Genomic DNA, 72,089 nt, shown 5'->3' on the forward strand with positions numbered 1-72,089 from the left:
ATGCCACTCCTGATAAAATCATGAGTATTTGACATTGTGCTGCACTTTTCAATGAATCCTTGAAGCGCATTTCACAATGTATACTAGGGAAAACTGGAGGATTCATATATCTCTAATCAATGTTGGGGAAATTAGGTGGAAAGCTCATTTCTAGAAAGTACCAATCCAGACCATGGTTTTGTTTCAACCAAACACACTAAAAAAGTTACTTTGAATAAATTCAATTGAATCATAGACGGTTTCACACAACTTAAAATAGTATTTTGAAAATGAAACATGAATCTCTTTAAGTTGATGCATTGACTTTGTGTACTGAGAACAGAACATAGCTGAGGTAATAATTTTCTCATGTCTGGTTAAAGCAACTAAATTATGGTCATTCAGTTTAAATTAGATATACATTCTAACATTGTTTATTCCGCTCATCATCATGAAGAACACTCTGCCAAATACTGACCTTACAGGATGTTGTCTATAATAAAAATTGAACAGCTGTGGTTGTTCATAAAATCTAAATATTAAATGAGCAAAATGATTTGATTTGTTCTTCTATTCCAAGTCGTGGTCCATTATACCTGCTCTAAGAAACATGCACTCCTATTGCCACTGGGGGAGCTCTTGCCTTCTCTCAGTCCTGATAAATAATGTTACAGTCTAGAAACCATTTCAGTTGGTTTAGACATGAGAAAATTTAGTGAGATTAACTCAACTATGTTATGTTCACAGAACACAAAGTCAATGTGTCAATGTAAAAAGAATGTTTCATTTTCAAAATACAGCGGTACCTGAGAACTCGAATTTAATCCGTTCCGAACTCCGGATCGAATCCTAAAAAGTTCGAGTTGTGATCGAATTTTCCCCATAAGAAATAATGGAAAACCAATTAATTGGTTCCCGGCCCTAAAAAATTGCACCTAAATATGTTGTTTTTTTAGCATTTAAACACAAAATGAACCGGATAAAACAAGAAGAGCATATACTGTACTAAACACATACAAGCACATTTATCAAAACAGTAATTTGTAAAGTAAGAAAATAAATGTATCCAAAGTGTGTAAAGTTAAAAAAATAAATAAAATGTGTCCTGCCCCGATCGCCCGCTCCTTCCGTGTGCCACGCCCCCTCGTTAACCCCGTGTGGAATCCCCGTGTGATCAGCTGTTTCTGGTTGTTGTCATTAGTCCTCTGTATTTCATCCACGTTTCAGTTTGTTTCCCCAGTCCGGTCATTATATTGTCCGTCTGCGTTTTGCCTGCCTTACCTGTAATTGAACCCCGTATTCCCCGATACCCTGACATCTGTGCCTTTATCTCCGTTCCGTCCCGGCTTGGCACGAAAATTTTATTATAATTAAATGTATTAATGGTTTATTATTAATATAAAAATAATTAATAAGAAATCTTTATTTAAAAATGTATTTTGTTATATAATAATTACTGTTACTGTCTATCATTGTCTAAATGTATTTTTTACTGTCTTAATATATGTATTCATTGTAAACATGCACGATGCTATCACAGCAAATGCGAGGCTGAGACTGAAGCTTTACCCTTTGTTTCCGCTGAGAAACGTGCTGCGTGACTCATTTCCCCACGCATACAAGTTGTCTTAGGTCAGTGTTCAAGGTTTGACTTCTGAGATTCAGATAGAGTACTAGGTAATTTTTTTCCGAACTGGTTGGCTCGACTTTTAAGAAATTCAAGTTCTAATGAGTTCAAGAACTGAGGTGCCACTGTACTCATTGTAGTTGGGTGGAACCACTCTCTATGATTCAATTGAGTTCTTTCAAAGTAACTTTTTTGACTGTGGTTGGTTGAAACAAAACCTTGGTCTGCATTTGTACTTTTTGGTCCTTAACATTCCACCTCTGACTGCAATGGATTACTTCTGTGAGTAACTTCCCCAACACTGTTAACCAGATGGGTCCTGTTCAGTGGTGGTTTCTTAAAGACAACAGGTGAAGCAGAGATGTCTGGGTCTACAGGAGCTGGCATTTAGGAACACTAGTGAAATGCAATGAACAAACTACTTCTTTTATATTTGTCTTGGTCTCTGATTAAACATAATAATACAATGACATTAAAGAACGAATTTCTAGATTCGTAGAGGAAGTCAAAATAACAAGATGGCACATCCTAATACACAGTCAAAACATTTAGATTTAAGTCTCAGTTAGAGTGACAACACTGACAGTTTAGTTCAAAGCCAATGGCACTGATCTCCACCTAGCTCTGCGCCTCACACTCTATGCCTAACTGAGGGAAAGCAATTAGCTAAAGCTAGAACTACAACTAGAGTGCCTATAAGCTGGACTAACCAAATGTGATTTTTGTCTAGACTTGAATGATGAGAGTGAGCCTGAATCTCGCAAATCTGCTGGAAGACTATTCCATAGCTGAGGAGCTCTATAAGAGAACGCTCTGCAGCATGCTGTAGTCCTTTCTACTCTAGGTTCTAATAGATATTCTGCTCCTTGAGATTGAAGCAAGCGAGAATGGTTGTAAGAGACCACCAGATCTCTAAGATGTTTCAGTGCAAGGCCATTCAGTACTTTATAAGTTGATATTAGTATATTGTAATTCATCCGACACTTAACTGGAAGCCAGTGCAGGGAGCATAAACAGCTAACATCATCAGTTTTTTTTAAAAAAAGATCCCTGGCTGCTGCCTTCTGTAACAGCTGAAGGATCCAGACAGACAACCAGAAAGGAGGGCATTAAAGTAGTCCAGTCTTGAAGTTATAAAGGCATGTATTATTTTTTCTGCATCATAAAAGGAGAGCATCTTCCAAAGCTTGGCTATGTTCCGTAGATGGTAGAACACATTTCTAGTAATACTTCTTATGTGAGCATCAAAACATAGATCTGAATCAACCAGGACACCAAGATCTCTGAACACAATGTTAGACTGAGTAAGAAGACCACTAAAGATTAGGTCGTAAAACTTATTTCGAGCAGCCTCAGGATCAACTAGCAGTACTTGTTTTCTCTGGGTTTAAAATTTTTGCCATCCAACACCAGATGTCTAGTAGACAGTCTTCTAACCCAAAGAGCTGGGATGCATCATCTGGTTTAACAGATATGTATAACTGTGTATCTGTGTACACTGACTGATATAACAAACCATCACACTCCTACTGATCTGAAGCTTGTGTTTTATTTTGTTTATATTGATTGGTGGCTGAACTTGTTACAATATTATGGCATTATTCTTTTTTTAAACTGTAGCCTGTTGTTGTATTTGATATTTAAGTTGGTGCACTTTTTTTTAGTACCTTAATTTTACTTCTTTTACCTTTTCTTATTTCTTTTACTTTATCTTATTTACTTCACTATTCATTATTGTTTATTATGTTTCTTTGTTCAATTGGGTTAACCGGGACCGTGTGTACACAATTTCGTTCCACCTCATGCAAATGTGGTGCGAATGACAATAAACTTCCTTGACTTGACTTGACTTGACTTGAAGTGAAGGAATTAGTGATTCTAAGATTTTTTAAAATTTGGTTAACAGCAAAATCAGTCGAATCAGGGTGTGTAAGAGTGCACTTTGGTCAGGTTATATTTTTGCATCAGCTTTCTTTTGTAATCTCATTGAGAAAAGAAAGGCAGTCATGCAGTTCCTAAATATTTAACATTACTGCAGGAGTTCATCTGCAAAGCTACGAAAACAACTATTATAACATGCTCTAGATTAAACAATGACAATGGCTCCACTCCTTATACAGCCTGACCTGCCTGATAGCATATGACAGTTATCTTACACTTTATATGGATTAACTACAACATAGTTAAATAACATGGTACTTAGGTTAACCTGGTTAACTATAATGTCAAAAAAGTTTTACCTTTACCAATGACACAATTATTATGTTGCTTAACCAAAAACATTGCACAATCATCAGATAATTCAGATAGTACTTCTAATACTGCATTGTAAATACAAAACTGTATTTAATTCAGTCTGGTTACAAAAATAGATGCTGTTCTGCCTCACGGCGCACGGAGAACAAAAGCTCAGGAATCCAGGAGCCGGGGTGAATTCGGGGTTTTAATAAGAACATTAACGAGGGGGTCAGGTAAAACACGGGGTAACATTACAATGACCGGACTGGGGAAACAAACTGAAACGTGGACTAAATACATTGCACTAATGACAGTAACCGGAAACAGCTGATAAACACGGGGAATCCACATGAGGTTAACGAGGGGGCGTGGCACATGGGAGGAGCGAACGATCGGGGCATGACAGATGCACAGACGCTATTTTAACTTTCTTTTGTCTATTTTTTATTGATAACACAGAAGAAATAAAACTAAATTTATGAATGCAAGTGGCATAATAAAGATAAGTTCCCAATAAAACTACTATGAAAATACTATGTGCCTGATGAGTTTATGATAATGGATGCATCACTTTATAAACTGGCCCTGTTTTTTTTCTGCACAGAACCACTGCATCCATTTAAAAGGGACTTTGGCATCCATCCACAGTTTTGAAGAGTACCAGTTTGTGCAGAAAGTCACAGGCAGCCATTTTCGTCGGGCCTGGATTGGTGCATTTGATTCTGTAAAGGTAAACTGATTGGCATTATATAATACAGCTTCAAGTAGAATGTAAATACTGTAATATTATACCATTTTGTTTTAGGTTACTCTAATTGGTGTGTGGTGACGTGACAACTCACACCTACAGGGTTGAATCCCATCGCTGCATTGTATGTGGAGTTTGTATGCTCTTCTCTTATGGATTTCCTATAGGTACTCAAATAGACATTGGTCAGACAACTTAAAATTAATTTAATGGTATAAGTAATCTGTCTAGGTTAATTTCTAAAAAAATATGGCCCTGTGGTTCATGTGGATAGAAAGAATATCTTAACCATTATAACCCCGGTGCTGATAATGGTCAGAATACAAATTGAAATGGGAAAGAAAAAAATGAAATTATGCTTTATTTACTATGTGCACAAGTATGAATATCGGTATACTAGAGTACTTCTTTTTGCATATCCCTGCCTTTGAGACATACACACATATGAATGAATTAATGGATCAATTAATTAATTAATTAATCAATCAAACTTTATTGTCATTATACATTTGTTTTCTGTATTTAAACGCCAGGAGTATTAGGAATAAAATTCATGATTTAGAGGCTCTTATCTCATCGGACTCTTATGATATTATAGCAATAACTGAAATGTGGTTGAGTGAAAAGGATGGACAAGAATATAATATGGATGGTTACACGTTGTTCCGTAAAGACCGTATAGGTAAGAAGGGAGGTGGTGTTACAGTATATGTAAAGGAAAACTTGCAGGCAAGGGAGCTTACTGATATAAGTAAAAGTACGGAAGCTATATGGGTAAAATTAGATGCTAAAAACTCAAATAGCCTAATTGTCGGTGTTTGTTACAGAGCACCTAATGTAGCTGCCGAGGAAAGCAGATTGTTATACAGTGATATTAGGATTATGAGCAAAAAAAATTATGTGGTAGTTATGGGTGATTTTAATCTACCGGGGATGCAGTGGGACATTGTTGCTGGCTCTCCTGAAAATGAACTTGAGATGGTGAAATTAGTACAGGATTGTTTTTTTACTCAGTTTGTTAACACCCCTACCAGGGGAGATGCCATTCTTGATCTTGTTTTCTCTAATAACCAGGACAGGATTGGTAAATTAGATGTTTTAAAACCACTTGACAGTAGCGATCATAACATGGTTAAATTTGAGGTTAAGTTTAGTGCCCGAAGAGCAAAGTCCAAATCAAAAATATATAATGTTAGGAAGGCAAACTTCAATTGTATGAGATTAAAACTAGAAACTGTGAACTGGATGGAGTTAAATAACAAAACTGTTGAAGAGGCATGGGAATTTTTTAAAAGCACATTATTGCAAGTGCAAGAGGACTTCATACCTGTTTCCAGCAAGAATAAATCTAGGAAATTGCAACCTAGGTGGTTTACTAGGGAAATAAAGTATAAAGTAAGGAGGAAAAGGGCTTTGTTCCAGAAATGGAAAATAACTGATGATGACAGAATAAAGCAAGAGTATCTAAATCTACAGGCGGAATTAAAAAATGACATTAGACGAGCTAAAAGGAATGTCGAAAGGAAGATCGCATTGGAGGCTAAGGATGACGTTAAAAGTTTCTTCCAGTATTTTAACTCTAAAAGAGCTCTAAAAGCTGAAATTAATAATCTGCAGGATAGTAAGGGTCTTATAATTGAAAACGACATTGACATAGTAAATGAGTTCAATGATAGTTTTGCACGGGTATTCACTGTTGAGGACACTAGTAACCAGTTCTTATTACTAATCCAACATCGTCTATAACTAATATATATATAACTGAAGCTGATGTTTTGCAAAGCCTAGCTAAGCTCAAAATAAATAAATCACAGGGCCCTGATGGCATCTTACCTATAGTGTTAAAAGAGATGAGGGATATTATTTGCCGACCCTTAACTTTACTGTTTAAAAAATCCTTATCTGAAGGTGTGGTACCTTCTGATTGGAAGCATGCCAACATAACGCCCATTTTCAAAAAAGGGGATAGAAGTAATTTGTCAAACTATAGGCCAATCAGTCTAACTTGTATAACTGGTAAAGTTATGGAGGCTATAATCAAAGAGAAAATGGTAGATTACCTGGACTCAAATAACATTTTGAGGGATAGCCAGCATGGATTTAGGAGAGGTAGATCCTGTTTAACAAATCTGTTGGAGTTTTTTGAGGAAGCTACTCAGGAAGTTGATGATAAGAAGGCCTATGATGTCATCTACTTAGATTTCCAAAAGGCTTTTGATGTTGTTCCCCACAAGAGGCTCTCACTTAAACTCAAAGCGACAGGTATTTTAGGAACTGTTGCGACCTGGATTGATAACTGGTTAACGGATAGGAAGCAGCGAGTAGTTATAAGAGGCTCAATGTCACAGTGGGCCTGCGTTCATAGTGGGGTACCGCAGGGTTCAATTTTAGGACCACTATTGTTCCTAATTTACATAAATGATATAGACACCAATATATACAGTAAACTGGTGAAATTTGCAGATGACACCAAGGTGGGTGGTGTAGCGGGATCTTAATTTAATTAGTGACTGGGCTGACACCTGGCAGATGAAATTTAACATAGACAAATGTAAGGTACTCCATGTAGGGAGCAGAAATATAAAGTACAGGTATTTTATGGGACCTACTGAAATAAAGGTAGCTGATTATGAGAAAGACCTTGGTGTGTATGTTGATGCTTCCATGTCTCATTCCCGCCAGTGCGGGGAGGCAATAAAAAAGGCCAATAGGATGTTGGGGTATATCTTCAGGTGTGTGGAGTTTAAGTCAAGGGAGGTAATGCTAAGATTATACAATTCCTTGGTGAGACCTCACCTTGAATATTGTGTGCAGGTTTGGTCACTATATCTTAAAAAGGACATAGCGGCCTTAGAAAAGGTGCAGCGTAGGGCCACAAAAATGATTCCTGGTCTTAGAGGAATGTCATACGAGGAAAGGTTATTTGAGCTAAATCTGTTCAGCCTCAAGCAAAGGAGACAACTCTTGTGCTATTAGTTAAGTTCTGCCCAAGTGAGCTCGATGGGCCGAATGGCCTCCTCTCGTTTGTATAGTTCTTATGTTCTTATTCAGTACAAACACTGCTTTTCTACTCTCTGGTCATTGAAAAACACACAACACACCAGATAAATTACATAAAACTGAGCAGCAAAATGAATAGTGGCATTAAGATTAGCAGCACAAGAATCCAGCAGCAGCATAAAAGTGCTTTTAGTGCAGACTATTAAAGGCCTTGTTCCAGTGTATGTGGTACTGTCCTAAACATGTGCTCACAGTTATTTTTCACTGTTCTGCAAGAGGGGTTTGATTTAGGCCACAGCCCTAGTTGGTTTGTTTGGATTTTAATAGCCCTGATGTTGCAACATTACGCTTAATGTATAGATTCTAACATGCTTATTTCATTGGATATAAAATGTTTTCAATTAAAAGTACTCGTGGAACTCTCAAACAACGATCCCTATCCCCTAATCTTCTAACTTCTACAGGAAGGAACCTGGCTCTGGATTGATGGGACTCCATTTGACTTTGCCATGTGGAACCCCGGAGAACCGAATAACCATGGAAAAGAAGACTGTGTAGAGATTAACCATGGAGGTAATATCCAATGCAAAACCAAATGAGCCTAAAATGTTTCTTGTAGGATTTCTGTATAAAAAGGTACCGTTTATATTGGATCTTCAACGGGCTTTCTGTTTATTTTGATTTTCTATAAGGGTATTAAAAACCTATAACCACACCTTTTTTATAGAATAGTAAATGGTTGAAGGTTCACTCCTTTTTGTGTAAGGTGTTTGTGTGTTCTCCTTGGACTGTACAGATTAGTTCTGGGTATGAAATAGGGCTGGGTGATGTGCAATATTAATATCGACATTGCATGTTATGTACATGCAAGGACTGCAATAGTTAGCCGACTTGAGAAAAGACATCTAATTTTTCATATCATCGACAAAGGGGGCAGGGGGGTGCTGCCCCCCAATATGTGCAGACCCCCCCCCCCAAAGCAAACAAACAAAAAAATCTATGCCATGTACAGCTTGCACCATGTCTTCCATAATGTCACATGAAAGGATATTTATTTTGGGCTGAACATATTAGAAAAATATCATATTGTGTTATTTTTGGGTTTAGTGATGGCCAAATCATTTTACCATATGTTCTCACAATGTCATAAAACCTCACGTTGTGATAAAAATTTGCAAATTCATTTAAAAAATGACAAAGGTCTTATACTATAAGGTGCAGATGCCCGTATGTGTGTGTGTGTAATACGTGTATGTGTGCCTGTGTGTGTCCATGCCCACTCTGTCATGGGCCCTGTGCTACCTAGGACAGAGGCTCCAGGTCCCTGTCAAGCCTAACCAGGATAAGCAGTTAGAGGACATATTTCACTGTTTTCGTGTTCTTTTAAATGTACTGATACATCAATGTTATGTTAACCATTAATGTACTGATACATTGATCAGTATTAACCATTAATTGCTCTTTGTTTTTTCTTTTTATATAGCTGAAAAGGGATGGAACGACCTGAAATGTACGGCATTGTTGCCTTCTATCTGTGCCAAACGACTGGTCTAGTTTCCACACTGTCTGGAAAGTGCATGCAAGATCGTTGTTTTTTTTACCTTATTGTCTTAGCAATGAGTGGCAGTTTCTCACAAAAGATTCTTTGCACATTCTTTACACTGTATGCCTGTGTAAATCTTTTGCTAAAATAAATGCTTTTGCTATAGCATCAAATTATCTGAAGTAATTGTGTTTTTGCTAAAAACCCCAGGGGGTTTAAGTTGTTTACAGCAATTAGGTCACCTAGTACCTAGAGCAGGGATTCTAGGCCTTTACAGCCACAGAGCTTGGCTATTCTGTATTATATTACCTGGATATGAATACATATGGGTTTGGGACCAGTCCGCTGTCACCACCACAGATGCTGTGCCTGTTAACCCAGTAACTCAAAAACATGCGATTGATCCTCTTCAGATTTTGCAGAGGCATTGCACAGGTGATTAACTGGAATTTTCTTTTCATTTAGAGAGAGATCATCCCAAAAGTGAAGCAATACCATTTAATGACAGCAAAGGGAAGGGTGAAAGCAGACAGCATTTAACGTGGTGAATGTGATTATTCAAAACATATTTGATGGATCTTATTACTGCAGCATGAAAAACATTATATGTATGATGGTCTATGTCTAATTTAATTTTCAGACTAATTGCTCCAAAAATGAAGCAGCAGTGCTGTGTGGCAGCAAGGAAGGAAACAGCAGCTGTAAGACACTTAGTAAATTTAAAAGAATTTTATGGATCTTTGTCTAACTTTGCAGCAACATTAATGGGATGACAAGCTGCAAGTGATAACATTTTGAGACAGATTGCACCAAAACTGAAGAATTGCATAGTTATAGCAAAAACAAGGGTAGTTTCAGACTTTTGATTCTTGTAGCACAATACCTCAAAATTTATTTGACAAATCTTTTTCAACCTTTACCAACGTGTTGTAAGGGTGAATATCTGGACCTGAGACAAATCAGACCAAAACTGAAGCAGCGCTGCACAGTGATAACAAAGAGGATGCAGACTCAGACACTTGATCTTGTCAGCATGATAACTGAAAAACGTTTCGATCTTTTCCAAGCTACAGCCACATTGTATAGATGAAGATCTGGACCTGTACGAATTTTGAGACAAATCACAACAAACTTGATGCAGCAGTACTGAGTGACAGCAAAAAAAATCATGAGATAAGAGGCTTCTCCTTGTGAAAAGGATAATTTATTTTTACTGTATTAACTATATTTGATCTGATGGAAGATGTCCTGCTTTTTGCTGAGTTCGACGTTTCCTAGGTCAACAAGGAAGGGGCTTGCATTTCACTTTTTTAACCAATCGGGCTTCATTGTATGACATCACCGCATAAACTGAAAGCAGTGTTCTCTCTTAAATCACGTGCATTGTAGAGGAATGAGGTGATGCTTCTTTTCACCTCATCTTTTGTAACCTCTTTCATTTTTGAATTTTGCCGCACAGCACCTGAAAAAAAAGGTGATCAGGAATAATCTAATTAAATTTTTGCATTCCTTTTGGCAGTAATTGATATTTTATCTGTTTATCTAAAAACAATCAAATTATTATATCAGTCAATCCCAAAGTACAACTTCAAAAAATTACCAACCTAACAATTACCAACCAAAAAATACAATAATATCTGCAATTCTATTGTACTGGGAGCAGCAGAGCATAAAAAAATTTAAAACTGAAAATAACTAATGTTAAATATATTAGCACTTCTCAATTTATTCAAAACATTGCCAGACTGCCAATTAATTAATTTATGATGTATGCAAATTTGAGCCCTCCTTCCTCTTCCTCAGCCCCCCCCCCCCCCCCCGAGTAATTTACGCCCATGCTTCTACACATCTTTATGGTGTTTCTTTGCAAACAGGTTTCGGCTTTTAAAACACCCCTCCCCCAGGCCGGTTAAGGTGAAGGATGAGAGACGCTAAAGCAAGGCTCCGGGAAAATGCTTGATACCTGCAATATATCCATCATGTGCATTTAAAAAGGACGTTCTGAAATAATTATCAAAAAGGAACTAGATTACAATGGCAAATAACATTTGTTCTCCCGCTGAATTGAGTTCTAATTGAATAATCATCATTTTACATGATGTTACGAAAAAATGGTTACAAATGGGTTAAACTGATCTGACTACAATATTGTACTTTATACTTTAACATCTATCACAGTATAGATTAGACGGGTAAGACACCCGACTTTCACGTCAGGGGACCTGGGTTCGTATCCGGGCTGGGACAAATACCAACATCCAGTGTGGGTCCTTAGGCAAGACCCTTGGCGCTACTGCCTACCTCATCAGGGACGGATTACGGACCGGGCCAGCGGGGCCGCTGCCCAGGGGCCCTTGGGGTGCATGGGGCCCGTGGGGCCCCTAGCCCAAAACAATTTGCAACGCTTATCAACAATGTATTTTTTCATTTGTCTATTTTAGAGGGCCTACATTCTTTGATCCTCTGCCTACAAGGGCCCCTGACCCTATAGGGCCTCTGATGGAAACATGGAGGGAGGGCGTTTGGCTGCCAAGGGCCCTTGAATTGTGGTGGTTGTGGTGGTGGTGGTGGTGGTGGGGGGGGGGGGGCTCGCGAACGTTTTGCCCAGGGGCCCACACAACCCATAATCCGTCCCTGTACCTCATACAATGATGTACGAGATGCCGGCTCAGACGTCGCCCGGTCAAACAAGGTCTGCGTCAGGTGCTGGGGAACCAGAGCACCCTGATAAAAACTGGGCTACTGGAACACGAACAAGACGGAAATGGACAAGATGCAAGAACCTGGATCTGTTGGAATGCTACTACTCCAGTAACCCTAGTCAGAGGGTTTACATGAAGAGAATGTGGGAAGAATGGTTACTTCAAAACCCACACTCAACATTAACCCCCTGGGACCGGCGATCCCGCCGGCGGGATCTGACAGAATTCTCGCGAGACCGTTTAAATAACTCCTCCAGTTTTTGTCATATACACATTTTAAAAATACCCTCAGAAACTTTGGACGGTCTACTTTTCAAATATATATAGGTAGAAACTAAATATATTTTTACAGCTTCGTGATACGAATAGAAAGAACAAGAGTGACTGACTTAAGCGTCTGCGTCTCGAAGCGGCTCTGATCACCCACCCACTTGCAAATCGCGCTATTCGCATGATAATAACATGATAATCCGACAGTTAGTATTGGGTGAAGAAATATGTGAATACGCCCATTGTGACCGAAATAAACAAGAGCACATGTCTGGGTAGTGTTTACACTGATCGGCTACAATATAGCACACGGATACGTCTCTGCCGCTGAAGCTTTGCGCCAGTGTTGCCACTTTCAGCAGCGAAGCTCATACCTGTGTTCATAGCTCAGTGGGCTAAGCCTGTGTGCCTGCAATCACGTGGTCGCCGATTCAAACGCAGCGTATTTAGAACGTGAATAGCGATCTTCCGCTGAGAGCGGTCCTACACGCTCCCGACGCAAGTAAAACAAAGAAAGGTGACACGATTTGCTTTTTTGCCTATTTAACCTAATTTTAAAAACTTTAATACTTCTGACAATGGAAGTTTTGAAAAGAAGACAGATAACGGATTTAGTCAGTGTTTTTTTCATGATTCTACATAATGATTTCAGCGAGATATAAACTGAAATACACGAGAAAGATACGCGGTCGATGATGCCCTCGTCCCCAGAGCGTCAATAATAGTCACTGCATCATATTTATCGCTTTCTATATTTATATAGTCACAGTTTTTCATTTTTCATTCAATCTATCAATAAACTGTGAAAGGGATTTTATTGTTGCTACTTTTCTTGCGTTTCAAACTGCCTTTCCAAAGTGATGGGTGTGGGGTGCAGTGACATTCCAGACTGATGGGCCATTGACAGTATGCAAACTACTACAGGTGTGAGGACACCTATCTCATCAATATTCATTGTGAAGACCACTGACTTTGAGAAAAAGAGTGTCACTCCAAAGTTCTAACATTTTAGTAATCAAACCATATAAAATTTCTGAATGTCACTTTCACCTATGTGTAGCCAACCCCTGTGTCTATAAGCTTCAGAGCTCAAAAGTCTTACCTAGAAATGTCTATAATGTGATTTTTTACAATTTCTCAGCATGTCTGAAAATAGGTTTTTGAAAAGTATATGTTTAAAGTTGATTTTAACAAAAAATAGAATAATAACATTCTAAGAGGTCTCAGATTATTGGTGCTGAGTTTGTGCTGAATAAAAGCAAATGTATCACTTTGGGATAAGTGTTTTTTAGATAGGTGAAATATTTTAAAATGTCAAGGCATGTCAGACTACCTCGAAAGTGGAAAAAAGGCCTCAGGCCCCAGGGGGTTAACTGCCCAACAATTAACTTTCAAAGTAGTCTGACGTGCCTTGACATTTTACAGTTTTTCTGAATTGCTGAAACACATTTCCTAAAATTTCTCCTTTTCTCAAACCACTAAGCACAAACCCTAAAATTCAAGCTAAACAATGCCTTACACTCCTCTTGCAAAATCAAACAATCTTCTGAAAACTATTTTCTTTGCACAAAAGCAAACACTGCTTTCAGATCACGCATCAAGCCAGTCGGTTAAATAAACACTAATGAACATGGTCATTACACACTACAACAAAATACTGAAAACACTATACAAGTCAAATATTTTTATACAAGTCAAAACTGTTTCTGGCATGTAAATTAGAAACCGAAAGACTATAGTAAAAAAAGTATGGTCATCTACCAAAAATATTTGTATACTGTACATTTATGACTGCAAAAACATAAGAACATAAGAAATTTACAAACGAGAGGAGGCCATTCGGCCCATCAAGCTCGTTTGGGGAGAACTTAACTAATAGCTCAGAGTTGTTCAAATCTTATCTAGCTCTGATTTAAAGGAACCCATGGTTTTAGCTTCCACTACACTAGCAGGAAGACTATTCCATACTCTAACTACACGCTGTATAAAGAAGTGCTTCCTCAAATTTGTTTTAAAATGTTCTCCCGCTAATTTCCACTTATGGCCACGAGTTCTAGTATTTAGACTAATATTGAAATAGTCATTTGGCTGAACAGCATCCAGACCCGTTAGAATCTTATAGACCTGAATCATATCCCCCCTTAGTCTCCTTTGCTCAAGGCTAAACAGATTCAGTTCCGCTAACCTCTCCTCATAAGACATTCCTCTAAGACCAGGAATCATTCTCGTAGCTCTTCGTTGCACCTTTTCTAAAGCAGCAATGTCCTTCTTGAGGTATGGTGACCAAACCTGCACACAGTATTCTAGGTGGGGTCTTACCAAGGAATTATATAAGTGTAACATCACCTCCCTTGACTTAAACTCCACACACCTAGAGATATAACCCAACATTCTATTGGCCTTTTTTATTGCTTCCCCACACTGGCGAGAGTGGGACATGGAAGCATCAACATACATACCTAGATCTTTCTCGTAATCAGCTACCTTTATTTCAGTGGAACCCATAAAATATCTGTACTTTATATTTCTGCTCCCTGCAAGGATTACCTTACATTTATCTGTGTTAAATTTCATCTGCCAAGTATCAGCCCATTCGCTAATTAAATCCAGATCCCTTTGAAGCCTCTCTGCTGCTAGATCAGTATCTGCTACAGCGCCCACCTTGGTGTCGTCTGCAAATTTAACCAATTTACTGTATGTATTTGTATCAATATCATTAATGTAAATTAGGAACAATAGTGGTCCTAAAATTGAACCCTGCGGTACCCCACTATGAACGGAGACCCACTGTGACATTGTGCCTCTAATAACTACTCGCTGCTTCCTGTCAGTTAGCCAGTTTTTGATCCAAACTGCCACAGTTCCTAAAATCCCTGCAGCTTTAAGCTTTAGCAAGAGCCGTTTGTGTGGGACAACATCAAAGGCCTTCTGGAAATCTAAGTAAATCACATCATAGGCCTTTTTGTGATCAATTTCACTTGTAGCTTCCTCAAAGAACTCAAGTAGATTCGTTAAGCAGGATCTACCTCTCCTAAATCCATGTTGGCTATCCTTTATAATGTTATTTGCATCTAGGTAATATACCATTTTCACTTGAATTATAGCTTCCATTATTTTTCCAGTAATGCTAGTTAAACTGATTGGCCTATAGTTTGCTGGATTACTTCTATCCCCTTTTTTGAATATGGGTGTTATATTAGCATGCTTCCAATCTGATGGTACCACACCCGCAGATAACGATTTCTGGAATATTAAAGTTAAAGGTTGGCTAATAATATCCCTCATCTCTTTTAAAACTATAGGTAAGATGCCATCAGGCCCCTGCGATTTATTTATTTTGAGTTTAGCTAGGCTTAGTATCACATCAACCTCAGTTATACATATATTGGTCATAGACAATGCTGTATTCGTATTAATTGGTGGTAAGTTACTTGTGTTCTCCATTGTGAACACCCTTGAAAAATAATCATTAAATTAATTTACTATATCAATTTCATTATCAATTATAAGTCCCTTACTATCCTGCAAATTAGTGATTTCAGCTTTTAGTGCTCTCTTGGAGTTAAAATATTGGAAGAAACCTTTACTGTCATGCTTAGCCTCCAATGCAATTTTTCTTTCTACATCCCTCTTGGATAGCCTAATGTCATTTTTTAACTCTGCCTGTAGACTTAGATACTCCTGCTTAATTTTGAAATCATTAGTTATTTTCCAATTGTGGAACAGAGCCCTTTTCCTCCTGACTTTATTCTTAATTTCCTTAGTAAACCACCTTGGTTGTCGTTTCCTAGATTTAGTTTTGCTGGTTAATATTAATTGCATGATTAATATATAACATTAATTGCTGTATTCAGTACTCCAAAAAAGTTACTGTAAAGGACAAAGCCAAAAAGTAAAGCACAGTACAGAACCATATGTTTTTTTTTTTTTTTTCATTTTCCACTCTGTCCACTATTCTCCACAATCTTATCAGGACTGGGTATAAATAAATCAATTCCTGGTGTGAACTTTTGAAGATCGCATTCCGTAGCTCAACATTTGGGACTTAAATTCTCGTGTAATAGTTTTGGCCCTGGGGGTTTCAAATTTCCACTCAGAAACTTAATTAAATATTAAGAATTAAACAATTCTATGTGTGTTCAGAACAATTATAACAGCAGTAATTTTTTAGACAAAATCTCTGTGTTACCCATATCGCGTTCAGCCCACATTTAACCCATATGGGTTTGCCTAGATCCTGCCCATATGGGGCCCATATCGTTCAGCCCACATTTAACCCATATGGGTTTGCCCAGATCCTGCCCATATGGGGCCCATATCATTCAGCCCCATATGGGTTTGCCCAGATTCTGCCCATTTGGGCCCCACATGGGTAAAATGTGAGCTGGGCCAGCCCAGATGGCCCATGTCTTTCCCATATGGGCCCCATATCGGAATGCTACCTGGGCTCTTTTGCACAATAATAGCTTGGTCTCTCTTGCGCACTTTCAATATCACTTGTGTGCTTTTAAGAACATAAGAACTATACAAACGAGAGGAGGCCATTCGGCCCATCGAGCTCGCTTGGGGAGAACTTAACTAATAGCTCAGAGTTGTTAAAATCTTATCTAGCTCTGATTTAAAGTAACCCAAGGATTCAGCTTGCACTACGTTATCAGGAAAACTATTCCATACTCTGACTACATGCTGTGTAAAGAAGTGCTTCCTTAAATCCAGTTTGAAATGTTCTCCCGCTAATTTCCACCTATGGCCACGAGTTCTTGTATTTCAACAAATGCTGAAGTAACTATTCGGTTGAACAGCATCCAAACCTGTTAGAATCTTATAGACCTGGATCATGTCCCCCCTCAGTCTCCTTTGCTTGAGGCTGAACAGATTTAGCTCAAGTAACCTTTCCTCATATGACATTCCTCTAAGACCAGGAATCATTCTTGTGGCCCTACGCTGCACCTTTTCTAAGGCCGCAATGTCCTTTTTAAGATATGGTGACCAAACCTGCACACAATATTATAGGTGAGCTCTCACCAAGGAATTGTATAATCTTAGCATTACCTCCCTTGACTTAAACTCCACACACCTGGAGATTAGGGGTGTGCAAAGCAGCCGGTATTTGTATCTGTATTTGTATTTGTTGAGGGGGGAAAAGTATTTGTATTTGTATTCGTATTCGAGTAAAATTCAAAATAGGCGTAAAAATCCAGTTTTTTTGCGTTGCACTTCTAATTTACGTTATAGTGTAAGTATTCTTTAATTATATCCATTATAATAATTATGGATATGCAGTAGACAGAGTAACTTAAACGTACCATATAACTCCTACAAGTGCATCCAATTCGACACAACTACACAAGCATTGTTTTAACCTTTTTAACCAAACGTTAACGTTACTCTGTCAACAGCCTATTGTCTAAATTACCGAGCTAACAGAGCTACGTAAACAGAGCGAACATGAGAGCACCTGACTGCAGACGTCATTAATGCAGCGTAATGGAATAATCTCCCGATCAAACTCTGCTTCCCGAAAGTTATAAACTGCCTCCGGAACCCAGTTAAGGTACAAAAATCTATTCAACAAAAACAGTGATACAGTTAAGTCTTTTTTCGCTCAGCCGAGCCTTCTCTGTTGCTGTGTGGAGCAGCCTGTGTCAGTCACCTCTCTTACTCTTCCCCCCCCCCCCCCCCCCCCGACTCCTGAACTCACTCACTCACTCACTCATCCGGGCATGCACTGCGGTCTCAAGAGGAAACGCAGCTTTTTGATATAAAGTTTTTCTTGTTCCCGAATACAAATATTTTTTAAAGTATTTGTTCGAAATAAGTATTCGTAAAAAACACATTATTTGTGCCTTTCCGAATACCGTATTCGGGTTCGGCTCCACCCCTACTGGAGATATACCCCAACATCCTATTGGCCTTTTTTATTGCTTCCCCGCACTGGCGAGAATGAGACATGGAAGCATCAACATACACACCAAGGTCTTTCTCATAATCAGCTACCTTTATTTCAGTAGGTCCCATAAAATACCTGTACTTTATATTTCTGCTCCCTACATGGAGTACCTTACATTTGTCTATGTTAAATTTCATCTGCCAGGTGTCGGCCCAGTCACTAATTAAATTAAGATCCCGCTGTAGCTGCTGAGCCGCTAATTCAGTATCTGCTACACCACCCACCTTGGTGTCATCTGCAAATTTCACCAGTTTACTGTATATATTGGTGTCTATATCATTTATGTAAATTAGGAACAATAGTGGTCCTAAAATTGAACCCTGCAGTACCCCACTATGAACGCAGGCCCACTGTGACATTGTGCCTCTTATAACTACTCGCTGCTTCCTATCTGTTAACCAGTTATCAATCTAGGTTGCTACAGTTCCTAAAATACCTGTCGCTTTTTTGTCGTTTGTTTGCTTGCGTACGGTAAATTGTTCGATCACGCGGATTTTCAGCAGCTCTCGCATACATACGTTCTTTCCCTCTTGCAATTTTCACTCTGCTTTTGTCTAACTTGGCGCCTCATTTATATTTTTAGCCTGGTGGCCCAAGGAGACAGTACTTGTAAGGCTGGTAAGAAAGCTAAATAAGGGCAAATAATTTTGTTAATTTGAAAAAAAGAATTGCAACTGAAAGTTCAAATTTTTATGTTGAACTTTTAAAAACACAACAATGTATTCAAATCAAAAAGTTGATATTAATATCCTTAGTGTCACGCCCACGGAGGCGGGGCCGGACAGGTGCATTGCACCAACAGGGGATTAACACCGGCCCTTTGGAGTGACGATAGTCCTCTTTTGCGGTCCGGTAGGGAGTTTCATCAGGCTTTGATGGAGATGTTTGACCATCCTGCCATTGGGAAAAGACCAGTGGTTCGGCTCTTGGACTGCCGCCAAGGCAATCGTACGGCGGCTGAATTTTCCTTTGAATTCAGGACCATCGCCGCAAACCTGAGGCGGCCAGACGACTGTCTACAAGCCATCTTTCTCCGAGCGCTGACTCCAGACTTACAGGACAAGCTCGCGCATAAGGGAGAGGCCCCTTCCTTCGACGATCTGGTTCGGCAGGCCATACGCTTGGATAACACCATGAGGGATCGCCGTCGTCGACGTCCTCCCACGGAGGTTGCCCGAGGAACAGCCCTCCCTGCCATCGAAGCTGCTGAACCTATGCAGGTGGACCGGACGCCCCTGACACCTACGGAATGAAGACGACGGCTCCAAGGGGGATTATGTCTATATTGCGGAGGAGCCGGTCACTGCATCGCCTCTTGTGCCTCTCGTCCTGCCCCCGGCACGGTTCAACTCCCGGTAGGTATATCCTCCTTTTATACGAATTCGCTTTCCCAGTTCACTGTGCCCATATGTTTAGAACGGGGAGGTCACAGATATGAGGGGAGGGCGCTCATTGACAGCGGGGCCGCCGGCAACTTTATTAATGCTAACCTAGCTGAACGGATGAATCTGACCCTGCAGAGACTGGCTCATCCGATTTCCGTTCGAGGGGTGACCGGGGAACGTATGCTGGAGGGTACTATACTCTATCGGACTCAACCCTTCCAGCTAAGTGTGGGGGTTTTGCACACTGAATCATTGGAGGTTTACGTACTGCCTAAGTCCAAAGATGAAGTCATACTCGGGCTGCCCTGGTTACGTAAACATAATCCTCGTTTGGAGTGGAGAACAGAGGAGATTGTAGCCTGGTTGGACCAGTGTCTCCGGGACTGTATGTCCCTTCCATGTCAAGCAACTGGCGTAGAAAGTCCCGAACCAGAAAACCTTGACGTCGTTCCAGCAGAGTACCTGGATTTCAAAGACGTCTTCAGTAAGGAGAAGGCATCCGGACTCCCTCCTCACCGAGAGTGCGATTGTGCCATCGACCTGTTAGAGGGGGCTAAAATGCCGCGGGGCAGACTGTATCTGGTCTCATTAACCGAGGAAGAGTCCCTGGAGATATACATCCAGGAGGGATTACAGCAGGGAATCATCCAACCCTCTACCTCACCTGTAACAGCTGGATTCTTCTTCATTAAGAAGAAAGACGGGGGTCTACGACCTGTGGTGGATTATCGTGCCCTTAATGCGATCACGGTTAAGCGACGTGATCCTCTCCCTCTAATCCCTTCCTCCCTGGAACAACTGCGAGAAGCGGTTATATTCACTAAGCTCGATCTCCGGAGCGCCTATAACCTGGTATGGATTCGAGCAGGGGACGAGTGGAAAACCTCTTTTGTCACCAGTAGGGGGCAATACGAATATTTGGTGATGCTAATACTCCGTCAATCTTCCAATCTTTTATGAACCGAGTCTTCCATGACATGTTGCACAAATTCGTCATAGTGTACATTGATGATATTCTGATTTATTCCCCTTCTGAGCAGGCTCATGTCCAACACGTACGACAAGTCTTACACCGACTTCGAGATCACAAGCTCTGTGTCAAGGGAGAGAAATGCGAGTTTCATCGGAATCAAGTAAGGTTTCTGGGGTATGTCATTCAGCCTGGAGCTGTAGCCATGGACATGCAGAAGACCTCAGCGATCCGAGACTGGCCGGTACCCCGGACTCTCAAGGATCTACAACGGTTTCTGGGATTCGGTAATTTCTATAGACGATTCATATGTGACTATAGCAAGAAAGCTGCGCCTCTCACGTCACTGACCCGCGGTAAGCCTATCCGACTGCATTGGACAGCTGAAGCTGACCAGGCTTTCCTTCGCCTAAAACAAGCCTTCAGTTCAGCTCCTGTTCTCAAGCAACCCAACCCGGAACTACCGTTTGAAGTGGAGGTGGATGCTTCGGAGGCAGGGGTAGGAGCCATTCTGATTCAGCGTGATCCAGAGACGGGACGTAGACATCCCTGCGCCTACTACTCCAGAAAACTGACAGCCATGGAACGGAATTATGAGGTGGGTGACAGAGAACTAATGGCTATGAAACTGGCGTTGGAAGAGTGGAGACATTGGTTAGAGGGAGCACGTCATCCATTCGTCGTTCTGATAGACCATCGTAATCTAGAATACCTCCAGTCTGCCAAACGCCTCTCTTCGCGCAGGGCTAGACATAAGCAGCGGCACCGCGGCCAATGGCCGTCGTGCCTTTCAAAATTGGCCGCACACCTCCTCAAAATTGAAGTACCTTACGGCCAAGATTGGCCTGCCTTTAATGTTTGTCTGGCCGTATGCCCCCTTTTTACCGAAAGTAACGTTCATTACACAAAAGACTTGCGCACTTTACCTCGTCAACAATCGATGCATCTGTACTGAACCTGAACCCAACCTTCGATACGAGAAACGAGGTCGACCTGCACATCTCGTAATTCCCAACTACTGAATGAACCGCAATGAATTCTGGACTAATACGATCATGTGTTCGTCGCATGATTGGCTGGTACGGTATGTATCGTCCAGCCTACTATGGAGCCACAGCAATGACAATGGTGCATCATCGGGGGTTACGTTTTTGATTGGAAAAGCCATCCGACGGTTTCCAAATAACAGATAGGTGTCCTCTTCGGTAATCATCGTGTAGTTGTCGTCTGCTGCTTATGCTGTCACCATGCCTCGCAAAGATCGAGAACGTAAAAGAAAGCAAGCTGAACTCGCGGCTACTGCTGCAAAATGTTGCAAATTATCTACTTTGTTCAGGTAAGTGTCAGATGAGGTTGTAAAAAAACATTTGCCGAGGCAGAGCAGATTTGACTCAGAGAAGTACCAAGCTCTGCTGGGAGGATATAGGACTGGTAGCGTGCAGTGTGCAAAAAACGAACATCAAGTTAATTGTCATGTACACTAAAAGAATACGGGTGTTCTGAGCAAACAAATACAAAAATATTGACGGCTCCTTTATTGTTGGATTTTGTTTTTTGAAATAAAGCTATATATATCTATAAATAAATATATATATAATAATATATATATAATAATATATATATATTCTGTCTCAAATCGAAGGTCGTATTGCGTAGGTTGTCTAAACTTGGTAATTACAGTAATTGGTAATTATTAACTCAGTATTGGCCCAATGCCTTTTTGGAAAGTTTCTGCTTTTTTGAAAATAAAAAAAATGCATCCTTTATGGAAATAAAATTCCTCCACAAGGCCCGAGGTGTCCTATGAAATTTAAATAAATGAAAAAAACATTTTTACTCCAGATTTTGGCCTTGTGCCCAGGCTTAATGGCCTTGTGCCCTAGAAAAAATATGAATAGCCAAGGCCAAAGTGGCTGTGCCCTCCTAAATCCTTATGTCTAGCCCTGTTCGCGTCAAGCTCGCTGGTCTCAGTGGTTCTCACGGTTCACGGTTCTCACGAGTCAGCTACCTACCAGGGAAGAAGAACGGAAAAGCAGACGCCTTATCAAGACAATTCGATCCCCCCGAGTGCGAGGATCGCACGTGTCCCATCCCAGATCCGTCTTGCTTTGCCTCTTCCATTACCTGGGATTTGGAGGAAACCATCAGGTTGGATAACGAAACACGCAATGTCCCCTCTAGGTGTCCCCCGGGGCTTCTATACGTATCTCGTCCTCACCGTCCAGAATTGATGAAGTGGGTCCACTCAGAATATGGGACTGGACATCCTGGTGTATCGGCCACCCAACTCCGTGTGGCTCGTCAGTACTGGTGGCCGGGGTGACGTCAGCAAGTACAAGCCTTCGTGGACAGCTGCCCGGACTGTGCCCGATGCAAGTCTTCCTCGTCTTGTCCTTCTGGACTCCTCCAATCTTTACCCGTTCCTTCCAGACCCTGGTCGCACGTGGTGATGGACTCCATCACGGACCTCCCTCGCTCCTCTGGTAAGACTGTGATCCTCACTATTGTTGATCGCTTCTCTAAAATGTGTCGGCTGGTCGCACTGCCGAAGCTGCCCACAGCAGTGGAACTCGCTGATGTCCTGTTACATGAGCTTTTCCGCGTGACGGGTGTTCAAGGAATTTTGTACCAAGTTACGTATCTCACTAAGTCTTACCTCAGCGTATCGTCCCCAGTCCAATGGTCTTGCAGAACGGACGAATCAAGAGGTCTCCAAGGCTCTTCGACTTCTGTGTCGCACCGATCCTGACAGCTGGTCGTCGCATCTAATGTGGGTAGAATACACTATGAATTCTCGGGTGAGTCCAACCACTAAACTCACTCCCTTCCAGTGTGTGCTAGGATTTCAGCCTCCTCTGTTCCCCTGGGATGCCCCTGCGGGACTCGTACCTCACGTGGACGCTTGGTACCAGGAATGCAAACAGGCTTGGAGGAGCATCCAAACTGCGTTGCACACTCAAGCCGCTCGCAACAAGGTTCAGGCTGATAAACATTGTCAGCCGGGGTTCCCCTATCGCACAGGACAGAGGGTTTGGTTGTCCACCAAGAACCTACGTATCCCGGGATGTCGCAAATTCACGGAACGATACATCGGACCTTTCAAGATCCTGCGAAGGCTGGGACCTGTAACGGTGAGACTCCAGCTTCCCCGTGTTTATCGGATCTGTCCGACCTTTCACGTCTCTCTTTTAAAACCTGTCAAACACAGTCATCTGCGCCCAGACACGGAGACCCCCGACACGCCGCTTCCTCCCATCGAGGAGGTGGGTTCCCCCTCCCAGGTCCACTCCATCCTGGACTCCCGCAGACGTCGCGGCACGCTCCAATACCTGGTGGACTGGTCGGGGTCTGACCCGGCTGACCGCTGTTGGGTCCCTGCTTCCTCCATGTCTGAGACGGCTCTGTGGGACGCTTTCCACATGGCGCATCCTGGGAAGCCGGCCCCCCATCCGCGGGGTTGCCCTCACAAGCGTCGTCGGCCTCCGGGTGGCGGCCGTCAGGAGGGGGGTCCTGTCACGCCCACGGAGGCGGACAGGTGCATTGCACCAATAGGGGATTAAATTAAAAGCAGAACCGACATCATCCCTCGGTGCGAAGTATTGAACCAATGTTAATGAGCCTTACTGTGCGAATTACCTGTCTCTCGTCTGCCCTGTTCTCCCTGCCTTACCTGTCATCCCGGTGTGTTGTCCTTGCCTCCGTGCCTTCCCTTTCCAGACCCGTCCCCGTCCGTGACTTACCTGCCCCATCAAGCCCGTCCTCTCCTGCCTCGTGTGCCCTGTTCCTATCTCTCGCTGTCGGACAGATCCCCTTGGTTACGAACCCGGACTACGCACCTCGACGACAATTACAGCACGCCTCCACCTCTCCTCTGCCCCGCTTTCCAGAGCGGGACTTCCAGCTCGAACCGTATATACGGTTCCCGGTCTTTTGGAAAGGAAGGTCTTTGTTCGCAATAAACCTTCCTAATCCCTGCACGTCTGGATCCCCGGTCTCCTCCTTCCGTGATACTTAGTATTTGTTTTAATTTGTTAAACTGCCTTTTCAATTTGCTTGTTTCAATAGTAGAGGTTTCTTTTCTCCCAGTAGATGTATGCTAAATAAACAATTGAATTGATTATATACCATGTACCATTAGATGAAGAGACTGGAATGCTATATGAAAATATAGCATTCCAAGGACCCTCAGGAAGTGTAACCGCTGCTGTGCCTTCTTGGTAACTGCTGTGATGTTTTCTGTCCAGGAGATGTCAGCAGAGATAAGGATGCCGAGAAACTGGAAGGTATGGACCCTCTCCACACACTCTCAGTTGATGTAGAGGGGGGCTGTGCCTCCTGAAGTCGACTATGACACCTTGGTTTTCTTTGAACACCAGGCTGCTAACTTCAGGACCTCCTCTCTGTAAGCTGCCTCGTCTCCCTTTGAGATGAGTCTGACCACTGTGGTGTCGTCAGCAAACTTGACTATGAAATTGTTGCTGTGGGCCGAACTACAGTCGTGGGTGTAGAGACAGTACAGGAGGGGGCTCAGCACACAGCCTTGTGGGGATCCGGTGTTCAGTGTGCGAGTGGGGTGGTGGGGGCCGAGTCTCACAGTCTGGAGCCAGTTGGTAAGAAAGTCCTTTATCCAGACACATGTGAGAGGGGGGAGGCCAAGAATGACTAGTTTGGTGATGAGAATGTCAGGAATGATTGTATTTTTGTGTCACAAAAGCATTATTTATTGACAAAATCAAGGAACGCCTTGCTGCATTTTGTCCACAAAAAGAAAAGCTCCACTTTTCACACATTTTGTACACAAAAGCATAAAGACTTCACTTTCTTTCATGCACAGAAGTCAAAAGGAATGTTTTATTTTGTGTACAGAATTGATATCTGCACCTTGCATTTCGCGAACTAAGGGTGAATTTATCTGTTTTCAGTAATAAGTCATTTCGTTCACAAAATGCATTTTATCAACTAATTATGTCAACAAAAGGCATTTCGTGAATGAAAGAAAGTCATTTTGGGGAGCAAATGCATTTTGTCAACTACATAATTTCATTTTGTGTGTCTGATCTGAATTATGGTCATTGGAAGGTACTACTCCCAGTACCGTGCCTACTACGTGCCTTTCATGACTCGCTAAAAGACGTCTGACTTTCATTCAATCATTCATTTGAACATACCGGTTAAGAAAACATACCACTATCGATCTAAATATTCATTAATAACACAGGTCTACAAAAAAAAATACAAAATTCAGGTGCCAAGGTTTTTTGAATGGATTTAGGGTATTTTGAGGGTGCTGAATTCAAGAATCACATTACTTTTGCTGAATTGGCTCTAGTTTTTGAGGTAATGGACATCCATGAAAATAATGCATTCCTCCAATGCGACTTGTGTGTGATAACAAATGCAATAGCTTTTGTCTGTCTTTTGACTCTTTAACAGTGTCTTAGGTAATGAAATGAATGATGAAGCGTTGAAGAAGAGTCCAGAAATAAAATTAGAGTTAAGTTCACATGTGCGTGTTTGCATGTTCATTTATTGCTGTTGTTACTGTGGTGGTGAATATTTACCCAGATCAAATCTGCCAGGTCCTTCCAAAGGAAGGTCATCATGGGAACACCTGTCTGGTATTTAGCCAGAAATGGTTGAAATGCTTGAGATAGGACCATGAAAAAATGTAGTTTGGCCAGAAGAAGGGGATGCTTCACAAATGCAGTCAAAAGAAGATGTCCCTGTGTTTTTCACCTTTTTGACTTCACCAGGTCCACATATTTCACAATTGAGGGCCAGACTTCCACTGCTCATTCGACAGCTGGCAAATTGTCGAGAGGATGGCATCATCCACTTGCACATTCCCCTGGTAAGCAAACTGTAAGGGGTCAAGCGCATGGCGAACCTGGGGTCTTAGGAGGAGGTGGAGCAGCAGCCGCTCAAGGGTCTTCATTATGTGTGAGGTGAGGGCAACGGGCCTAAAGTCGTTGAGTTCTTTGGGGTGTTGCTTCTTGGGAACCGGTACCAGGCATGATGTTTTCCATAGTGTAGGTATCCTCCCTAGATGCAGACTCAAGTTGAAGACATATTGGAGTGGCTCCCCCAGTTCCACAGCACAGGCCTTCAGCAGCCTTGCACAGATGCCACCTGGCCCAGCAGTTTCAGCCTCTTCAACTCTCTCCTTACCTGGTCTACGGTAATAGTGGGGGGTGAGGGGACACTTGCAGAGCCTGGTAGCAGTGGTGGGGGGGGGGGAGTTTGCAGTGGAATGTCACTGGTTGGCAATGGAGGTGTGGGTTTGATGGCTGTTCCATCAGCAGACCCATCAGCAGATACTGCCCAGCAGTTCACAAGAATGTCACAGGTTGGCAACGGAGGTGTGAGTTTGATGGCTGAGATGTCAGCAGACAATGCCCAGCAATCAGTGACCAGTGGAATGTCCCAGGTTGTTGATGGTTGGGTTGCTTGCTGTACACCCAGCAGACAATAGTGGGGGATGTGTTGGGGTGGTCGCTGCAGCAGTTACAATGGCAAGGCCATTCGCAGTAGTGGCAGAGTCATCAAAACAATTATAGAAGTAATTTAGCTGATTTGCTCTAGCCACATCATACTCTGCCCTGGTGCTGTTTTTCCCGCATCCTGTAATCTGTTTCATCCCCTTCCATACCTCTTTCATGTTGTTTTCTTCCAATTTCCTTTCAACCTTCCTCCTGTAAGACTCCTTTGCCTCTTTCAGACGCTATTTGAGCTCCTTCTGCACATGCCTTAGTTCAGTTAAGTTACCATCCTTAAATACCCTTTCCTTCTTCTTAAGGAGATTTTTGACATCACTGGTTACCCAAGGTTTATTATTAGGGAAGCAGCGCACAGTCTTTGTGGGAACTACAACGTCCATGCAGAAGTTCAGGTAGTCCGTTGTGCAATGTGTGACCTTCTCTAGATCCTCTCCATTCTGTAGCACACTCCAGTCAGTGGATTCAAAACAGTCTCTCAAGGCCTCTTCTGCTTCTGGTGTCCACTTCCTGAAGGTGCGTGTAGCAACTGGTCGTTGAGTCAAGCATTCAACAAACTGGTAAAAACTAGTGAGGGTGGAATCCAGTGTTACATGATTGAAGTCCCTAGAGATCACAAAAAAGGCATCTGTGTGTTGATCTTGGAGCCTTGCAATTGTAGAGTGAATGACGTCACACGCTGTGTCCAGAAGGGCTTGTGGCGGAACATATGCATGCTGCATTCCATTTGCCTCGGGATCTGATTTTCGTAATCCGAGATTACGTCACATCCGGTAAAAACTCGGGAAAACCGAATCGGATGCGTTCCATGTGCCACAGAAGTTTGGAAATCAGATTCAAGATGGAAGCTCAGAAGAAAGCAGCTCTTGCGCTAGCTCTTCCGGCATACGAACGGCTCCAAACGCAAGTCGTTCACCTGATTAACGTCGAGGAGGATTACATGAAGCGAAGAAGGTACGTTTTAGTGTATTTATGAGTCGTTCTGTCAATAAACAAACTGCATTATACAGTCAACCCTCAGGCATTTGCGCTTTATCATTCGCGAATTCACAATACTGTGCTCTATTTTCGCATCAAACATTTTTAGTGGTTTTGGCATTATGTGTTGATGGTATATTTCTCCCATATTTCTCCCTTTCTCCAGGGAGCTGGCCTTACTTCTGTTGAACTACAGGCAGCAAGTGATACTGAAGACGGGTACACATAGGGGGGTCCTGTTAGACATGGGTGACCAGACCTTTTCCCGACACTTCAGGATGGACAGGACCCAGTTTGAGTATTTACTCACAAAGCTGAAGGAGAACGGCCTAAGCAGAGACCACAGCCATGGAAAAACACAAGTGCCTGCCACCAATAAGCTGTTGCTGTTCCTGTGGTACATAGCCAATCAGAACAGCTTTAGAGAGCTGTCCGAGAAGTTCAACTTGTCAGTGTCATCAGCACATCAGACAGTTCTTCAGGTGCTGACCATTTTGTCGCGAATTGGGCCAACCTTCATTTTGTGGCCTAATGGATGTGAAAAAGGAGCATCTGCCGCTGCCTTCCAGTGCACCTGTGGCCTTGCTGGGGTCATAGGGGCAATTGATGGTTGCCACTAGGGCTGAACGATTTATCGATTTCAAATCGAAATCGCGATTTGAAACAACGTGATTAGCAAATCACAAAGGCTGCGATTTAGGACATACATTATACAGCACGTCGGACCCAGGGTTTAAGACTGTTGTAAGAATAGTTTTCCGAACTCATACCGTGCCTCCTATGTGACAGTCGTTTTCACCAATCACAAGCGCCGTGCTCCTTATGTGACAGTTATGCTCACCAATCAGAAGTGGCTGGAGGCAACGGCATACATGCCCACAAACAGCAAAAACATGAAGAAAATGTTGCATTCGCGGTGCAGAAAAAATACTGATTCCGCTACTGAGCTATAAGTGAATTGCCTTCCTATTTCATGGTCCGAGATTGTTTCAGAAAGGTCCTATCATCAATAGAACCGGCGACCTCCTTTTAAACACCAGCTGCGATATACTTCAGCGTATCACACCTTTTGTTTTTGTTAATGGGACAATCACATTAGCATATAACCCATCAAAACAACAATGAGACGTCAGTAATCCTCACAGCAGCAGAGTCTGTGACCCCCAGAAATGCCGTAAAATCCATAATACAGTCGTGTTTATGTCATATGTTTTTGTGCTCATTGATTTTCCATAGATTAATCTTGCAAAATTAATCTTAATACCACAACAGTAATAAAATGAAAGCCTCGCTTTAACACAAAGACTAAAAGAACAGATCGCTTTCATTGTTATTACAGTTGGGTATGGGCATGGTCTTATTATTTAAAAAAGATATTAAAAAAAAGTGACGCATATAATGTTTTCTCCGTTTTATATTTGTCAGAGCAACAAGGCAAAGGAATGATAAGCCGCTTCAGTCGAATCTTTGGTCAGCTGCCTGGAGTGAGGCTTTCTGTTTGAGACGAGTCTGCACATACATTTACGTGTATGTAAGAGTTTTATTGCCATGTAAATAGTCTGTAGGGTTTGCAAACTGCCCAAACATTTTTGATGCAGCTAAGTCTAAGTTCATAATGGAATAATTTAGATTTGCCATAAGATTTCTTGCGTGAGAGTCTGAAAGCGTGTTACCCAAACCCGTGAAAGTTTGGAACCCTGAACACATACATTTTTTGTTTCCCCTCAATTGATATGTATAAAAAATAACCTTATACAGTTGTTAAAAAGCTGAAACGTAGACCAACATGACCACCAATAAACTACGTCTATTTATTTGACATTTTATAAAATGCATACTACATTTGAAAATTTTCCAGCTTTACAGTTTCAGGACAGAACAGCCACTCTGTTATGAACATTGCAGCTTTTTAAGTGTTAGATTCGCTGCTGTTATTAACACTAACAACACATTAGCGCAAACAAAACGGCTGCATACACCGAAGTAGTTCTTGCTTGTTCACTGGCGTGGGAAAGGCGTTTCTAGTGTTATTAAGGGGGTAATCAGCATTACCTGCAAGATCGCTATTGTTTTTCTTTTTGCTGCATTTGTTTATAATTACATTATTTAACTCAACACACCACATCTTTAAATTCTCATCCTTGCATTAGAATATTGACCAGTTAATATTTTTCATGGTATCTAATGTGGTAATGCTGCACCATATGTTTTAAATTTACTACACACTGAATATTCAACTGAAGCTTGACATAAAAAATTATATCGCAAATCAAATCGTAATCGCAATGTCTGTCCGAAAAATCGCGATTCGATATTTTCCCCAAATCCTTCAGCCCTAGTTGCCACATCCGAATTCAGAAGCAAACCATTAGAGGGGTGGACTACATGAACAGGAATGGTTTCTGCTCTGTCCTCCTTCAGGGGATTGTCGACGAGAGGGGACGATTCATTGACATCTTCGCTGGACCACCTGGGAGAGTCCATGATGCAAGGATGTTGAGGGCCTCAGACTTCTTCCTCGAATGGCATCAAAAGATGGGGGATTACTTTCTGTTGGGGGACAGCGCCTACATTAGCCAGGCCTTCCCATTCATCTGTGCACCTAAACGTGATAATGGGAGACTCACTGAGGCTGAACATCAACTGAATGCAAGGATCAACCGGGGGAGGTTCATAGTTGAGCAGGCGTTCGGATACTTAAAGTGCAAGTGGAGGCGTCTACGTGACTTGCAGAACACTCGAATTGACATTGTGGTCATGGTGATCATGGCAGCTTGTTTCTTGCACAACATGTGCATTGACCATTCAGACATATGCCCAGAACATCCACAAGGGTGCCCAAGGGAGGATGATGATGATGTGATTAATTTTTGAGTGATTCTTGTTCTGTGTTTTATTGCAGCTTATGAGCCTTTGAGCTTATTTTATAGTCAATGGTTTGTTTTTTTATATATTGTGTGTATTGCCTACATACTGTATGTGTGTGAGAGGATGAGAGTGATGGAGCAATGGATATTGATCAGCAATAAAAAATGGTGACATTGGTGTCATGGACAGTGCTAGACCTTCATGGGTAAAAGAACATTTGGTAGACACAGAATTTACACATAAAATATAGAACAACTTCATAGCCTTTGTTTCATTGGATGGTTTAAATGCAGGGGTCACATTTCGCTGTGCTGTGTTCACAATAATCAACACAGTGCTTTTAACAAAAACAATTTATTTAAATAAGTAAGTACTTCAGGTGCAAAGAAAACTATAAAAGTGCAAAGCCAAACCATGAAAACAACTATATACACTCACCTAAAGGATTATTAGGAACACCTGTTGAATTTCTCATTAATGCAATTATCTAATCAACCAATCACATAGCAGTTGCTTCAATGCATTTAGGGGTGTGGTCCTGGTCAAGACAATCTCCTGAACTCCAAACTGAATGTCAGAATGGGAAAGAAAGGTGATTTAAGCAATTTTGAGTGTGGCATGGTTGTTGGTGCCAGACGGGCCAGTTTGAGTATTTCACAATCTGCTCAGTTACTGGGATTTTCACGCACAACCATTTCTAGGATTTACAAAGAATGGTGTACAAAGGGAAAAACATCCAGTATGCGGCAGTCCTGTGGGCGAAAATGCCTTGTTGATGCTAGAGGTCAGAGGAGAATGGGCCGACTGATTCAAGCTGATAGAAGAGCAACTTTGACTGAAATAACCACTCGTTACAACCAAGGTATGCAGCAAAGCATTTGTGAAGCCACAACACGCACAACCTTGAGGCGGATGGGCTACAACAGCAGAAGACCCCACCGGGTACCACTCATCTCCACTACAAATAGGAAAAAGAGGCTACAATTTGCACGAGCTCACCAAAATTGGACAGTTGAAGACTGGAAAAATGTTGCCTGGTCTGATGAGTCTCGATTTATGTTGAGACATTCAAATGGTAGAGTCAGAATTTGGCACAAACAGAATGAGAACATGGATCCATCATGCCTTGTTACCACTGTGCAGGCTGTTGGTGGTGGTGTAATGGTGTGGGGGATGTTTTCTTGGCACACTTTAGGCCCCTTAGTGCCAATTGGGCATCGTTTAAATGCCACGGCCTACCTGAGCATTGTTTCTGACCATGTCCATCCCTTTATGACCACCATGTACCCATCCTCTGATGGCTACTTCCAGCAGGATAATGCACCATGTCACAAAGCTCGAATCATTTCAAATTGGTTTCTTGAACATGACAATGAGTTCACTGTACTACAATGGCCCCCACAGTCACCAGATCTCAACCCAATAGAGCATCTTTGGGATGTGGTGGAACAGGAGCTTCGTGCCCCGGATGTGCATCCCACAAATCTCCATCAACTGCAAGATGCTATCCTATCAATATGGGCTAACATTTCTAAAGAATGCTTTCAGCACCTTGTTGAATCAATGCCACGTAGAATTAAGGCAGTTCTGAAGGCGAAAGGGGGTCAAACACCGTATTAGTATTAGAATTAGAATTTAGTGTTCAGTGGTCATTGTCAACACACCACAGCACACAGTGCGCAACAACGAAATGTGTCCTCTGCATTTGACCCATATGTGACTTTCGTGACATAGCAGGGGGCAGCTAATTCAGCGCCCGGGGAGCAGTGCTTGGGGACGGTACCTTGCTCAGGGTGTTCCTAATAATCCTTTAGGTGAGTGTACAATTACCATTGTATGATCCATAGAGGTTTAGGACATTACTTTAAAAGATGACTAAATAAAAATCTCAAGACATTTATTTAAAAAAGTTTATATAAACTGTAAAGTACTGAGACCTTTTTAAAAGGTATACACTATCAATAATACTACAACTTCTGTAGCAGGCGAGCCATTAAATTCTCATGGCTCCGCTGGGCAGCTCTCAGCAGGGCAATAGTGTCTTGATGACGCTGATGATGAGCTGTGTCTGCATCACGCAAGTATGCTAATGCATCAATGTCCCTGCTTCTCTTGCGTGTCCTTGAGGTAGCTGAGGTTGGTGATGGTGATTCTGGAGTTTCAGCTGAAAGTGTTGTGGGCTGGAGGCGTCATTGCCTGCTGGACAGGAGGGGATGCAGGATGGCGTTTCCTCCAGCAATCCACTGCACTGGCCAAGCATGATGGCCTCCAAGGAGTTTGTCCATTTCTCTGTAAAACATGAACCGAGTGGGTCCTCTCCCGGTGGAGTTATTATCCTTGGCCTTTTTATATGCCTCCACTAAAGTGTTCCATTTTCTGCACACCTTGTCGGGGCAGAAGGTCTGTTCAAAGTGGCAGGCCAGCTTTGCAGCCATGTCTAGCCACAGCTGTCTCATTCTTTTTGCCCATATTTAAGTGGGTACGGAGGTCCTTCAGGGACTTTGGTGGACCATCACCTACACCCGTAACATGTTCCCTCATCATTTCTGCCTAAAGCACATAAAAAAACAACATGTCAGCATGATTACAGGAATATCATTATTGAAATGTACTTTTTTGATGTTTTAGGTGTAATGTTGATAATTATCTAACCTTTGTTTCCCGCTTTCAGTAGCCTTACAACCACTGTGAGGTCCTCGTCCAAATAATACGTGGACTTGTTAGATGCATTTTGGTACAAAGCACCACAGAAGCGTATGGTCCTCTGAGGATCCTCAAAAAGATCCATGTTTCCATCTAGAAACACTGTTAAACACACAAGTAAAGGATAAAAGGTTAAAGCCAGACATACCCTAACGCATCTACACTTTTTATCGGAATTTTTTGGCTCGAGTCGCAGATCCCGTGATTCGACTGGTCATTTGTTTGCAACACGGACCCAACAATGGGACATTCTAAAACGCTTAATGTGGTTTAATGTACCAAAATAGCGACAAATAATCACCAAATTTCTCAGGCACATATTTTGGTCATAAAGACTTTCACCTGACAAAAAGCGTTTTCCTTATAATGGGCGTCAATGGAGGGGAAACGCTTAACGTAGTATAAGCTTAACGTGTGAAAAACATTAGGAATATGGACTTTATACTACATTATGCTTTCCCCCCCTCCATTGACGCTCATTATTCACATTAAGCGTTTTAGAATGTCCCCAAACAATTTCTTGGCATCGCCAGGAGATATACAATGCGGTATTTGAAATATAACATGACCGTAGCGACACATCTATCGACTACAATAACACTGTATGGTGTACACAGCTCACAAAGTTGACTCAAGCAGCACTAAAGTGCATAAAAAATGTAAAATATCACAGCACTACTTACAGTCTTTGCACTGAGCAGCCATCTTGAATTCTGAACTCGGGATCCTCTGCGTTATCCGAGATATTTCTCGGATCTCCGAGAAACAGGAGCGCGCATGTCGTGACTTCCGGTTGCAAAACTCGGAATCCGAGTTCCGAGGGTAAATGGAATGCAGCAATAAACACAGACAACAATGGAGTGCAAGAACTCCCTCGGCATGTAGTACGGCCGGAGACTAACCGCTAGTAACTCCACATCCTTACTACATACAGTCTCTTTAACTGTAACATGACCAGGATTGCACCATCTGTTATTTATGTACAGCGCCAGTCCATCTCCCTTCTTCTTGCCCAAAAGCTTGTTATCTCTGTCCAAGCGAACTACGCTGAATCCGGGTAGCTCCATGTTAGCAGTGGGGATGCAGCTAGTTAGCCACGTCTCCGTCAGGCATATCAGACTACATTCTCCGAACAACTTCTGGTTCCTTACCAAGACAGCCAGTTCGTCAGTCTTATTAGCAAGTGAGTTCACGTTCCCCATGACTATTGATGGAATTGAGTGCTTGTATCTCCACTTCCTCTCCCGTCGCCTCGCCCTCACCTTAACTCTGGCTCGGCAGTCCCGAAAGCACCACAATTCCTTGCGGATTTTAAAGTGAACGTCACCAGCATTCCTTCGTAGTGCGACCAGCTGATTCCTTGTATAAACAAGTTTCCTGCTGCCAGAGTGTTGCAATACCAGTTCTATATCCACAGGATAGAATAAAGACACTCAGATTGTGTAATACAAGAGTTGCAAAGTAAAAAAAGGACCTGCTGCGACTCTCATCGGCGACCAGGCACACATCACTGGTTACATGGTTAAATGTGTATTCCTGTTATGCTGCAGATGTTGGTGCATCATATTTTTCTTTAGTAAACAAGTGGTGGAGAATGTTGCTACATGGAATTTCCTTTGGTTAGGTTAGTTTAAGATAGATTTGTTTACATTAGGTTAAGTTAGGTTAGATCAGGTTAGTTAGGGCCCTGCCGAAAGAGTCTACCTTGATGTGGTGGCAGGCTTACAAATCTTTTGGCGAAATTGGGGGGGGGGAAGAAATTTCTGATGGTGGCCCAGAGCACATCCCAGTAGAGGTGTGGGAGAAATAAAAAAAAAATGCATTGGCCAAAGTATGAGAGACTAGAGGAAGTGCAAACAGTTAGGTGAGTGCAATATGTAAGCACAAGTAGGAGGGAGAGGCAGGTGGGAATGCAGGCATGAAATGTCAGCATTCCAATTTCTCAAGGGGGAGTGAAGCTAGAGTGACAGCACTGACAGTTCAGTTCATCCAAAGCCAATGGCACCGATCCCCAACCAGCTCTACACCTCACACTGTAGGTCTAACTGGGAGTGAGCCATTAGCTAGAGCTAGAACTAGAGTCCCTTTAAGATAGACTAAAGAAGTGTGATTTTTTTTTCCTCTAGACCTGATTTTTGAGGGTATGCCTGAGTCCCGCACATTTGCTGGGAGACCATTCCACAGCTGCGGAACTCTTTAAGAGAACTAGGTCCTAATAGATATCCTGCTCATTAACACTGAAGCAGGTGAAGAGGGTTGTAAGAGACTAATGGATCTCCAAGATATTCTAGTGCAAGGCCATAAAGTGCTTTGTAAGTTAACCCTCTGGAGTTGGCTTTGTCACCTGCAGTATAAAACAGAAATTTCGCCGTGAGTTTTTTTTTCATAAAAAAATTGGTGATGTGAGAGTTTTCAGTGAGGAAATGCGGTAAAAATACATCGCTTCAGTTCATGGATAACTGTAAAGTCGGGTAAGCAGCAATTTTATACATTTCAAAATGTCACTTGTCTTCTAATTTTGATCGCTACTTTAAAAACTGGTCTTTATAAATATATGCAAACTGTTGGTAACTAGGTTGTTCTTTTAGTGTTTTAGCCAGTATAAGACTACAAAGAAACCATTTTATTTAACACGTTTCTCAAAATACATGTTGTAAAACAGCTTAAAATAGTATTGATTTGCTGGAAATAAGATTTTACTTAACATTTTAAATGTTGCACTAAAAACATTTGCATAATACACATAAATGATGCAACAGGGGTACGTTTTCCAAAAACATAGTTGCTAATTACATTAGCGACTTATACACTTAGAACCACAAAATCTAAGTTGCTAATAGGTGCTTTTGGGAAATGTGCCCCAGTTCAGCAGTAAAATATGAATATATTTTGTGAAGTATTCCACTGCGGCATTTAGCAAACCGAAGCATTGCAGTAGTAAAAACAAAACTAAAAAAAACTAAGTGGCTTTTTTGAGAATGATCTGGCTGCAGAACATGCACTCTCAGCCATCTGCTCGCATACATACATGTCTACATACATAACAATGCATAGCAATTCATCTGAAAATATTATACCACATATACACTCACCTAAAGGATTATTAGGAACACCTGTTGAATTTCTCATTAATGCAATTATCTAATCAACCAATCACATGGCAGTTGCTTCAATGCATTTAGGGGTGTGGTCCTGGTCAAGACAATCTCCTGAACTCCTGTCGGGGAGAGTGATCAGCCCCCCCCGGCTGCCGGCCCACAGAGTATGAGACACGCGCTGTTTTACTTGCTGCAAGGGTAACCACACCACAGTGTGAGCTACAAAGGTGTGGCCCCTCGACAGAGTTTATTTATACTATAAGGTAAACATACTGATCAGGTTACATTGTGGGTGTGAACAACATTTGGAATGGGATGTGTAGATTGTGTCAAAAACTTGATGTAACACAGGACCTGATTGTACAACCACACGTCTAGTTTTTATTGTCCAATTTTCCCTTTTTACATTTTCCGTGTCCTACTGTCGTGCACCTTGCACCTGCGTACTGAACTCCCCGCCCCTTATGCCAACCTGCAAACCTTAAGGGGCTATCAACATTTGACAACTCTACATCCCTTCCCTTAAGTTAAAGCTAACCAATAGGAATTCAACACATAACATCAAAATGAACTGTAGGATGAGGAAAGCATGATATGTAACGTAATGGAACATAAATATGTGTCAAAGAAAGTGTCCTTAACCAGTTACATAATCCTGATATCGCAGGCTAGGGCGACTAACTCTCCCAGAACGAGTCACTATAGGTTGGACAGTCTGAGTGCCAGCACCAGGGGTGGGTGCTTCACTCTGATATGGCGACACTGCAGATGACAGGGGAGTTGTAGGAGGTGAAACTGTTGAAAGGGGGCTATAAAGATTCTCTGCCTCTTCCACAGGTGCAGGCTCTTGAACATGGAGAAGGTGACGTCGATTTCTTGTGTACTGCCTGCCCTGCGATGTTATCACATAGCTGTTGGGCTGTTGGGCCATGCCCTGAACGACCGCCATTTTGTCGAAACCCTGAGCTGTCTGCATCCTTACTGTCTGTCCCCGTTGTAAGGGTGGAAGGGTGTGGGCTTTGCGGTCATAGTATGCCTTGCTCTCCTGTCTCCTCCTGGTTAACACAGCCTTGACATCACGGCACACGGAGGGCCTCAGTCTGTCGGTCACCTCTGGAAGAAAAGTTCTCGTGCGTCTGGAGAAGAGGAGCTGGGCAGGAGATGGCAGGTCAGAACGTGAAAGATTACGCAAATGGAGTAAGGCCGCCTGTATGTCACCGTGCTCTCTGTAACACTTCTCCAGCAGGTGTTTGGCAGATCGCACTGCACATTCTGCAAGGCCATTTGACTGCGGGTAGCAAGGGCTACTCCGAATGTGCTTAAAATCCCATGCACGTGAAAAATCAGAAAAGTCACTACAGACAAACTGTCGTGCATTGTCTGTCATGAGCGTTTGGGGGGTACCATGAACTGCAAAGTGTCTCTTTAGCTTTGCAATGACGGTGACACTCCTCATGTCAGGTAAATGGTCAAGCTCGAACCAACCCGAAAACGAGTCCACCAGGACCAGGTGCATTTTCCCATGCCATTCAAATATGTCGGCAGCAGTGAACATCCAGGGAAGGTCGGGAACCTCGTGCGGACGCATGGGTTCTCTTGGATGATGGGACTTGAGGGCATTGCAAGGAGCACAACGAGAAAGTGCTCTCTCTATATCCCCATACATTGTAGGCCAGTACATAGTTTCTTTTGCCCTGCGTTGTGTGGCGGCCAAGCCTGGATGACCTTGATGTAGCTGAGTCACATAGTAACTTTGTAAAGATGAAGGTATGAAAAGTCTCTGTCCACGAAAAATCAGTCCATTCACAAACACAAATTCTTCTCTCATAGCAAAGAATGGGCGGAGAACATGTGATAGCTCCTTATAGGAGCTCGGCCAACCATGCATTATCATGCCAACAAGTCTTTGGCATGTAGGATCAGATTTAACGACAGATCTGAGTTCTTCTGTCCGTTGTGATGAGATGACCTGCAGCGTCATCACTTCCAGCAAATCATCAGTAAGAGGGGGCTCAGTGGACGGGAGATGAGCACGTGATAGAGCATCAGCAACAAAGAGTTCCTTCCCCCGTCTGTAAATCACATTGAGGCTGTAACGTTGAAGTTTGAGCATCATGCTTTGAAGCCGTGCAGAGGCAGTGTGCAATGGCTTTTTGAGGATTGTGATGAGAGGTTGGTGATCAGTTTCCACAGTGACGGGTCTGCCATAGATGAAGTCATGAAACTTCTGTGTTGCAAACACTAACGCCAACATTTCTTTCTCGATTTGGGCATATCGAGATTCGGTGGGTGTTAAAGCACGTGAGGCAAAAGCAACAGGGGCATCTTGCTGAAGACACACGGCACCCAATCCATGTTGGGATGCATCAGCTGAAAGGACAACGGGTTTGGTAACATCAAAGTATTGAAGAACCGGGGGAGTGGATACAGCATCCTTTAAAGTTTGGAAGGTGGAATCCTGCAACTCGTGCCATGACCATTCCGTGTCTTGCTTTAACAGTCCACGTAGGGGACCAGTGATGTCACTATAGTGTGGGATGAACTTTGACAGATAGTTTGTCATGCCGAGAAACCGTTGCAAGGCCTGTTTATCCTCAGGTTTTGGCATTTCGCGGACAGCTGCAGTCTTGTCAGGGTCAGGTTTGATGCCACCAGCAGTCAGGAGATGGCCCACATACGGTACGGAGGTGACACGAAATTTACACTTGTCAGGGTTTAATGTCATATTACATGCACGGATTCTTTTGAGTACCTGTTTTAGTCTCTCGTCATGTTCTTGAAGTGTACGCCCCCAAACCAGGATGTCATCTACCACAATTTGACATGGTTGTCTGTCAAAGAGATGTTCCATGATCCGTTGGAATACTTCACTGCCGGTGGAGATCCCGTAAGGCATGCGCAAGAACCTATACCTGCCAAAGGGCGTCATGAATGTGGTCAGCTTCGATGATTCCTCATCTAAAGGGATTTGCCAAAATCCACATTTTGCATCGAGAACGCTGAAAATCTTGGCCCCGGGCATATCAGCAATGACCTGTTCAAAAGTTTTTAACGGATGATGTGGCCTCATGAGGGCTTTGTTGAGGTATACTGGATCTATACATATTCTTACAGAGCCATCTTTCTTTTTTGCAGCAACCATGGCAGACACCCATTCTGTAGCATCAGTTTCAGGGGTGATGACACCCAATTTAGTCATTCTGTCGAGCTCCGCCATGACTTTCTCCTTCATTGCAAGGGGTACTTTCTTGGGTGCACATACAGTGGGTGTCACTGAGTCATCCAATCGCATGTGATAAACAACAGGCAGTTTACCAATTGCCGTGGTGTCGAACAAGTCACTAAATTCCTGTACCTCTGGCTCTTGGCTGTGCACTGCATGCACATGTGGTCCCAGCTGTATTAGGCCCATTGCTATGCTGTCCTGCAATCCAAGCAGTGGTCTCACACTGCGATTTACAACATGGAATTTGAACTGCCCTTGTTCACAGTCTAATGTCGTGGTGCCTTCCGTGTTGATAGTTTGCCCACCATATGCAATGAGATTCACTTTTTCGTCAGTGTTTATGGGCGCCGAGGGTGCAACAAGGTGCAACTGTTGAGCAGATATGACGTTGCATTTTGCACCTGTGTCCACTTTCAGTTTCAATTGGCCAGATCCATGCTTCAGATGGAGTGTAGTGAATATTTCGCCTCTTTGAGAAATATCATCCAATGCCTCACAGTAAAAAGTGTCCTCGAGGGCATTCAGGGTTGTATCCAGTGTATTGATTCGGCTTGACTGGGATCCTCTGGATTGCGCTGTAGTTCGCCTGGGATGGTAATCACGAGTTTGGTACTGCGGTGCTGCTTTAAATGATGGTGCCGATCTGCAGCACTTAGCAAAGTGGTTCCATTTTCCACAGCTGTTGCACTGTTTGTTGAAGGCAAAACACTTAAGTTTATCAGGGGCGTGGTGTCTGTTGCAATTGATACAGCGATCTTGCACAGCACACACTTCAGCTTCGTGTTTCAGTTCTTTCGTGCTTTTCTCTGAGTGCTCATGTAATAAACATATGTTAACCGCTGAGTCCAGGGTGAGTTTTTTTTCACGAAGCAGTTGTTTCCGCACACTATCACTTTCAATCCCACAGACGATGCGGTCGCGAATCAGCTCGTCGTTTAAAGTTCCGAAGTCACATTTTTTTGCGAGTATTTTAAGTGTAGAAACATAGGACTGTATGGACTCACCAGGCTTTTGATTTGTGGTGTTGAAGACGTGTCTGTCCATGATTATATTCTTTGTGGGCAGGCACAGTTCGGCAAACTTCTGCAGTAATACATCGGGATCTTCTCTGTCCTCCTCCTCACCAAATGTGAAAGACTCTGATTTTTCCACCGCGTCAGGACCGGCTAAATTTAGCAACGCATATGCCTGCACCTTTTTCGACTTGTCCGACAAGCCAGCGTTGCAATATATGCGCCATTCTTTTTCAAATTTGCTCCAGTTGTCGGCTACATGCTCATCGAAAATCAGCGGATCAATGCGGCGGAGACCCTGAGCCATGTTGAGACACTTCTGACACCATGTAGATTGTGTCAAAAACTTGATGTAACACAGGACCTGATTGTACAACCACACGTCTAGTTTTTATTGTCCAATTTTCCCTTTTTACATTTTCCGTGTCCTACTGTCGTGCACCTTGCACCTGCGTACTGAACTCCCCGCCCCTTATGCCAACCTGCAAACCTTAAGGGGCTATCAACATTTGACAACTCTACAGGATGGAAGCAATGGGAATGTGGGAGTGGAAACAGGAACAACAGAACGTGTCAGAGGTGGGCTCGTCTGCTGCACGTGATGGAAAATTACTGTTAAGCATTTACACAGTTGCTACATGGAACAAGTCATGCATTCTTCAGAATACACGTGAGTGATAATATATACAGTTATGCATTCTTCAGAATACACGTGAGTGATAATATATATACAATTTCAACCCAACAACTCCAAACTGAATGTCAGAATGGGAAAGAAAGGTGATTTAAGCAATTTTGAGCGTGGCATGGTTGTTGGTGCCAGACGGGCCGGTCTGAGTATTTCACAATCTGCTCAGTTACTGGGATTTTCACGCACAACCCTTTCTAGGGTTTACAAAGAATAGTGTGCAAAGGGAAAAACATCCAGTATGCGGCAGTCCTGTGGGCGAAAATGCCTTGTTGATGCTAGATGTCAGAGGAGAATGGGCCGACTGATTCAAGCTGATAGAAGAGCAACTTTGACTGAAATAACCACTCGTTACAACCGAGGTATGCAGCAAAGCATTTGTGAAGCCACAACACGCACAACCTTGAGGCGGATGGGCTACAACAGCAGAAGACCCCACCGGGTACCACTCATCTCCACTACAAATAGGAAAAAGAGGCTACAATTTGCACGAGCTCACCAAAATTGGACAGTTGAAGACTGGAAAAATGTTGCCTGGTCTGATGAGTCTCGATTTCTGTTGAGACATTTAAATGGTAGAGTCAGAATTTGGCGTAAACAGAATGAGAACATGGATCCATCATGCCTTGTTACCACAGTGGTAACAAGGCCAACATTTCTAAAGAATGCTTTCAGCACCTTGTTGAATCAATGCCACATAGAATTAAGGCAGTTCTGTAGGTGAAAGGGGGTCAAACACCGTATTAGTATGGTGTTCCTAATAATCCTTTAGATGAGTGTATATACAGCATTCTTTAGAAATGTTGGCCCATATTCATAGTATAGCATCTTGCAGTTGATGGAGATTTGTGGGATGCACATCCAGGGCACGAAGCTCCCGTTCCACCACATCCTATTGGGTTGAGATCTGGTGACTGTGGGGGCCTTTTTAGTACAGTGAACTCATTGTCATGTTCAAGAAACCAATTTGAAATGATTCGAGCTTTGTGACATGGTGCATTATCCTGCTGGAAGTAGCCATCAGAGGATGGGTACATGGTGGTCATAAAGGGATGGACATGGTCAGAAACAATGCTCAGGTAGGCAGTGGCATTTAAATGATGCCCAATTGGCACTAAGGGACCTAAAGTGTGCCAAGAAAACATCCCCCACACCATTACACCACCACCACCAGCCTGCACAGTCATAACAAGGCATGATGGATCCATGTTCTCATTCTTTTTACGCCAAATTCTGACTCTACCATTTGAATGTCTCAACAGAAATCGAGACTCATCAGACCAGGCAACATTTCTCCAGTCTTCAACTGTCCAATTTTGGTGAGCTCGTGCATATTGTAGTCTCTTTTTCCTATTTGTAGTGGAGATGAGTGGTACCCGGTGGGGTCTTCTGCTGTTGTTGCCCATCCGCCTCAAGGATGTGCGTGTTGTGGCTTCACAAATGCTTTGCTGCATACCTCGGTTGTAACGAGTGGTTATTTCAGTCAAAGTTGCTCTTCTATCAGCTTGAATCAGTCGGCCCATTCTCCTCTGACCTCTAGCATCAACAAGGCATTTTCGCCCACAGGACTGCCGCATACTGGATGTTTTACCCTTTGCACACCATTCTTTGTAAACCCTAGAAATGGTTGTGCGTGAAAATCCCAGTAACTGAGCAGATTGTGAAATACTCAGGCCGGCCCGTCTGGCACCAACAACCATGCCACGCTCAAAATTGCTTAAATCACCTTTCTTTCCCATTCTGACATTCAGTTTGGAGTTCAGGAGATTGTCTTGACCAGGACCACACCCCTAAATGCATTGAAGCAACTGCCATGTGATTGGTTGATTAGATAATTGCATTAATGAGAAATTGAACAGGTGTTCCTAATAATCATTTAGGTGAGTGTAGATCATAGATTAAGAATAGTTTAAGCCTTAAAATACTTCTCCCACATGTAAACACATGTAAACTTATTAAAACGCACTTTGTAAACACATATGATATGTGGATGCCGCGCTAAACATATGAGTGTTTGTATGTATGTAACATTGATTATATAGAATAAGGGAAGACACTCACTGTGTGATCTGAACATCAGTGCTCTCGCTACGCTACCACGGCCACGATGCTAATAACCAACAAAGGCCAGCCAAACATAAATATGCACATGTTAACATGATTAAAAATATTTCAAATCGTTCATAATTGGAAAGACTGTAACTCGAGAACGTACCGTTTATACTTTATTAGCACTAACTTAGCTATTAGGAAACGATTCCTCGGTTGCACTTCCTGTTGTGGCTGAGCGTGCACCTGATGTCAGCGGCTGAGCGTGCATGTGGCTGAGCGTGCATGAGGCTGAGAGTGCACGTTCTTCAGCCAGACCTTTTTGGGCTTTTTATTGTAGCCTGTGAAGGCGCTGCACACAAATAAACACACTCCTATGGTATGTAACAGAGATACACAAGATCTGATGCTGGGCTGTAAGGTACACAAATGTAATAATTATTAACCATTATAGACAAAGTTAATCTGAAAATGTAAGGCGTGTGCATTGTCCCCCAGAGGCTACTAATCAAAGCACACTTTACAGGACATGTCTGTCTGATTTGGTTTTAGAGCTATTAACCCATTCATGTCATGTTTCCGGGTGGCTCGGGTGCGGGAACGAGGCATCACAGGCACAAAAGAAGGGTGGACGACCCAGTTGCGGCTCCAGGAAACAGAAAAGGGGTTTATTAAAGAAAACAGATAAACACTACAAACGACTAACCAAAAACAAAGGACCACGAGGGGTCAAAACTAAAACAGGGAGGAATTAACTAGACTAAATACACACAAGGAAAACTAACAAACTAGGTAAACTACACTCAAAGGAAAACCAGACACGACGCGATGAACAAGAGTTTAGACACGATGAACCAGCCGGGAACAGAACAAAGGCAGGAACTAATATACACGGGGTAATGACTAACACAGGGCAGGTGAGGCTGATTAACAAAGACTAGGTAAACAGGACACAGGTGAAACCAATTAACTCAAAGACACTACTAAATCAGGGAAACTAAACACTAACCAAGGAAGCATACATCAACACACGGAAGGTACAAAGGCAATAACAAAGGCAGGGGAACAAGAAACAAAACCAAAACCAATAACAAAGCAAACACCAGGAATAATTAAGCATAAAGAAAAACACCAGGGAGCTAAATACAAAAACAGAGGAGGTGGGATTCGAACACAAGACAAGAGGGAACTCATGGACCGAGGGGCAAACAGACAGCACATGCTAAATACATTAAGCCACGAGACCAGACAGGAGACAGGGGAGAACAAGGACTGACGTGAAGGACGGAATGACCAGCACCACCTGCTGGTCAAACGGGGAAGGGGCACGAAAGGACCACAGTGGGGGCTGACCCTGACAGTACCCCCCACCTAACGCGCGCCGGGGCACTGCCAGGGCCACAGAGAACAGGCAGACAGGACTCAGACGCAGAGCAGGACAGGGAACAGACGAATGACAACCAAGGAACCGGACAGACAGAACCAAAAACTCAGACAGGAAGGGCACGAAAATAGACAGAGCAGACACCAGGAGCTGAGACAGGAAGACCAGACGGGGAAACACAGCAGGGGACAGAGCATGGGAACCAAAAACAAAAGGACCTGGGAACGGACACGGAGGCGGAGGAACAAAACCCGGGGCACGAGGAGGAAAACAAAATGCAGGGGAACCAGAAGGGACAGGACCAGGGACATGGGACTGGGACCGAAACGGGGCAGAGGGACCGGAAGGGAAGGGCAGAAACGGGACTTGTTGGGGCAGCTGACCGGGAAACAGAAAAGGGAACTGTTGGGTAGGATGTGGGGTAGGTGGCTGATAGGAGGGCGACAAGGATGGGACCGGAGTTCTAGGACCAGAGGGTGACAAGGAAGGGACTGCAGGACTGGGAATTAATGAAGAGGGGTCTGTAGGATAGGAACCGGAAAGTGACAAAGGAGGGAGTGAAGGACTGGAGGGTGATGGGATGACTGCAGGACTGGGACAGGACCTGGGACTTGAGGGTGACGAGGAAGGGATTGCGTCTAGGCGGTTGGACCGCCTAGTGTGTCCCCGTCTCCCCTTTCGGGAGACAGAGAACCGGCCTGACCCTCTGCTGGGCCTCCACCAGCGCCAGGAAAGGTCCGCTTGGGTGGAGGTAGGCGTCCGGATCTTGGGGCTTGGGGCCAGGACGGTCTTGGGCGGAGATGCAGGAGCAAAGTCAAAAGGCCTGGCCCCCTGTGGGCCGGGCGCAGGCAGAGCAGAAGCGGCGGCCCCCTGTGGGCCGGGCGCAGGCAGAGCAGAGACGAAAGCAGCCCCCTGTGGGCCGGGCGCGGGCGGCCGGAGCGTCGCAGAGACGACAGCCCCCTGTAGGCCGGGCGCGGGCGGCCGGGGCGTCGCAGAAGCGGCGACCTCCTGTAGGCCGGGCGCGGGCGGCCGGGGCGTCGCAGAAGCGGCGGCTCCCTGCGAACTGGGCGCAAGCGGCTGGGACGTCGCAGAAGCGGCGGCCCCCTGTGGGCCGGAGGCGGGCAGAGCAGAGACGAAAGCGGCCCCCTGTGGGCCGGAGGCGGGCAGAGCAGAGACGAAAGTGGCCCCCTGTGGACCGGGCACGGGCGGCCGGGGCATCGCAAGGGCGACAGCCCCCTGTGGGCCGGACGCGGGCAGAGCAAAAGCAGAGGCGGCGGCCCCCTGTGGGCCGGGCGCGGGCAGAGCAAAAGCAGAGGCGGCGGCCCCCTGTGGGCCGGGCGCGGGCAGAGCGGCTGCGGCCTCCCCTGGGCCGGGCGCGGGCAGAGCGGCTGCGGCCTCCCCTGGGCAGGGCTCGGGCAGAGCGGCTGCGGCCTCCCCTGGGCAGGGCTCGGGCAGAGCGGCTGCGGCCTCCCCTGGGCAGGGCTCGGGCAGAGCGGCTGCGGCCTCCCCTGGGCAGGGCTCGGGCAGAGCGGCTGCGGCCTCCCCTGGGCAGGGCTCGGGCAGAGCGGCTGCGGCCTCCCCTGGGCAGGGCTCGGGCAGAGCGGCTGCGGCCTCCCCTGGGCAGGGCTCGGGCAGAGCGGCTGCGGCCTCCCCTGGGCAGGGCTCGGGCAGAGCGGCTGCGGCCTCCCCTGGGCAGGGCTCGGGCAGAGCGGCTGCGGCCTCCCCTGGGCAGGGCTCGGGCAGAGCGGCTGCGGCCTCCCCTGGGCAGGGCTCGGGCAGAGCGGCTGCGGCCTCCCCTGGGCAGGGCTCGGGCAGAGCGGCTGCGGCCTCCCCTGGGCAGGGCTCGGGCAGAGCGGCTGCGGCCTCCCCTGGGCAGGGCTCGGGCAGAGCGGCTGCGGCCTCCCCTGGGCAGGGCTCGGGCAGAGCGGCTGCGGCCTCCCCTGGGCAGGGCTCGGGCAGAGCGGCTGCGGCCTCCCCTGGGCAGGGCTCGGGCAGAGCGGCGGAGGCCTCCCCTGGGCAGGGCTCGGGCAGAGCGGCGGAGGCCTCCCCTGGGCAGGGCTCGGGCAGAGCGGCGGAGGCCTCCCCTGGGCAGGGCTCGGGCAGAGCGGCGGAGGCCTCCCCTGGGCAGGGCTCGGGCAGAGCGGCGGAGGCCTCCCCTGGGCAGGGCTCGGGCAGAGCGGCGGAGGCCTCCCCTGGGCAGGGCTCGGGCAGAGCGGCGGAGGCCTCCCCTGGGCAGGGCTCGGGCAGAGCGGCGGAGGCGGCGGAGGCCTCCCCTGGGCAGGGCTCGGGCAGAGCGGCGGAGGCGGCGGAGGCCTCCCCTGGGCAGGGCTCGGGCAGAGCGGCGGAGGCGGCGGAGGCCTCCCCTGGGCAGGGCTCGGGCTGAGCGACGGAAGCGGCCGTGGCTTCCCCTGGGCAACCTGGTTCGGGTTCCTTAGGCGACCCGGCCAGGTCCACCAGGTCCCAGAAGACCCTCTCCAGCCTTCGCACCTCCTCCTCCGGAGATGCTGGAGAGAGCTGGAGCAGCTGGTTGCCGGCCTCGGTCAGGGCACGGCATAACCAGGGCGACTGGAGGAGCGTCGGGGTCTGGGACAGTCGCACCCAGACGTCCCGAAGGGTGCTGATCTCCTCCTCCCAGGTCTGGGCAGTGACTTGTCCGTCAGGTGGGGCAGGCGTCTTGGAGCCTGGGGATCGTCTTTTTGGCTGGTTCATTCTGTCATGTTTCCGGGTGGCTCGGGTGCGGGAACGAGGCATCACAGGCACAAAAGAAGGGTGGACGACACACTTGCGGCTCCAGGAAACAGAAAAGGGGTTTATTAAAGAAAACAGATAAACACTACAAACGACTAACCAAAAACAAAGGACCACGAGGGGTCAAAACTAAAACAGGGAGGAATTAACTAGACTAAATACACACAAGGAAAACTAACAAACTAGGTAAACTACACTCAAAGGAAAACCAGACACGACGCGATGAACAAGAGTTTAGACACGATGAACCAGCCGGGAACAGAACAAAGGCAGGAACTAATATACACGGGGTAATGACTAACACAGGGCAGGTGAGGCTGATTAACAAAGACTAGGTAAACAGGACACAGGTGAAACCAATTAACTCAAAGACACTACTAAATCAGGGAAACTAAACACTAACCAAGGAAGCATACATCAACACACATAAGGTACAAAGGCAATAACAAAGGCAGGGGAACAAGAAACAAAACCAAAACCAATAACAAAGCAAACACCAGGAATAATTAAGCATAAAGAAAAACACCAGGGAGCTAAATACAAAAACAGAGGAGGTGGGATTCGAACACAAGACAAGAGGGAACTCATGGACCGAGGGGCAAACAGACAGCACATGCTAAATACATTAAGCCACGAGACCAGACAGGAGACAGGGGAGAACAAGGACTGACGTGAAGGACGGAATGACCAGCACCACCTGCTGGTCAAACGGGGAAGGGGCACGAAAGGACCACAGTGGGGGCTGACCCTGACAATTCATGTATTGGCTCAATGGCATATAATATGGACAAAATGTAATAATAACTATTATAGACATAGATAACCTGGCAATCCAAAAGATGTGCATTGTCCCTCAGAGGCTACTGATCAATGCACACTTCATAGGACATGGCTATGTCATTTAGATACAGAACTATTAGCCCATTCATATATTGCCCCGGTCATGCACTAATAGGTTTTCCAAAGTGATGGGCATGGGGGCCAGTTACAGTGACATTCCAGACTGATGGGCCATTGACAGTATGCAAACTATTACGGTTGTGATGACACCTATCTCATCAGTTTTCATTGTGTAGCCCACTGATTTAATATAGTGTGACTCCAAAGCTCTAATACTTTAGTAATTAAAACACATAAAATTTCAGAATGTCTCATTCACCTATGTGTAGCCAACCCCTATGTCTATAAGCTTCAGAGCAAATTCTCAGCACCTCTGAAAATATGTTTTTGAAAAATGTGTATGTTCAGAGTTGGTTCAAACAAATTCTAAGTGGACTCCGATTATTTGCACTGCGTTTGTAGTGGATAAAAGCACTTTGCAGCACTTTGGGATGAATGTTTTTTAGATAGGTGAAACATTTAAAAAGGTCAAGACATGTCAGACTACCTCAAGCGTGGCTGAGAGGCCTCAGACTCCAGACCCCTTTACCATTTTCCTGAAACAGTCACTTCAATTTAGCCTAAGGGTAATATTGCATACTATTGTGCTATATAATTCTATAGTTTTCACAATTGTTTTGGATTGTAAAATTTACTTCTAAACGTATAATAAATGTTAAAAGTTTTGTTTTGTTGCATGTTTGACTTTCTGAGTACTGCGATATTGCATTTGGCCATGTAGAGGCTCCTGACATAATACAGCCCTCCAGAGCACATAGTGAAAAATGCAATAAGAAGTCAATGGCAAAACTTTGAAAGAATGAACTTCAAATGAAACTTAAGGGTTATTTACAGGCTCATATTTTGGTGTTTCTCCATCTAAAGTGTGTACCTTTAAGTGTGCGTAACTCCCAGATTTAAGTCGATGGGAGAATACACTTATAGTGACAAAAACACACAGATATGGGCATTTTTGACTTACAAGTATGGGAGAATCAACCCACTAAGTGAATAAACTTAGTTATAAATGTGATAGATGTTTTCTCTTCTTTGATTTAAATATTAGCCATATGTGTTAATGGTATGCTTTTTCACTTTATGTTATTTCCAGGGGTGATGTGTCACTCTGTGGGTTTGCACTCTGTGCCCGTGTCATGAAGCTGCTGGTCCCAATTCCACGGCTGGCAGAGTGATTTCACCGCTGAGTCCTTCCCCATGACTGTCTGATCCTACTTTGTCAGTTGCATGTTGCTTTTATAAAATTTGCTAAACAAGGTAATGTATATTTATTTCACAGCAGAAATTCAGTACCTTGCGCTAGAACTGTTCCATATCATAACGCCGGTATAATTTTAATTTATCATCTATTTTACCAATGGTTCGATTAATCTATGGAATTAATTTTCCTCTAGAAAAATCAAATTGACAGTGTCATATAAGTTTATTTTGAAGAACAACATACTGTATGTCACTGTAGGGCTTTAGATAACGGACACTGGATTTTTGGCACTTTACAGACGTTTACTTATGTCCACAATTTTATAAGCCTAAAATATTGAGAGATAAATTGTGACGCCCAAAACCAAGTAATCTGTATAAATTCGGCACAATTGACTTGAGGGCGAGATTTGAAGAACCCTATGCTATGCCAATTTGAAATGATTCCATTTGTGTGACTATATTGAAACGGTTCTTAAAATTCTTAATTAGCTAAACTTCAGTAATATGTGAGGTATTTAAAACTGCTGGACCCAGCCTCATGCTGTAACTGAAGCCATTCACATTGAATGAACAAACATTACATTTATATAGTGCTTTTAAATTAAAAGCATGAAAGACGACGATATTATAGTTCCACTCCACCTTGGTATAAAGCTCTTACCTGACTCTGCACTAGTTTCTTCTTATGCATCGTTGACTAAACAAACAACTCAAATATACTTATGTGCATTTCTGTTAATAATTTATTCAGCATAATTTTTACTGAGAAATTAATTTCATTATAACTTTCTGGTGTTGTAATTTTATTGTACCATTTTATGTTCAAGGGTGACAAAAAGACATCCTAAAGCAGCAAGGTTCTGAATCCTTTTTCTTTAACTGGTAAGATCTCTTATACCTGAATAAGATGCTGATCATTCATTCATCTTTCAAACCACTTATCCAATAGAAAGCTTGGGTGAACTTGGAGCCAATCCACGAAAATAAAGGACCCCGAGGTAAAGGAACAGCCTGGACTAGGGCTGGGTGTCCTCGGTAAAATATCGTATCATGATTATGACCATTCATATTGTCGCCAGTTCGAATATCATATCGTGATATAGCCTAAATACTTGTTTTCTTGCATAATTGACAGTCATAGTGCACTATTTTTACACAAATTCTATCAAGATATGAGTCTGTTGGCATAATTTACCTGTCAGATCCTCTATAATTATTAGTAAAACAATTTGGACATCAAAATCAGAAAAACTCAAAACCACCTGTCATATGTTACTGCTTTCTATGTATGAATTTTAGAATATCGTGGGAAATACTGATATTATTAAAATCTCTGAAAAAACTGTGATGATATTTTTAGGGCATATTGCCCAGCTCTAGTCAAATCCATTCCCTGGTAAAATCTGGATCCCTAGTGAGGTAGTCACAGAAAAAAAATGACTAACAAAACGTGCTATTGGTGTTTTCTAGTGTTACGCCCCACAACAAAAATATATATTTTATATGATTTATTTATTAAAATTAGATTTCAGTTTGTATTCTTTTCAATTTATCGCCTTTTTCATGTTCTGAATCTGCTTAAGAACAATTCTAAGAGAATCTTAAGCTAAAATGGAGCACTGAAGTAAAAAAAATAATGACTTAAATAGAGATAATTATCCAGTCTGGATGCAAATCCACCTCCAGGCGCACATACACATGTCCATTTACAGACACCAATTCACTGTGCATGTTTTTGGATTGCGGAAGGAAAGTCATGCATACACAGGGATAACATGCAAACTCCATACAAGGAGGTGGAGACATTTAACCCTGCAGATGTGAAGCTACAATGTTAACTACCTAAGCCACCATGTTCCCCTCAGAGGACTGAACATTCTTCTAGTCGCTTATCCAATACAGGGTCCTGAGTAAGACATTAAATTCCACAATCTTTTTGAGGCACCATGCACATTTACAGACACAGAAGGTTGCAAAAGTGAGACATGATGTTAAAAAGGCAAAAGTGAGTTTGAACATCTCCAAAGAGGAGATGAGTAGATGTCATAAAACTCACAGCCAAAGGTACAAGTGAAAAGTCAAAATGCCCTTGTATTCATAACCATGGGCTGTGACACTTCTGAAATAAAATCACAGTGGTGTAAAACAAATCTGTACAAGCAAACACACTGATAAAATGGAGCTGGCCCATTAGCTCATCTAGATCTGGGACATATGATGATTCATCCACTGAGGCAGCAGAAGTACAAACGGCCGTTTTCAGTTAAGCCTTCCCTTCAGCTATGAAACCACTAAAGAGGTTTCACTTTCATGCCAGCGTTGCATGCAAAGCTCTCATGAAGAATCACAAAGAGCCCACAACAACTCAACTCTATGGCATTTAAAGATTAAAGAGAAATTAAAGTGTGACGCATATAGTAAACAAAGCTTGGTAAGGATTACCACAGTAAAGTGTTAACCTGAGTCTAAATTGAGACTTGCAGACATGTAAATTGTATCTGGGTTGACAATCTGTTGCATACTGAAAAACGTTAGAGTCATAATTCTTAGCAGACTCTTGAAAAGTTAACTGAGTGATGAGTGATGAGGTCTCTAAGGTTTCATTCACCCAGCAGAGAACTTCCTACAATGTAGTTTCATCATCAGTCATTTCTGTAAATTTTCAATCATACAAAAATACATAGTTGCATCCATATACAGGTTTGTGAGTGTGTATGTCTCTCCATTTCTCTTTAGATCCTGTTCGATTCCGCCGTCCAGCCGAGCCCCTTCCAGGTTTTCCATCTCTCCCTCCAAATGCAGTGCCAAAATTGGACAAACTGGTTTCATCTCCTCGTTACTGTTTCCCGCCTCTCATCTGCTAGGACTGTAAAACAAGCCCCGCAAACCCATTTAACAGCTTTTGCTGCCTCTACCCTTTGTTCCTTGCAATTCTTGTATTTGATTTCCTGTGTGTAACGATCTTGTTTTTGCTCTCGGTGATTCCTGTTTCGGATTTCAACTTGACTTTGGTTATTCCGCGTTTGTGATGTTTACCCGTCTTTCTATCCCAGTGTTTGGCTAATGACTCCCCTTTTTGCATTTCGATTTGGACTCGGTTGCCCTGTGTATTCTTTGTAAATAATCTTTATATATTTCTGCGTAAGGGTTGTAGGGAGTGGCTGCCCCTTATTTTCTGCATGTGAATCGTTTGCCTCTGTTTTGTGGTTAATGAGGGTAGCGATTGTCTTTTGTTTTCTTTTCTGTTTACGGAAGTCTTAACTGGCGCTCACGTAGGTAGTTCCCTTGTTTTGTTTATTATTTTAGCCTTTGGCACTGAAGGCCACCCTGGTGTTTCACATTTATCTCACTATATCAGAATATACTTGAAATATATTTGATCTTAACTATAACTATTCTGTCAGTCAGTTCTTTTTCCGTCCCCTTCTCCTTTCTCCCTCCCTGTTCCCTGTTGTCCTCCCTGTTTACTCCTTGACCCTTGACCAAGATGTAACAATATGTTAAAAATAAATAAAAGCTCTGAATGACTAGAAAAAGAAAAAAATCACTGCTACCAAACGCTGTGCAAAAATGTGTCGTATAAAATTCCATGCAAGGCACTTTTTCTGCGTCCACTGGTTTGCTGAAGGCCAGGTAGTGTGAAGAACCCACGGCTGATGGAAGGAGCACAGCCCACCAGCCAAAGAGGCATCACTTCTGGATGTAGATGATGACGATGCACAGAGCTCCAACCAGGCCCAGAGCCTGGATGCCGAGGAACCACAGCATCACCCAGAAGAGGACCACCACCACGGGCTCCACGATCTTGTCCCCGAAGTACAGCTGGGTGAAGCCCACCCCCCTCAGGCACTTGTTCACCTGTCCGAACAGCGTCCCCAGCCGCTCGCAGTCATCCAGCGGTGCCAGCTGACGCATCTCCTGGCTCCATCTCACATCTGCCTGGGTCAGAACATTTTGTTTTGTCTCAGGCTGCATTCATAAGGGCTCATTTTGTACACTGGAGCCTGTGCATAGAGTTTACTGCAAATCCCTGAGGGTATTGGCACACACACACACACACACATGCACATACACACACACACACACAAACAGAAAAACATAGATACTTCCTTACTTTCATTACTCTATTTGGAATTTTTGCATGTATCTCTATCACCTGCCATTATTTTAGAATGTTTTTTCTGTAATAAGATGGAAAATCTGAGTTCTCAGACCAATTTAGTGTAGAATTTATAGGTACACATACTGCAGAATAATTTTTCACTATCTCTTAAAACTACGAATGTTACGCAAGGCTGTCCTTAGGCAGATGATTCTCTCTGACCCTCAATTTACTTTAAAGTGCCCGCCAAACTAATTTAAACACTACAGCGTATTTTGGCAAAAGAGTTCAAATGCTTTGATCTTGGAAATCAGACTTTAATCCTTAACACTACAGGAAAGTAGAGCAATTGTTAAATAATTCATTAAATAATCAGAGTTAAATAACTCTTGAACTGAATGGTAAAGTCCCAAGTAAGGTCCTGCTGACGTACCTAGAGGGAAAGTACTGAACCTAGATTACCAGGGGAAATTTTACTGCTCAAAACAGTCTTTTCTTTGTATCACCAGAAATTAATCACCTTCTTCTTTGGAGATTACTGAATTCGGACCTGTCTCTCTTAACCCCCAAGAGAAATAAGGAACAAAAGAATAGGAATTAATCAACTTAAAAGAAATTATCCTGTCCATAAGAACAATAAAATTAGGAGTTCTTTAACACAGAGTTGAGATTTGAATTAGATTTCTATTATATTTGATATTGTGCAGGATCATTAACAAGCCAATCGAGTTTTCTTTTAGATCTTACTGTTTTCTCAAGAGCTGATTATCGGAGAAAAATAAAAAATTAGCGCAGTGAAGGAAAAAAGTATTTTTTATTATTCCTTTGCTTTGGGTTGGAGAGTGGGAAGAAACGCCTATTAAATATATTTTGTATAAATTAATAAATGTATCGATATCTTGAGCTGCAACCTCTAATTAAGTTACTAATTTACTAATTGAAACACTGGTGACACATTATATAGATATACCTACAGTATATATAGATACAGCGCAGGACACAGTCTGTGTTTCTCTATTCAAATAAACATATAGAAGAACAGCGGTTTATTTGTGATTGTGCTTTAAGTCACACTTGCAAAGAAAGTTGTCTATATGTATAATTCCAGTGGTCTTTCGAAATTAATCAGAAATCTGCATGACATTTTAGTTAATTAATGAGTAGTAATCAATTGATTATATCGAAGGTAAATATCGGACAAGAAATAGGCCGATCCGTAAAAAAATATATAGAAAAAAACGCGAAAAAGCTGTGTTGCAAGAATTAATCAGAGGGCGGCAGAGCAGTTGGCTACCTCGATCACTGGTGGCACCCCAGCTCAACACACCGTCTTAAAAAATGCCCCTTTAGCTCGTTTATAAAGCGCTTGACGCCCACATATGCGATCCCAGACACTGCAGTACGACTCCATATAGGTACTTCACTCCATTAGATCTAAGTAATCCAGCCAAGCACCACTGAGTGCGCCTAGTGAAAACACTCTGATTCATTAACTTATAATGATATCATAATGTAACAAATCAATTCTTATATTAGCAGATCAGCGTTCAGACCGCATACCTGCTCAGATTGATCCGGAGAGTTTTTCACCGTGTAATGCGAGGACTGCGCGTTCAGTCCGCTCCCCCGTTTAAAATGCGACGCTCGCCGCTCTTTCACCGCTAGGTTGACAGCTGACATGCTTATCAGATCGTCGTGTTATACATGTTTTTGTTTCAAGGGTAAAGTGCTGTTTTTTATCAGTTGCGTAGACAGCATTACTTCCTGCCCCGCACAGGCGCAACGTGGTTATTTCTGTTGCAATGCCTGCCGATGCGTCATAGGGGGCGGAGTGGAAATTCACACATTTGTTGTCATTGTTGTTAGTCTTATGCCCATAGAAATTAATATAGAGTCCCTACAAAGATAAAGATACTCAGTGTGTGTGTGTGTGTGTGCGTGTGTGTCCTGTGATCCAGCGTGTCCCTTGCCATGTGTCCTGTGTTTCTGGGGATATATACATTCTCAGCTCACTGCAGGCCTTTTCTGGATAAGCAGTTACTGAAGATGGTTGGATGGACGCTTTCTCTTTTGGATATCTTTTCCTCTATTTCCTCATAGAACTGTGGTGTGTAATAACCCAGACATGTCAGAGATCCCAACCAGCATCCCAGGAGACACTGTGAAACTACTGGTGGAGAAGACAGCCCTGGGGCGGTTGCCAGGGCGATCTGTCTCCTCCTTTATTGTCACTGCAAAATATGCAGGTGTACAGTGAAATGAAATAGTGTTTATCTGAGACCTTAAAATGCCTTACATGGAACATAAAGTAAACATACAATACAATAGATAGATAGATAGATAGATAGATAGATGGATAGATAGAGGCTCTGAGGCTGAGTTTGATTGTATATTACATATACAATTCTAAGCAATGAACGAACAGTGCAGGTATAAAGTACACAGTGTGAGGCAGTTCTTGCAGTGGTGTGTGCAATTGATGCATTATGTGACAAGTGCAGAAGACATTTTGAATTCATTATATTCATATCTGAATGCCCATCTTTCTACTAGCTTCTGTGGCTGAAGTATCCTGCATGCTGTCCGTACACTAGAAATATCTAGAAATCAGTACTTCAGACACTGCATGAAAAGAGCTGTATCCGGACAAATATGGTATGGGAAATCCCCGCTAAACTCTGCGTTTGCCAGATGTATGAGGTAGAGTGCTTGGAAAGGTAGCATGCAAAAGGAAATCTCGTGAAACAACCAGATACCTTACGTATGTGGATGTATACAGGAATCGGTGGAAGTTTCAAGGAACCCTCACAGCTAGCAATGAGGTGTGATGGCTGTGAGGTGTAAGAGCCTTTCATATGTTAATGACTATCAAGTAGAGGTGTTGTCTTTGTTATCATAGCCGGGTGGGGGGATTAGCCATGGGACAGCAGATACTTCAATATTTTACATAAAAACTGGATAAAACACCCTGTCTGTACAATTGTGTTTACTCCACACGTTTAATATTAGGATAGCTTCATTTGTGTTTTTGAGAAAATGTGCACATCATTCAAAATAATTTAAATTCAATAGACATGATTACCTTTTTTAATGTGTGAAAATTACTGTTATACATGTGTCTGACACTTCGAGGATTATAGTAGTCAAGAGGAATGCAACAAACGTTGTTTCAGAATATCATGAAAAAGTTTTATTGTGAAGGTTTACATTTACAGAAAATGACAAAAAAATATGAAAATGCACAATAACAGTATAAACAAAGAAGCATTTGTGAGTACATTGGCCTAAATCTCAACCACTGTGCATAGTGGAATTACGACCGAGACCTTCTCTGTAGTGTGACTTAACTGCACAGTTGAAGTACTGAGTACACATCTGCGTGCAATACGCTCCACAGGGAGAAATGCTACAGCAGCATCAGTAGGTGTGCCCTGCAAACTCCAAACTTCCACAGGACTCCCAAAGAAATGTCTGTCTGGGTGAGGGTGCAACCATGTTACCTTTGCAACAATATGCTGAAACGTACATGCTTTAGATTTTAAAGTAACTATCAGAAACCTTTCAATAATTCCAGGGCAGAAATCTGCATTTGGATCTAGGACTGGTTCCTCAAAGCTGGAGTTACCAGCACACCATTTAGCCAAAACACAAGCAGACCTTTCAGTTCTGCAACTGTTAACTGACAGAGTTACTCCAAGATTCTTAACTTTAGAGCAAGTCTTTGCCTTGACCCAGGATGATCGTTCAAAACCAGAGAAGTCTGTTTCTCCCCCAAAGGATGTTTTCTTGAATGTTTTCAGGCATTTGTTACATCCTACACAACACAAATACAACAATAAATGGATGATGTCTCTTAAACTCAGATGTACTTTTAAATTTTAAAACAACAGATATTATGGCACAATAGCAGAAAACTCACCTCTTAAAGCTCCATGGCCCACAAAGCCACCACACTTGTGTGAAGCTGGAATGTCTGATGAAAGGCACAGAAGAGCTGCTCTGTAGACTTGGCACCCCAAAAATGAAGAATCAAATATGGGAACTCCATCCCACAGCTCACGAAGTTCATCCACCAAAGGTTCAAGATAAGTGTTGATGTTGTTTTTTGGTTCTGTAGGTCCTGGTATAACTCCAACTAAAATTATGTTCTCCTCCTTAAAATGATCTTCTCGTGGCAAGTTCAAAATGGCCAGATATATAACCCCTACTGAATATGGGGAATTCTTGAAGGGTTGATACCAATCAACATTCATCTTGAGAGCAAAATTGTTTGGCTCTGCTAGAAATGGCTGTCCATTAACATATTGAAAGTCTGTCCAAATCTGTCCATCATATACATCTGCCATTACAGAGTTGGGAATTTTTCTTTGTCTCCACTTCTCACACTTTTCCAAAAATCCAGGTCTTCTAATCAAAGTTTCCAAAGACTGAATTACTTTCTTATAACAATAGGTTTGTTTGGGGTAAAGACTTTCGGTGCTATTGAAACGTTTAACTCTGGTCATTAAGAGAGAGCCACATCTCTTTCTCAGCGCAAATGTCTTGTGTGGATGCTTGTGAAATGGAATATATCCACATGTTTTACTTGTAGCTGAACCATTCCTGGCGATATGATAACACTCAGCAAGTGTATATGTAAGGAATAATTGACGACGGGCCGTTGAATTATTAGAAAAATAATGCACACCCGAGGTGGTGATGCGGCCACGACGCAAAGCGTCGTGCATTATTTTTCTAATAATTCAACGGTCCGGAGTCAATTATTCCGCTTATACTACGGTTGCCACACCTCAAGACATCGATCAGATGATACATTTCAAGGGAATCGTCCGGTTTTTCTACTTAAATCGCTATTGTGAGTAGGATTATTTCTTCCGCATAGTTCCAAAACGTCATTAGCTGTTGTTTTTTTGGTGTTTTCTTCGTGTTTTTCTCCCTCGAGTATGTCTAGCTGTTCTTCGCTGATCGTTTTATGTCTTTTGTTGTTGCCGGCTGCCTTTGATGTCCGCTTCCGTTTATGTTGTTTTTCATCTGGACTGTCTAATACTGCTGCAGCCCAGTTGTTGAAAGTTTCCTATTCACCGTAAATATTAAAATTTACTTTCGGAAAATCGTCTGTCATGTTGTTGTTTTTGTTAGTCCTGTGTGCTGTATATATAGGTACTGTATGCTAATTTCTGTTATTACAGTTAACTATGCGAAGTGATATGGAACTGTAATGCGGTCAAGAGAGCTGCCTGGAACTACGTTCGCCGTGCGTTTCCCTGAAAATAATTGCACACCTCAGAACGTTCGTCAGCCAATCAGATTCAAGCATTCAATGGTCCCGTAGTATAAGTGATCTTACACTTGGGACAGACAGCATACTTGCAGAAGTTGTCTCTGTTAATATTGTTCAATTTCCTAAGTGAATGTAAAGTCTTGGGAATCATATCAGCAAAACTGCTAAGTAAATCAGCAGTGAGAGTATTTCCAATGAGCCACATGAAATGTCTGAGGCACAGCAGCAATGCAGTGATGGCATTGTCTGATATGTTGAATACAGCTTGCCAGGTTAAAAGCATGAATGCAATGACCTTTATTAGTAACAGCCTGGAGTCATCACTATTGGTTTTATCTGTCTTATCATCTTTTGCAAAATCGAAATCTTCATTGTCCTGCTCATCCGTAAAGATAGCCTCTTCATTGTCACTGTCATCATCTGAAGACTCTGTTTCACTGGGCTCCAGGTAAAGCCTGAGCTCATCACTGTCTTCTGATAAAATGACAAAGAGATAAACATTATTTGTAAGCACAGAAACAAAATTAATGTAATGTAATATGTAATAACACTTTATTATACAGTATATACATACCATCAGAAACCCATGGTCCTTCTGGTGAGTCTGGATTTTCATTAAAATGTATGTCTTCCTCAGGCATGCTTAGATTTCCTTCTTCTTGGCTGCCAAAGTTCTCTGCATAAAAATGATTATTTGTGTTTACAAGATAATCAACCTAAGCACCCAAAGATCAGAATACCATTACAATCACAAACCCATGGTAATATGTATTGTCATGCATGCCAATGTTCATCGTAGGTTACTGTTAACAGGCTTTCACTTAAATCATCTGGTAAACACCCGCATTAGCAATTGAAGATAGAAACAGTTTATCACCTAAACGTAACAAGATTCTGCTCTTCTTAACTTTATTGTGCTCCTTAGTACTCTTGATTTTTATATAGTTTTGTTCTACATTATCAAATGTTCAAGATCATATCAGCAGCTATATCCTAGGTTAAAATAATTACAAGTTTAAAGTTACAAGTTTTTATATGCTATAAAAACAAGTTAACTACATTCTGAATCTTACAAAAAGAGCAAATTACTGAATAAATGAAGTTTTGAATGAAATTTTGGGTTAGCTGTGACTTAAACATCCTTAGGCCATCCATATGAACAGACTATATATCTGAATATTATTTGCGAATTGAGTCAAACATTCATAACTGACGATAAAAATTGGCATGTGAAACAATTTCATTGCAGTGTTCACAAAATCGCCGGGCTCTCTTTCTTCTCAACAGATCCACAGACGATCTCAAGCGCCCTTCCATGATGACAGGCAACATGTCCAGTATGATATTTTCCCCCAGAATAAATACAAACAATTCATTGACTGGGGTGGGCGGGGTGTCGTGGAAAGCCTCGAATGGGGAGGGTTGTATTTGTAAAGCGTCCACTCAAAAACAGTTCCGTGCATTACGTCGGTGACGTAAGGCGGGTGCAACCAATGACATTACTGTGTCCTTTCAATTGCGCGAAAAAAACAACTTAAATTATCAGCATCGTGTACGGAAGTTATTCTTCTGAATTGCGACTTGGTGGAAGTACGAAGTACTACTTGTGATGGCGTGCAAAAGAAACCTAAGCTTTTCTACTCCTGTGACTAAGGGTCAGCAACCAGCATCAAGTCCACTGAGTATGAATGACTTGATGAAGCAGCTGATCTCCGGTCAGAACGCTTTGTCTCGTCAGCTTGAGGCTTTGCAGAAGAAGCAGGCTGCACAAACTGCTCTTCTCGAAGAGGCTATCCAGCGTCTTGATGCGCTTGAGCGCAAGTTCGGCGAGCAAAGACCGCAGGAAGAGTCAAGCCATGCGCTTAAAAGAGTGAAGAGGACGCATAACGTGGGCATTGCGGTAAGTTGAGCTTTATGTTAGCCGACAATATAGTGTAAAATTATACCTCGCCAAGTTATGCTGCATTCCATTTGCCTCGGGATCCGATTTGCTTAAACAGGATAAAACTACAACTTTCCCTTCTGTTGATAAAGGGCGCAGCCATCTTGGATTCTGAACTCGGAATCCGAGTTTCGAGGGCAAATGGAATGCACCATTAGCCTAAGTTAGCGCTTTTGTTCCTTGCGTCTAGCTTATTTAACAGTTTGTCACGTCCGAATTATACAATGTTGTCTGAAAATTCTTCGTTTCCTATGCATGTATGCGTGTACAGTATCTACTAAAGCGTTTTTAATTCAATGTTACAGGAAGCTGTAAGGCGCCTCCATAATTCTGAAACTGCAATTTTGGACCTGATGTCCGATGAAGAGGATGCCATAGTTGATGGAAGACCGGTGTGGGTTGTGAGGTCTCCACCTCACAGGAACCCACAATTGTCTGAGCTTTAAATTGCCAGCAGCTTCAGTCCAGATTGGAGGCAGATATGCCCTATGCTCTTACACACCGTCAGCGTGTAAGAGCTGATGGAATCGGGTCAGAAGAAGATTCATTTTTGGAATTTTAATAAGCATGTGTTTGTTTCAGTATTGCTTTTAATTTACTTGCACCTACATATTTGCACATTTTTTTCTCCGTATTTTCAGTTTTCTTATTCTTACTTTGTATATTTATTAGTGTTTGGTTTTATTTTAATAAAAACATTTCTGAATCAATTTTATTTTCATTTTTTAAAGGGTGTGGGGGATATATAGTACAGTGGGGGTGGGGAGTGTATATGGTCTGTCTACATACCTGCCCAATAACCAATCAAGTCACTAAACTATGAGGGCTTCGGTTGGGCTAAATAAAAAGTGTGACCAATCAAATAACAGGAAAGTCACTGGGTAATGTCCCAATAGATGTCAGGGTTGTGGAAGTGTTTTTTTTTTTTTTTAAATCAACCAATCAATGTTGAGATAAAAGACCAATGGGGAACAGCAGAGTTGTGCAGAGGTGTAAAATGCAAATGATGAGCATGGCTAGCTTGAGTGACACCTGGATGCCGGCCTCACATAGGGCATAATACGAATAATAACCGCGTGCACCAGGTAGTTCATGATCATGAATCAGCCTCCTCCGGACAACATGTCCTTGTAGGAGTATCAGGAGTAGAGCAGAACTGTAATGTGGTGTTAGAATGCAGAAATATCAGTTTCTGTTTTTGCAGCACAATAAAGAGTGTGTCCCCTGCCAGTCAAGACCAGAGGATAGAAAAGAACAAGGGCAGGACATGGCTTCTCATCTGTTGATCTCCTTCAACAATCAGTGCTTCTCCTTGAGTCACAACCCTGCATGTTTTATACCTACCAACAGACTAGTTGGTAATTTAAACCTAAAACATTTGGCAGAACTGCACTCAAACCAAGAACCAAGAATTTGGCAACATTTTACAACATATCCCATAATTCTCAATAATACCCATTAAAATTGGTGTACCAAGTTCTGGAGCCTTACAGAGGACAAAGGCATAGGCCAGAACTTGCTGACTACGCCCTTGTTATCTCACACCTCTGGGTGTAACAGTCCAGTCTCCTCCATTCTCCCTGTGTTGTTGTGAGGTAACTCTGGTTACCCCCCGCAGTCAAAAAACATGCTGAGGTTAATTGGATTTACCAAGTTGTCTATAGGTGTGCTTGAGTGAGTGAATGGTGTGTGAGTGTGCCCTGCAAATGGGGTTGGTGCCCTGTTCAGGATTGTTCTCTGCCCTGTGCTCATGGGCTCCAGACAAGCAGGTATAGTAAATTGATGGATGCATATAAACAACACATCTCGCGACTATATTCTTAAAGCTCATGCAAGAAAATGTAGAGAATTAAACAGGATATGCTGTCTTATTGTGCTATTTAATGTTGTTGCCTGAGGTACTTTGAGTTGTATAGTTTAATTCCAAGCAAGTGCACTTCAATCAAATAGTCAAACATATTTCCATATCTTTATGAAGAAGCCAAGTGCAGTTAATATTAATATGTGTAGTTGGGTAGGTCCATGAACTTGTAAGACTGTCCCCTGTGCCATCTGCTTCCTGGCTGCTCCTGGACAGGTGGTCATGTACCCCCCTTACTTGTTGCTGGATTGTCGGCTTGTAAGGTATGACTGTTTTAATGTACTTTATGGTATGTCTGCTATTGCGGCAGGTTAGCTGTGGTTCTGTTTTACGCAGTTTAGTTTCGTGGTGCCGCTTGACCATTTTATTGCTGTCATATGAATAAATTTTTTTTGTTTTAATTGTTTTGTTTTGTTTCTGCATGCTGCTACTCCCATTAGCTGTGGATTCAGCTTCTGCTCATTTCCACCTTCATGTTTGTGTTTATGTTTAATGCTACCGGTATTGTGCCGATTTTATTATGTTGAATTTGTTAATTGTGTATTTGACTTTGATTATTATTTACTTAATGTGTCCCGATCAGTAAGCCATAGTGGCTGAAGCTCTGTGTTCAATTTCATCTTTTCCACCAGCTGTCTGATACAGGGGGAAAGGTTGAAAGCCATTGAATAGTAATGCGGTATTTTTAAGTGCCTGCTAAAGAACTTATTTGTTTGGTGTGCATGCGGAGCATGTGTGTGGTCTTTAGGCGAGTGCATCTCCCTGTGGGTCGGACGTGTGCGGTCTTTAGGCGAGTGCATCTCCCTGTGGGTCGGACGTGTGCGGTCTTTAGGCGAGTGCATCTCCTTGTGGGTCGGACGTGTGCGGTCTTTAGGCGAGTGCATCTCCCTGTGGGTTGGAGCTAGCTGGCTAAGAACATAAGAACTGGCTAACTTAGTTCTCTTGTGTTTTGACCCAGCAAGCCATCAAGGATTGTCTCATCTTGGGACTAATTGTCTCTTTTATATTTGTATAATTGTTGGCTGTCTGTATAGCACCATTTTGTATTAATAAATTGTATTTTGGTATGTAGAAACATGACTCTGCATTTCTGTTGGTAATTGAACCTGTGCCTTGGCAAGTTAAGATAATGGTAGGTAGGTCCTCAGATGGGAGGTCCTTGGGTGGCATAGTCAACTTCACTACATAGGGTTCAATTATCATGTAAAAACATTATGCATGGCGTAAATTTCAGAATAAATTCAGTATTTCAGATAAATTGCTCAGCATTGTTTTGAATATTTTGTGGAGTCTAATCAGAGCAGTGTGTGACGCCGTGGGTTAGTATGGGAGGTATTTCCTGCCAAAAAGAAAATGAAAATGATGATAAAATAAAGATACAACCATTTTGCCATTTCGTTATCACAGTCTATTCACAACGATCCTGCCAAAATGATGCATTTTCATTTTCCACTCATGTATTAGTCATCTGTGAAAAAATTAAGAAAATGTAAAAAACCTTTTTGTCTTGTCATTTTCCAATTTGACTTTTCATTTCCTAATTTGCGTTTGTTGAAGTAAAAGACTCATTCAGGTACTTTCGTTTGTTTGTTCACTTCCGACATGCACCCCTAAAACATTTTTTATGCTGGTGTGGGCGGTTATGTATGTATGCAATTTTATTAAAATTCATTTGACTAAAAATATATACATCATATATATGCAGTATACACACATGCTGTGTATACATTGTCAATTACATTATTACATTAAAGACATGTGGGAACCAAGTAAGGAGTAAAACACTAATGACACAGGACCTTGTACACAGTAATAAGTACAATTGAACACCCCTAACACAGGGCAAATAGCCACAATGACCGGATAAGGAATAGAATGAGGGCGGGTACTTTGATACACATAAATAACAAGGGTTAACAAGGGGCAGGTGTGGACTGCTACAAACACAAATGCATAGATCAAGAAGATGAAAAAACAAAGTTAAAAATACAAACATAGTTCAGGCTGGTCTCTGGCCATCCGCAAACCCACAACGAAAGGGAAAAGGGCATGAAAGCCACCTGATTAACCCTTTAAGTCACACAGCAGCCAAAGGAATGGGGAAATACTAGGACCTAACAACCTGGGAAATAATGGGAGACAGGATGACCAGCGACACTCGCTGGCCAAACAGGGAAGTGACACATGAACCAGGGCAGGACGGGAACTGATCCAGAAAAGGAGGAACTGAAAGAGAGGCTGGCGAACCACATCTAGCTCACTGATGTCACTTATGAAGGAACTGTACAAGTCACTCAGTGAACTAACGGAACAAATCTGTGCAGTGACAGATCATTCCCTTCACTTAAAGCACGTGTTCAGGAAGTACACTCACCTACAGGATTATTAGGAACACCTGTTCAATTTCTCATTAATGCAATTATCTAATCAACCAATCACATGGCAGTTGCTTCAATGCATTTAGGGGTGTGGTCCTGGTCAAGACAATCTCCTGAACTCCAAACTGAATGTCAGAATGGGAAAGAAAGGTGATTTAAGCAATTTTGAGCGTGGCATGCTTGTTGGTGCCAGACGGGCCGGTCTGAGTATTTCACAATCTGCTCAGTTACTGGGATTTTCACGCACAACCATTTCTAGGGTTTACAAAGAATGGTGTGCAAAGGGAAAAACATCCAGTATGCGGCAGTCCTGTGGGCGAAAATGCCTTGTTGATGCTAGAGGTCAGAGGAGAATGGGCCGACTGATTCAAGCTGATAGAAGAGCAACTTTGACTGAAATAACCACTTGTTACAACCAAGGTATGCAGCAAAGCATTTGTGAAGTCACAACACGCACAACCTTGAGGCGGATGGGCTACAACAGCAGAAGACCCCACCGGGTACCACTCATCTCCACTACAAATAGGAAAAAGAGGCTACAATTTGCACGAGCTCACCAAAATTGGACTGGAAAAATGTTGCCTGGTCTGATGAGTCTCGATTTCTGTTGAGACATTCAAATGGTAGAGTCAGAATTTGTCGTAAACAGAATGAGAACATGGATCCATCATGCCTTGTTACCACTGTGCAGGCTGGTGGTGGTGGTGTAATGGTGTGGGGGATGTTTTCTTGGCACACTTTAGGCCCCTTAGTGCCAATTGGGCATCGTTTAAATGCCACGGCCTACCTGAGCATTGTTTCTGACCATGTCCATCCCTTTATGACCACCATGTACCCATCCTCTGATGGCTACTTCCAGCAGGATAATGCACCATGTCACAAAGCTCGAATCATTTCAAATTGGTTTCTTGAACATGACAATGAGTTCACTGTACTAAAATGGCCCCCACAGTCACCAGATCTCAACCCAATAGAGCATCTTTGGGATGTGGTGGAACGGGAGCTTCGTGCCCTGGATGTGCATCCCACAAATCTCCATCAACTGCAAGATGCTATCCTATCAATATGGGCCAACATTTCTAAAGAATGCTTTCAGCACCTTGTTGAATCAATGCCACGTAGAATTAAGGCAGTTCTGAAGGTGAAAGGGGGTCAAACACCGTATTAATATGGTGTTCCTAATAATCCTTTAGGTGAGTGTATATAATAATACAAATAATAAGCAGCGATGTCACAGCACAAAAAGCTTAATGGAAAACAGCCGCTGGCAGATTGCCTTCACTGGGGTCACAATACAAAGAAGTGAATAACACACAGTGAATAACAAGCAGCTGAAGTACAATTCTCCTGTAAAGATGGTGAGCTATAAGAACTCCAGGTACACCCAGGAGCACAAGAAATCCTACATTTGCAGATCCTTGGGCATCATGTGATTAGAAGAAGAGTTGGTTTATGGCCGTCTCATGGAGAGACAGGTCACCAGAGATTTGTGTTAAATGTGGTTTGTAAGTTGCCTGTTCTTATTTCAAGACTTGAGTATGAATAACCAGACACATGCACTCAGCATAATCCCATAATCTTATAATCCCAGAGCCGGTCCACGGTGTGACTTCTGTCATTCCTGACACACCATGCTGAATTTTCATCTTTTTCCCTCACATAAAACAAAAGTGGCTTTTTTATTTTCTGTGTGTATACTTTGTGTTTCCATGATCTCTCTTCAGCCATGGCAACATGAATTATTTTATACGTAACAGATGTTGTGTTCCTAGTTTCCGTACTCTGTAATTTAGAAAAGAATCATTGTGTAATTCAGTTCCATATTTGCTTTTATAAGATCATTATTTACATTTAATATGTCAGGTTTTATTCTTATTATTACAAATGGCTGCACTACTGGTTTCTCAGCTTTCATTGTTTGCTTCCGCTAAATAAAACTTTTCTGGGGGTAGGCTTTGGAAAAAAACATGTAAATTAAGATGTTCAATCTTGTGTGAAAACACACTAAACAACACAGAAATTATGCCCTTGGTTTCTTATTAATCTTGGAGAACATCAATGTCCGTCACCTTTAACATTTTTTTTTTTTTTATTTAGCACGACACATATGTAAACTAGTACGCATAAAGACACACAACATTTTCATTAGCACAAGCAATTCAACTACTTCTTAAGACAAAATGATACACTATATAATTTAATTTAAAATCCATTGTGATAGTGTACAGACCCAAAATGAGTCACCATCTAAATACTTACAGACTGTACTGTAGACGCGGACTCTCAGTCAGATCAGAAGGCCCCCGAGCCAATAAAACTGTTGCTTTATGCTCTTGCTCAGTACTGCAGCTGCAGATCCACTGCAGTGCACCCTCACTGGAAAGGTACCAACAATTAGAGATGGATAGTTCAGGTCACTGTTAGACTGGTAAGCACATGATCATAATCAATTACATTTATTTTACAAAAATCAACATTATTGTGTGGCTTTATTTGCTAATGAAAATGTCCTGCTTCTTGAAGAATAAAACATATTCAATGGACTGTCAGTAAAATTGTAAAACACCCAACTGCAATAGCGTCTTCATTTGTCATGTGACAGGATGTGTCTATCACTTTCCTTCATTAACGACAGCCCGTATTTGTGCAAAAGGCAAATAAAACATCATTTAATTTTTCATTACAGTAGTCTAGGTGGTAATCTTTGGTTTCTGGTTTATCGTTATGGTATGAAGAATTCTGACAATGAGGCAACGTGGAGCAAGATGTTTGACTGGTACCAGAAAGCAACTTTGGCCCAGGAGAAGGAGAAGCTGCTGTATGGGCTGGCGTCAGTGGAGAACGTGTCACTGTTAGACCGGTAAGTAGAAAATCATCAGGAGATGAAACATAGCTCCAGATCTGATAGCAGGGACCTGGTAACCATGTTAACAGCAGATGCAAAATCAGTCTTCTATGTTTTTGGTGCTATTAATTTTTGCATTATGCCTTAGGAGGTCAAAAATGTATTTATGTTTCACCATTGAATCGTATTAGAATTGACCAGAGGTGGATAGTTCAGGTCCAGAAACTTTGTTTCAATCAACCAACTGAGTATAAAAATCTTGGTCTATATTTTTAGTTTATGGACCTGAACTATCCACCTCTGTCAGCATTAAGTTGTTGGCAAGCTAAAACCGGACTTATGTAGTTAACAGCAGCGTTAACACTCCCGTTTGGCTGAGAGGAAGACATGGGTAAAACAAATACATAGTGTTGTATAATCTTTACTACTCACTGAGATTGGAGGGAATAGATGACAATAATCAAGAAAATGTGCATATGGACCACAGCTCTCCTGGGGCCAGAATAACATTTCCAAAGTATAAGCATATAAGACTTTGGGGGCTTGTTATTCTATAGCTTTTTAGTTAATTCATGGTTTTGTTTTATATCTAAGGGTCCAAACAAGGGGCAGCTGGAGTGAATCACACAAGGGCTGGAACGAGGGGTAGGTCAAACGATGAGCAGGTGTGGCTTGTTAAGGCCATGCGAGGGAGGAAACAGGAGGGTCAGGCAAGGCACGACAATCCCCCACCAGCTCATAATTAGCTGCACGTCTTGAAACTCTCTGAATGGATGTGCTGGAAGAGTAATGTGGGCTGCAGACAAGTCTAATAGAATCAAACTGAAGAAGGTGGACTTCCAAAGATAGGGAACTGCATGGTCAGGAAACATGGCATAGCTGCCAAGGAAGTAGACATCAGGAGCCTCTGTTGGTAGCGAGGAAGGGAGAAAAGAGAAATCCAGAAGAAGGAGGACTGCAGGGGATAAGGGATTTGGAAAGGAGAGAACTGATGATAGAGATTTTGCCAGGAAATCTCAGAGGGCATCTTAATTCTGTCAATCTAAATAAGAAATTGTTCTTAGTGACTGACCTTGAAAAATAAAGGTTACATGGGAAGGGTGAAAAAATAAGTACATCCTGTCTGAATCGCTCCTCCTTGGATTGCCACCTTATTGTGGTGGAGGGGTTTGCATGCCTCAGTGTCCCTGGGGGCTATGTTGTCGGGGGCAATATCCCCTGGTAGGGTCTCCCAAGGCAAAAAGGTACCAGGGGAGGGGCCAGACAATGAGCAATCCAAAAGAACCCTATGATAAGGTATTCTAGCGAAGTCTCGTTTCCCTCGCCTGGACTAGGGTCACCAGGGCCCCACCCTGGATCCAGGCCTGGGGGAGGGGCCCGTTGGCGAGCGCCTGGTGGCCGGGCCTTGGCCGAAAAAGGCACGCGGGACTGTCCCCAGGTGGGCCCACTACCCGCAAGGGGAATAAGAACATAAGAACTATACAAACGAGAGGAGGCCATTCAGCCCATCGAGCTCGCTTGGGGAGAACTTAACTAATAGCTCAGAGTTGTTAAAATCTTATCTAGCTCTGATTTAAAGGAACCCAAAGATTCAGCTTGCACTATGTTATCAGGAAGACTATTCCATACTCTGACTACACACTGTGTAAAGAAGTGCTTCCTTAAATCCAGTTTGAAATGTTCTCCCGCTAATTTCCACCTATGGCCACGAGTTCTTGTATTTGAACTAATGCTGAAGTAACTATTCAGTTGAATAGCATCCAAACCTGTTAGAATCTTATAGACCTGTATCATGTCCCCCCTCAGTCTCCTTTGCCTGGGGCTGAACAGATTTAGCTCAACTAACCTTTCCTCGTATGACATTCCTCTAAGACCAGGAATCATTTTTGTGGCCCTACGCTGCACCTTTTCTAAGGCTGCAATGTCCTTTTTAAGATATGGTAACCAAACCTGCACACAATATTCTAGGTGAGGTCTCACCAAGGAATTGTATAATCTTAGCATTACCTCCCTTGACTTAACTCCACACACCTGGAGATATACCCCAACATCCTATTGGCCTTTTTTATTGCTTCCCCGCACTGGCGAGAATGAGACATGGAAGCATCAACATACACACCAAGGTCTTTCTCATAATCAGCTACCTTTATTTCAGTAGGTCCCATAAAATACCTGTACTTTATATTTCTGCTTTATATGTCAGGGGTTTGGTGCACTGTGGATCGGGTGGTGGCCAAGGGAGGCCCTGGCGGTCCGATCCCCGGCTGACAAAACTGGCTTTCGGGACATGGAATGTCACCTCTCTGCTGGGGAAGGAGCCTGAGCTTGTGCATGAGGTTGAGAGATATCGACTGGATATAGTCGGGCTCACCTCAACGCATAGCATGGGTTCTGGAACCAATCTCCTGGAGAGGGGCTGGACGCTCTTTTCTTCTGGAGTTGCGGCGGGTGAGCGACGCCGGGCTGGGGTGGGGCTACTGGTGGCCCCACAGCTCGGTGCATTAACAACGGAGTTTACCCCGGTGAACGAGAGGGCTGTATCCCTGCGCCTTCAGGTCGGGGATAGGTCTCTGACTGTCATCTGCGCTTATGCGCCGAATGACGGTTCAGAGTACCCGGCCTTCTTGGATTCCCTTAGTGGTATGCTGGTTAGCGCGCCACGAGGGGATTCCATCGTTTTGCTGGGGGACTTCAAAGCTCACGTGGGCAATGACAGTGTGACCTGAGGGGTGGGGTGATTGGGAGGAACGGCTTCCCTGATCTGAACCCAAGTGGTGTTCTGTTATTGGACTTCTGTGCAATGCATGGTTTGTCCATGACAAACACCATGTTCAAGCATAAGGGTGTCCATAAGTGGACATGGTACAAACACACTCGGGGCTACAGGTCGATGATCAATTTTATAATCGTATCATCTGATTTGCGGCCTTCTGTCTTGGACGCTCGGGTAAAGAGAGGGGCAGAGCTGTCAACTGATCACCACCTGGTGTTGAGTTGGCTGAGGTGGCAGAGGAGGAAGCCGGTCAGACCTGGTAGGCCCAAGCGTATAGTGAGGGTCTGCTGGGAATGTCTGGCAGAGGCTCCTGTTCGCCGGAGCTTTAACTCCCACCTCCGGCAGAATTCCAACTGCATACCAGGGGAGGTTGGGGACATTGAGTCTAAATGGGCACTGTTCTGGACCTCCATTGTGGAAGCGGCCGTACAGAGCTGTGGCTGCAGGGTGGTCGGTGCCAGTCATGGCAGTAACCCCCATACCTGATGGTGGGCTGTCAAGCTGAAGAAGGAGGCTTACCAGGAATTTTTAGCCCGGGGGTCTCCGGAGGTGTCAGGGTCAGCCCCTGCTGTGGTCCTTCCATGTCCCTTCCCTGTTTGACCAGCAGGTGCTGCTGGTCATCCTGTTCTTTGTGTTAGTCTTTGTTCTCCCCTGTTACCTGTCTAGCCACATGGCTCAACGTGTTGAGCATGTGATTGTCTGAGTACCCTTCTGTCCTGTGTTCAAATCCCACCACCTCCTGTTTTTGTATTTTGGTTTTGTTCCTTGTGCCCTTGCCTGTGTTTTTACCTGTTTAATTCCCTAGTGTTTTTTGGTATGTTTTTCTAGTTCCTGTGATTTGTATTTGGTTCAGTTCTATGTGCCCCTGCTTGTGTTTCTACCGGTCTAGATTCCCCAGTGTTAGTATCTGTTTCCTTGGTTAGTTATTAGTTTCCCTGTTTTCAGTTCCTTTTGAGTTCATTAGTTTCACCTGTGCCCTGTTTCCTTGGTTTTGTTAATTAGCCTCACCTGTCCTGTGTTAGTCTCGTTACCCATTAGTATTTTAGTTCCTGACTGTGTTCAGTTCCCCAGTGGTTCATTGTCTTCAGTATGTCTAAGGTAGTTGTAGGTTGATGGTTTTTTTCAGTGTTCTGCGTGCATTCAGTT

The 72,089-nt window shown here is 43.1% G+C and overlaps 2 protein-coding genes and 3 long non-coding RNA genes across 6 annotated transcripts in view; 2 read left to right on the forward strand and 3 right to left on the reverse strand.

The window, feature by feature from the left end:
* LOC111853733 (ladderlectin-like) overlaps positions 1–9,308 on the forward strand; it is a 20,366-nt gene extending 11,058 nt beyond the window's left edge. Inside the window, exons 5-7 of the mRNA XM_072707265.1 lie at positions 4,449–4,574; positions 8,057–8,165; positions 9,076–9,308. Of these exons, the coding sequence (XP_072563366.1) occupies positions 4,449–4,574; positions 8,057–8,165; positions 9,076–9,146 (306 nt within the window). The 3' untranslated portion in view covers positions 9,147–9,308. The remainder of the gene's footprint in view (positions 1–4,448; positions 4,575–8,056; positions 8,166–9,075) is intronic.
* Positions 9,309–23,096: 13,788 nt separating this feature from the next.
* LOC140582817 (uncharacterized) lies at positions 23,097–23,791 on the reverse strand. The gene is made up of 3 exons (XR_011985595.1): positions 23,742–23,791; positions 23,302–23,422; positions 23,097–23,177 (listed from the first exon to the last, which is right to left on the reverse strand). It is a non-coding gene; the product is annotated as an uncharacterized lncRNA (long non-coding RNA).
* An 8,857-nt stretch (positions 23,792–32,648) lies between these two features.
* Positions 32,649–35,571, reverse strand: LOC140582866 (uncharacterized). The gene is made up of 3 exons (XR_011985659.1): positions 34,139–35,571; positions 33,405–33,557; positions 32,649–33,302 (listed from the first exon to the last, which is right to left on the reverse strand). It is a non-coding gene; the product is annotated as an uncharacterized lncRNA (long non-coding RNA).
* Positions 35,572–35,747: 176 nt separating this feature from the next.
* Positions 35,748–52,579, forward strand: LOC140582867 (uncharacterized). Of its 2 annotated transcripts, none has more exons than XR_011985660.1 (5): positions 35,748–35,825; positions 49,652–49,815; positions 50,589–50,618; positions 50,711–50,759; positions 52,498–52,579. It is a non-coding gene; the product is annotated as an uncharacterized lncRNA (long non-coding RNA). The 2 variants fall into 2 exon arrangements; XR_011985661.1 differs by lacking the exon at positions 35,748–35,825 and adding an exon at positions 35,847–35,926.
* LOC111841234 (uncharacterized protein FAM241A-like) lies at positions 51,827–55,652 on the reverse strand. Its single transcript, XM_023806836.2, has 2 exons — positions 55,424–55,652; positions 51,827–53,700 (listed from the first exon to the last, which is right to left on the reverse strand). Exons 1-2 carry the CDS (start codon positions 55,541–55,543, stop codon positions 53,452–53,454), a joined length of 369 nt encoding a protein of 122 aa, XP_023662604.1. The 5' UTR covers positions 55,544–55,652; the 3' UTR covers positions 51,827–53,451.
* Positions 55,653–72,089: the final 16,437 nt, after the last annotated feature.

The sequence above is a fragment of the Paramormyrops kingsleyae genome, chromosome 25 (genome assembly GCF_048594095.1).
Source record: "Paramormyrops kingsleyae isolate MSU_618 chromosome 25, PKINGS_0.4, whole genome shotgun sequence".
NCBI lineage: Eukaryota > Metazoa > Chordata > Actinopteri > Osteoglossiformes > Mormyridae > Paramormyrops > Paramormyrops kingsleyae.

Coding starts and splice junctions, on each gene's coding strand:
- LOC111841234 (XM_023806836.2), bottom strand. CDS start 55,543: ATGTCAGCTGTCAACCTAGCGGTGAAAGAGCGGCGAGCGTCGCATTTT. Junction 53,701..55,423: donor CTCCGGATCAATCTGAGCAG/GTATGCGGTCTG, acceptor GTTCTGACCCAG/GCAGATGTGAGATGGAGCCA.